Source organism: Simochromis diagramma, unplaced genomic scaffold, assembly GCF_900408965.1.
Source record: "Simochromis diagramma unplaced genomic scaffold, fSimDia1.1 OVJJ01000293.1, whole genome shotgun sequence".
In the NCBI taxonomy this organism is placed as follows: domain Eukaryota; kingdom Metazoa; phylum Chordata; class Actinopteri; order Cichliformes; family Cichlidae; genus Simochromis; species Simochromis diagramma.
This window is the reverse complement of record NW_024386801.1, coordinates 19,400,513-19,453,770: the sequence shown is the minus strand read 5'-3', so window position 1 is coordinate 19,453,770 and position 53,258 is coordinate 19,400,513. Positions and strand designations below refer to the sequence as shown.

At 40.0% G+C, this 53,258-nt stretch overlaps 5 protein-coding genes across 12 annotated transcripts in view; 4 read left to right on the top strand and 1 right to left on the bottom strand.

Annotated features, from left to right (window-relative positions):
• The first annotated feature begins 8,987 nt into the window (after window positions 1-8,987).
• Window positions 8,988-18,008, top strand: pdia3 (protein disulfide isomerase family A, member 3). The gene is made up of 13 exons (XM_040026368.1): window positions 8,988-9,320; window positions 10,407-10,485; window positions 10,597-10,714; window positions 11,195-11,302; window positions 11,473-11,602; window positions 11,717-11,833; window positions 13,077-13,202; window positions 13,531-13,710; window positions 15,265-15,373; window positions 16,273-16,401; window positions 16,628-16,707; window positions 17,405-17,462; window positions 17,543-18,008. The coding sequence occupies exons 1-13, from the start codon at window positions 9,187-9,189 to the stop codon at window positions 17,651-17,653; spliced, it is 1,479 nt and encodes a 492-aa protein (XP_039882302.1). The 5' UTR covers window positions 8,988-9,186; the 3' UTR covers window positions 17,654-18,008.
• A 1,016-nt stretch (window positions 18,009-19,024) lies between these two features.
• isg20 (interferon stimulated exonuclease gene) lies at window positions 19,025-23,551 on the top strand. Its single transcript, XM_040026377.1, has 4 exons — window positions 19,025-19,155; window positions 20,708-21,379; window positions 22,361-22,561; window positions 22,740-23,551. Exons 2-4 carry the CDS (start codon window positions 20,738-20,740, stop codon window positions 22,938-22,940), a joined length of 1,044 nt encoding a protein of 347 aa, XP_039882311.1. The 5' UTR covers window positions 19,025-19,155; window positions 20,708-20,737; the 3' UTR covers window positions 22,941-23,551.
• Window positions 23,552-26,308: 2,757 nt separating this feature from the next.
• On the top strand, window positions 26,309-35,526 carry rlbp1b (retinaldehyde binding protein 1b). 4 transcript variants are annotated; one of them, XM_040026381.1, is made up of 8 exons: window positions 26,309-26,747; window positions 27,535-27,576; window positions 29,589-29,717; window positions 30,752-30,956; window positions 31,207-31,385; window positions 31,503-31,661; window positions 33,909-34,019; window positions 34,605-35,526. In XM_040026381.1, the coding sequence occupies exons 2-8, from the start codon at window positions 27,565-27,567 to the stop codon at window positions 34,731-34,733; spliced, it is 924 nt and encodes a 307-aa protein (XP_039882315.1). In that variant the 5' UTR covers window positions 26,309-26,747; window positions 27,535-27,564; the 3' UTR covers window positions 34,734-35,526. The 4 variants fall into 4 exon arrangements, with proteins under 4 accessions (XP_039882315.1, XP_039882312.1, XP_039882314.1 ...); XM_040026378.1 differs by having other exon boundaries at window positions 27,535-29,717; XM_040026382.1 differs by lacking the exon at window positions 26,309-26,747 and having other exon boundaries at window positions 27,181-27,576.
• A 718-nt stretch (window positions 35,527-36,244) lies between these two features.
• Window positions 36,245-46,838, bottom strand: LOC120730175 (monoacylglycerol lipase ABHD2-like). The gene is made up of 11 exons (XM_040026375.1): window positions 46,724-46,838; window positions 46,383-46,414; window positions 45,801-46,034; window positions 42,817-42,992; window positions 42,258-42,425; window positions 41,857-42,040; window positions 40,425-40,517; window positions 39,946-40,047; window positions 39,785-39,854; window positions 39,297-39,381; window positions 36,245-37,940 (listed from the first exon to the last, which is right to left on the bottom strand). The coding sequence occupies exons 2-11, from the start codon at window positions 46,406-46,408 to the stop codon at window positions 37,762-37,764; spliced, it is 1,317 nt and encodes a 438-aa protein (XP_039882309.1). The 5' UTR covers window positions 46,409-46,414; window positions 46,724-46,838; the 3' UTR covers window positions 36,245-37,761.
• Window positions 46,839-50,340: 3,502 nt separating this feature from the next.
• The window catches only part of mfge8b (milk fat globule EGF and factor V/VIII domain containing b), a 22,918-nt gene continuing 20,000 nt past the window's right edge, over window positions 50,341-53,258 (top strand). For 3 of the 5 annotated variants that reach the window (XM_040026372.1, XM_040026371.1, XM_040026369.1), the window contains exon 1: window positions 50,344-50,529. In XM_040026372.1, the coding sequence (XP_039882306.1) occupies window positions 50,460-50,529 (70 nt within the window). In that variant the 5' untranslated portion in view covers window positions 50,344-50,459. Of the gene's footprint in view, window positions 50,530-53,258 lie in introns of all 5 variants that reach the window. The other 2 variants (XM_040026374.1, XM_040026373.1) reach the window with 2 other exon arrangements.

Sequence of the window (53,258 nt, the reverse complement as noted above, 5' to 3'; positions counted from 1 at the left end):
GAGCACAAAAGTGCAGTATACTATGTGTATGTTATTATATTATTTAATATTGTATTATCACACTATATTTATTACTGTGCTTTTCTGAGGACATCACTTTTCTTCCAAGGAAAAAAAAAAAAAGGGATCCAGACCAAGTGGAGACTGAATTACCAAAAACTGTATTTACTCCAGTGGCCACTTGAGGCTCGCTCCAAAAGCAAGTCAATCTCTGTAGACTTCAGTGTAAAGTCAACCAACCTTACAGCATTAAAAAGCATGTTTACACTTTCCCCGTTCATAACATCTCTACATAGGGTAATTCTTTTCCTCTGGATAGAGGAGTTTTAGGCCTGCTTTGATTTAATCTCACAGATATTAGCCCTTCTGTGTGATGCACCACATGTTTATGCTTCAACGTTGGAGAGTCAATTTCTATTCTCTAATTTTATTAGGCTGTACTTAGCACTAATCAGCTGAAATGTGTTTCTGCATTGCATTCAGTTTTTTGGATGGATAACCAAGGTTTCTAGTATGTTGATAATTTAACACTCCAGTGGCAGCATTCCACCGAAGCTTTGAAATACAGTCTAAAACCAAAGGCTGACATCACAGTGGCTACATCCATCTTTTATAAAGGCTATGATCTCGACACCCAGGCCTCTTCTACAGCCAAACCTTTACTTAGACCGGAGGCAGTCTTTGTTTATATCAGATAACAGATAAGGCCGGTATGTTAGCGAATTAACACCCAAACTAACAACAAACTGATACCCCCCCGTGTTGTCTGTGATTATAAAGCCTGATACCCTTTTCTTTTTCACTGGTGTGTAATAACTACTAAAAAATGTAACTTATCTTTCAGTATTACATGAAACATGATCTGTCTCCTCAGTCCCATATACACTGGCCCCATCCAGCTCATTCAATTACTAACAACATGACAAATATAGGGCAGTCAATGGCGCTGCTGTAGGGAATTATTTTTGAAAGAAGCTTGTGAAGACGTGAGTGTTTTCTCTGCAGTGAAGGAAGTCTCTAACAAGTTCTTTGTCCCCTTGTGAATAAATAGCATTTTATTGTTTCCAGCAGTGAAATAAGCAACAATTTTTCCTGTGTTTTGGTCCGGGGAGCTGACTGGACAACAAGGCGTTCAGTGTTCTGTGGAGACCCGGCTGAGATGTCAAGTGTGGGTGTTTTGAAACGGGAAGACTTGATTTCTCTCCCCTCCTGGATTTGAAGGAAGGTTCTGATGTACTGAATACACTTCCTCCCTCCTCCTTCTCCCTCGAACTGTGTCTCTCACAGTAGTCAGAGCATGTCACTGGCATAATGCTGCAGACGTTCCCTCTCCTTGCTCCAGATATGACTGAGGAGCAAGCAGATTGTCATGGCAACAACTTCACAGAGGGAAGAGGGGCTCTGATGGGGGGGAGGAAGAGGCTTTGTGGGTAGAAGACAGCAAATTTGTACAGCACAGATGAGAGCCAGGAATTGCATAAGTAAATGCAGGATTTCAAAATAAAATAATGTTTAATACTGAGACTGAGTTAAGTGTGATCACATATTGATTAGATATATATATATTACCGTAGACCTCTACCTGCTCAGGATGCTGTAACCTCATTTGATCCCTGTATTTTTCCTGTCTTAACTCTGTGATTTCCATCACAGCCATCAATTTACAGTAAACAGATGAAAGAAAAGCAGCTCCCCAGTCTGAGCCACAGCAATAACAGTCTTCCTGAGGTCTGTTTAAGAAGCAAAGTTTACAAGTAAAAAGAGGAATATGCTCATATGTTCTGCTATATGCTATATGTTCACATTTTTATTGTTGGTGTTTTAAATCATTAAATCTAGCAGTGCAGTACATTACAATACACTGTGTATTGTAGTGACTTAATAATATTATTTGGGCAAATATTTCATTGCTATAGATTTCCTGTTAAAAGGCAGTTTTTCCCTCCATCATCACAAAGTTCTTGCCAGTAGGATGTCTGATTGTTTGGTTTTCTGGTGAATACTGTGGGGTCTTTACCTTACACTATAAACTGAGAATTGTGATATGCAAAACCCTACTCCTGTTGTAAGCCTTCTGCTTGAGGCTTGAAATTGAGCCCTGCACGACCTGTTCTGTCAATGCAGCATTCTCATGAAAGCAAGCTGTGACAAACCTGTGACAGTATATATGTGGGAGGGCAACACGGCTGGGAAGGGTCTAAAGAAGGAAGGAACTTAGTCAAAGGCTTTTAATGATGAATGTATGAGGAAATCCAGTGTGAACAGGTTTTTCAACCATCCTGCTTTTCTCCAGAAGTTCTTTTTTTTTTAATTAAAAAAAAATACGATCTAAAAAGCTGAATCTACAAGTGACCAGTCAGAGAAATGGTAACACCTTGGCTCCGGGATCTTTGACCTTCAAAATGAGCTTACTATTTTTCATGAAATAGTAAAAAGTCTCATTTTAAGCATTTAAACATCATTTATGACAGCTGCCACAAAGTTTCTGGTAGAATAATAAACTAATCTAAACAATTTAGAGCGTCTTCATTTACAGTGCCAGATTATATCCTATTTAAAGATACGTGAATTATTTTTATATAATTTGAGCCTTGACAGAGTTTTTAATATTTAAACTTTCATTACATCAGCTAGTCTCTTTCCCCTAAGGCTGCATTTTGACTGAAAAAAAAAGTCCAAAAGAAACATTGCTAAAAGGCACTGCAGTTATTTGAATTTCTTAAGATTTAAGCATTTTGAGATTTCATACTGGGCACCCGCAATATACAAAGTATAGAAAGTAATATAGAAAACATAGAAATATAGAAAGTAAATAAGTAATGTATTGAGAAAAAACACGGGGAAACAATAAAGGGTTAATTGTTATACCAATGTCCCTTTGCAGTAAAAGAGCGCCCTCTGGTGACTGAGAACCTTCACAGACCTCTGGTGGAGAGTTTATATAACGGCAGACTTACAAATTAGGAAAACGTTTCGGTTTACATCTCAAACAGGATTTCTGCACTAATACACACAAAAATACTTCACTGTGTGTATTATTATTATTATTGTATTATCACATTACGTTGTGTAATCTGAGGTTTCTTTTTGTCTGTGTGTATTCGATAATAAAAACGCCTTATAATGAAATAGATGTTGCTGGATAATGGCACTGTTCAAATATATAGCCTTCAGCTTGAAATTATCCATATAACGTGGTGGGGTGTGCATGTGACCAGGACTGGAAGGTGTTATAGTTTTATTATTGCTTTCAATTCATTTCAACACAAACTATCAGACAATCCCCTGTCAGCAAGCACTTGGTGACAATGGGAAGGAAAAACTCCCTTTAAACAGGAAGAAAACTCAGGCCTAACCAGGCTCAGGCAGGTGAGGTCATCTGTCCTGACTGGTTGGGGGTGATTGGAGGGAGACAGGACAAAAGACACTCTGTGGAAGAGAGCCGGAGATTAAAAATAACCAATGATTAAATGTATAGTGGTGTATAAACACGTAGAGAGTGAAAAAGGTAAGTGAAGAAGAAACACTCTATTGCAGCTTAACTAAGAGAGAGTTAGGGATCACGTGATTCAGCTCTAACTTTAAGCTTTATCACAAAAGAAATTTTTATACCTAATGTTAAAGCCCCAACAGACACACTTTCTATGTCTCAAAAGAGTAGAAACTTTAATCTGTGCTGTATGCATACAACATAAAGTCTATTTTTTTACATGATAACACTGTCACTGACTTCATTCGTACAGTGATTTAACATAATGACTTTTGAAAATAAATAATGACATAGACACGGGATTTTTCTACAGGTCCCCAAATTTAGTCAGAATGGAGGTCTTGTTGTAGCTTATGTTACACTGAAGTTGTGAAAATATCAAAACAAACTTACAGGTCAACACATTACCAAAACAAAGTGACACGTCAGCTTTTAATCATTTAATGGAAACTGATGATTTATCATCATTGTCCAGCAGTCACATCTACTGTTGCTGTAACGGGGACAGTGTTTGACTTCCAGAATGAAAATTGCCCAATTTTAATTATATTTGCAAAGTCACACTTCAACACACTAAATCCCAGGAGTTATGGCTTTTTCCACAACAGATATGTGGCATAAAGACAAAAAACAAAAAGCAGAACTGCACATCAGCATGGCGATGAGTCTGTTTGACCTTTCCTCTGACATCTGAGCCAAGGCTCTACCTATATTATGTCTGTGAATAATAGCTCAAGTTATTATTTACATTTTTCTTTACTATGCAACTTATGTGTGTACTATGCAAGTTAATTTGTACACTGAGAAAGTCAAATCTTTCTTTTTCATACCACATCCAATAGTTTTCAAAGCAACTTTTACTCATCTGGTGTGAGTTATACATACACACTTCCATGTCACCAATGAAAAATCTAGGGCACCCTTAACTTTTCATAAAATTCATTACTTCTTTAAAAGTTGTATGTATTATATAGTTGTCCAAGTAAAAGCATGTTTGAACTGAAAATAGTTGTAAAAGGCCGGAGGTGCAACTGAAAGAAATGCAACTGAATGAAATAAAATCTTTTAATTTAAAGCCGTAGTATTGTACATTAAATTTAGGGACTTTTAAATCTTCACAGGAATGCGGTTTCTTTTATCGTGTACTTCGGGTGGAATTCAAGATGATTGGACATGAGGATGAAGGTACAATATAATTAGGCAGGATTTAGTTTCTCACTTAATCAATGTGGGTTCTTTGAACTAATTAAAATATTGTCACATCTTTGTGTTAATTGCAGGAAATGCACTGACTAAACAAAATTATTTATTTTTTGTAAGTAAAATGCCCTTTTAAATGTGCAGATATGTGTGAGGACAACAGCTCCCTTCTTGTGTTTTCATTTTTCTGAACTAACAAAAATGCTCATCGCAGTCTAACTGTGTTCTTCCATGTTGTCTCTCACATTAGTTTGAATCTCCTGGATAGCTGGGATTGAGTTTGCATGTGCCCTGTGTGCTTGTATGGCTTTCCTCTAGGTACTCGGGCCTGCTCTCAGAGTCCACAGTCATGCACATTAAGTTAATTGATACTAAACTGGCTTTGGACCTGGCATACAGTAGGTTCTGTACCTCGGGAAGTGCTGTACCAATGAGTGCTTACAAGTGGGTTGTAGTGTAGAGTGCTTTGAGTCAGAATGGGGCCCTTTCAAGACTGTAATGAAAAGTTTGGTGGCCTGAATAAATCTGCTACATGACTGAACTATGATTTCAAAAACCAGTGGATACTCTCGGATGCCCCTTTTTGCATCTGGTGCACAAGTGGATCAATGACCTCACCACACCCTGGGGTAATGGACTGTGAGCACACAAGATCTTTGACCCATATTTTGCAACTTCCGAGTGTAGTCATTACTCTAAAACTACACCCTATGGACAAAAGTACTGAGCCACCTCCACATTACACCTACAGGTGTTTCTCGGCCATGGGAGCCCTGAACCACCCATGAAGCACTTGGCGCACACGCTTTGTTCTGATGTTAATGCCATCAACACAAATAGTGAGTGGTGATAGCACTGGAGCTCTGCAGTTATTGGGTCAGCAGAGCTATTGCTGACCTTTACACACTATGTGAATCAGCACTTGTCGAGCCCACTCTGTGACTTTCCTTGCCCTGGTGCTCTGTGGATGAGTTGCTGTGGTTCCTCAACACTTCCACTCTGAAATTATGCCACTTACAGCTGTTCATGAAATATCGAGGAGCTCTGTAGAATGAGTGATTGCTTACAAATGTTTGTAAAGCCAGACTGCATGGAAAGGGTGTTTGGTTTTGTACATCTGTGGCAATAGGACTGCAAGCACCTGAATTCAATGATTAACAGGTTATACTTCTGTCCATAGTGTAGCTGCACAAGATGATGAATGACCTCTTCTGAGTGCCAAAGAAAGAAGAAGAATACTTTCTGAAGCTTGATCTCATAAGCTCATTCACTCCAAAGACAGTGTCCTCCTCATTGACACTGGTTATGTGATTGCTGCATAAGTACTTTTCTGGCATGGTTCGGGTCCACTTGGAGAGAAGGATTACTGTAAATTAAATTAGCACACAGTTCTGAATAACAACCTTTATCCTGTGCTGATTTTTTTTCTAGTGAGACAGAAATGTTCATAAATTACAGTTGTTTGATGAGTTTGAAAAGGACATGACTCATACATATCTTATGTCCTTTGAAGCACCATATTGAATATTTTGGAGCAGCATGGTAGATTTTGATGTCCATCGCACTCCATCAACAAAGGACAAAGGAATAGTGTTTTTAATCGCCTAGCAGAGTTTTTCAAAGTGACCTTAGGAAACATTAAAGCAGTTCGAAAATAGCAGTAAAGCCACCAGTTTTTCAAATTGCTATTCCTGGTGGGGTACTGCCAGCATTTCTACAAAGGAGTGAAAATGTGTGAAAGGTTGATAACATTTCTAGACCTTGACTTTTTGAACCATAAAGAGTTAAATACTTATTTGGTTTACTTCCAAAAACTCTACATGTAAAGATTGTATGCTTTTATAAATCCGCTATGATCTGCAATACGTGTATAAAGAACCGGTTTTAGCCCTCAACACTTTAGTCATATTTGCCAACACAGTAAGCCGGGTGAGTTATCGATCTATACGCTGCTTGAGTAAAATAAAACAAAATTGAAAAATAATGAAAATTAAATAAAACTATGATAACTATTTGACACACATTTAGTATGTTGTATCCCTGTATGCCACCCCATATATTACAGATAATACATAAATCACATGACTTTAAGCTGCTTTTAAAATCTACTCTCAAATCTACCTTTCCCAACAGTTAAATAGTCCGACATTTTTTTGGTCATTTCAGTATTTATTTTTAAATTATTTCTCGCATACACTGTTCATTCAAACTATTATAACCCCCCCCGACATTTCTATTGTAGATAGATTTTTAAAAACTGTATTTAATTGGTATTGTTTATTTATTACCACTACTAAACTGGTGTAGTATGGATGGCAATGGTGGCGGTCTTAATCAGTACGAAACGCTGTAAAACCTATAAAAACACAGGAGAAGTCCAAAATCTATCCCTCCTCTCTCATTTTCCAAAGCCATCCAATGGGTTAGGGCAGGGTTAGGCAACCTTTCTGATGAGGAGTTCCATTTAAAATTTCCTCAGAGGTCAGTGTGCCATATGATTGCATTAGCAATAAATTTAATAACGCTCTATATTAACGGTTACACACTATATAGAACCACTTTATAGAATTATATTTGTTCGCAGATGTTGGCAGCTATCAGCGAATAGTTATCAGCTGTTTTGAAACAAAAAAAAGACACTTTATCCATAACAAGTACTCCATAACAGCAAATGAACTGTACAACAGAAAATGCAAATGCTATTTATGGTCTCCTCACAACAATGATAAGAAAAATAAACTGGGCCAATATGGCATGTCTGTTAATACACATGTTAATCTGATCTCTGGTCTCCCACTCAGAGACACAGGTCTCCAAGTGTCCAGCATTCAGACGGCTACCTGAGGACACTCATGTGAGAGAAAATCTGCTCACACAGATATGTACAGCCAAATACTGTCAGTAAGGCCTCTGCAATGTTCTGAAGACGGTTAAACTTGTCAGGTAGTGATGTCCAGCAGGTGAAAATGCAGCTCCATGAACACGCACAGCTATGGATTCCAGCTGCTTCGATGTTATATGTATGATTTCTATACATTTTACGTCAGACAAAAACTTTGGTTGTAAGCTTCAGATAATTATTTAATAAAAGCGAGACATTTTAAATGAAAATAAGAAAGTATTTCTTTGTGCCCCCCTTTCCCTGTTAATGCCCTACCTGGACCCCTGGCAAAACTTTGCTAGACCCGCCCCTGCACAGTTACCAGCTGTCAGCTACATAAAAAAAGGATCCTGGTGTTATTTGTCTCTCAGAAACAGTTCATAACTTCCCTTCAACTCATTCATGTCACCTAAAAGGTAAACCTGTTTCTCCATCACCTGTTCAGCTCTGATGAGCTTTGTGTCTCTTTCCATTCTAGCTGAAGTCCGGGACAAACTGTCCCTTTTCACCTCAACACGAAACGCGTAATATTTCCTCTCGATGTGGGACGATTCCGTCATTTTACGGGACGGTTGGCAACTCTACTAACTAACCTTGTGAATTAAATAAAGTTCAACATCAGTAACATCAAAGCACCCACCCAGTTGTATAGAAACTCCGTCATGCTAGCTAGTACGCAGTATGAGTTATTGTAACTGACTGTAAAAAGTCAGCACAACGAAAATAAACCACACCTAAACTTGGTTTATATCTGACCCAGACAGACTGCAGGTCTTAACTTCTTACCTGAAGTTCAGTTCACCTGACACTCGGCGGCTGCCTCGGGGCTCTCCTCCTGCCTCCCCTTTCTCTCATCCACCTGCTGGCCTCCACCACTTGCTAATTTTACTGAATCTGAGGAAGCACCGTCATAGCGCCCACCAAATAACTGAGTTATTTTTACACACCGACCAGCATCTGGCCAATCCACCACCTTTCATTGTTTATACCGTTACAAAGAAAAAAAAAAGTCACCGGGCCACCAAGCAAATGCCCAGTATGCCGGATGGCCAGTCCAGCTATGGTCGTGCCATCAGTTAACCCTTCGCGTGCCAACTGTGGCACGCGTGCCTAGGGATGCCGACCCCTGGGTTAGGGTCTTCGCCGGGTCGATTCTGTCCCCGGGCCTTGTGTTTAACACCCTTGCTTTAACTAGTTCGAGGGCACGGGAGACTGAAGCCTTTCCCACCTGTCATAGAGAAAGAGGCAGGGTACATCCTGGACAGGTCGCTGTGTTGACATTAAAAAGCCATGATTTGCCCATTCCTGATTGGAGACGATGAGGTCTTATTTGCCTCCTTCTGATTGGATAATCGAGGCAGAGTGACTGTGTAAATGAACCAATGAGAGGCTGCCACACTGTGGTTATGAGAGTTTTCGCAGCCTGTGTGAAGGGCTACACCGCCTCCATTCCTTTCTCTTTCTCTATCGACCAGTCTGCACTTGGCCCTGTCTGAGGAGCTCGCATCCTTGGCTTTCCCTTTGCAGCACAGCTGAAGAGGGGCGCTTCTACGGACCCCATCTGCATCCTAAAACCGTTCTGTGTAACTAAAGGACTCAGTAAGCGCCGTGTGCGATGTTGAGACTCATCTTTTTGGCCGCTCTCGCCGGGTTCTCTCGAGCCAGTGATGTGCTTGAGTACACGGATGACGATTTCGAAAGCAGGATCGGAGACCATGAGCTAATTCTCGTGGAGTTCTTTGCCCCTTGGTGAGTCTTGTCACATGTTTTCTCCGAAGTATCAGGGAAATTTGCATAAGTGAAAAACGCGAATCCTAGCTTACTCGCTTTGCGGTTAACAGTTGAGCGGTACCCACTTGCAGAACTCTCAGTATCGTGGATGTCAGTGGGGAATTTCGTTTTGTCGAAAACGTGCAATTAATTGTGCAAACTGCATCGCTGTTTGTTGCTAACTTTAATGGAGGCAGAACTGTCAAATTCGTTCGCTTCTTGGCGTAGGACCAGGCATTAGCATGTTAGCTATTAGTCGAAAGGCACAGGCTAATTCGCTATGTGTTTTGCGTTTTATTTTACGTCGCATTTTAAGAGGTGCTGCAGTTTAGTGGCACACTGAAAATGTTACCTTAAACAGTGACTAACTAGTCGTATTTTAACTCCGCTTAGTTTCCGTTTTTTGTTTTTTTTGTTTTTTTTTAAAAAAAAGAAAAAAGAGATTATGTGCGAATGAGGCTATGAGGAAGTTGGGGGTGTGTCCATTCATTGTTGTAACCTTCTGATTGGGCAGGAAAGTTTTGGTGTCCACCTGGGATTGGCCCAGAGGAAATGTGACGTGTACCCTTGTGCTAAACTTGAATAAAATAAAAATGTACAGTATTCCTTATAATAAAGCACTAACGAGTACATTTTGTGCTGTCTGGTCTGCTGTCTTTTCAAACTCTGTAATTGTTTGAAAAAGGCAAATATTCACAAATTTTTATGAAGATTTAATATTTAGTCTTTGTTTTATTTTCTCAATATAATCTAAACCTTTGGGTTTTCGACCTACAGAAAACGCAAGCAATATTATAATAATGGTCTGTCTTATTAAGGACAACTTTTATATAGGTACCTGAGAAAACATGAAGCACAGCTGTAACAATATGTGGCTAATTAAATCTTCAGTACATTTTTCATGTTTTTGCTTGTACTTACACCTGTTTCCATTTATTCAAACATAGTTAGGCTGCATCATCAGATTCCACTAGGTCTACCTTGGGGTCTTCATCTGGCTAGGCCCTAAAGTTTTTTTTTTTTTTTTTTTTGCTTGTTTGACTAATCCATATCTTCTGACTTTAGGTGTGGCCATTGTAAACGTTTGGCACCTGAGTACGAGGCAGCAGCCACACGTTTGAAAGGCATCGTCTCACTGGCCAAGGTACTGCACAACACAGATCACTTAACTTTGTCCACTTCAGTGTGGCTTCTCTGAACTGCAGTGCTCTGTGTGTCTCATCGAAAAGTGAGAATAATTTGCTTTTCTGCTTAGGTTGACTGCACTGCCAACAGCAACATATGCAGCAAATATGGCGTCAGTGGCTACCCAACCCTCAAGATCTTCAGGGATGGCGATGAATCTGGTCCCTATGATGGTCCCAGAACTGCAGGTATTGCCCTAATGTCTTTTAGCACTGGAAGATCTGAGAGTTAGGTGTTTAACTTGGCGTTCGATCTGCCTCTTGGAGGAATTCTTTATATGTGAAAATGATATCCTTAGTGGGATGAGGGCTATGTGGAGAGGTAACTAAAGGATACAGTTTTCCACAACACCAGCCTAACCAGCCTTAAAGGTAAAGGAACAAGACATGGCTAACAGTGACTGAATTTTCAACATAAAATTCATACAAATGGAACCTCGTATACAAAAGAGCATAACGTTCGTACTCTGTTAAGCTGAACTTTCAAGATAAAACCAGCAAGTTTTCTACCACAAGAGATGTGAATTGATCTCTTTGCGACATCACCCACTCATTCAGTTTGTTTGCATCTTAAATCGGTGTACAAATGGCAGAAATGAGCAGGCGAATGGGCCTGTGGCTCTTCGCTGTCTTTTTGCATCCTTCTCACCTCACTACTTCTGTTTGCAGATGGGATTGTCGGCTTCCTGAAGAAGCAGGCTGGTCCAGCTTCTGTGGTGCTCAAGGATAATGCAGACCTAGAAAAGTTTCTTGCAGATCAAGATGCAAGTGTTGTCGGTAAGCATCTAGTTAAGGAAACTTTTCTAAAGGTCTTTTTAAAGCTCTTCACTAGTAACATTCTTCATAATTTAAAGTTTAGGGTATTTTATGTTACTCTTTGTTCAGACACTATTGCCGCTTTTTGCTGCTGATATTGAATCCTGGTCTGACTGACCATTCCTTCCCAGGATTCTTTGCTGATGACAAGAGCCAAGAACAGGCTGAGTTCCTGAGGGCAGCGAGCGCCTTGAGGGACAACTACCGCTTCGCCCACACAAACTCTGAGGCTCTCCTCAAAAGCCATGACATTGAGGGAGAGTGAGTAGATCTCTTTAGACGTCTCTCACCAAACCATTTAAAAATAACACTATTGCACATTTGGTCTCACCTTTGTATCTGCTGTTAGTGAAATATTTCTTTCTCGGCTTACAGGGGAGTCGTTTTGTTCCGTCCACCCCAACTCAACAACAAGTTTGAAGACAGCTCGGTCAAATTCAGTGAGGATAAATACACCAGCAACAAAATCAAGAGATTCATCCAGGACAACATGTGAGTCCTGCTTTTTAGAAGAGACACTTTGTAGAGGCGTCAAAATAATCAGTCTATAAATAGTTGATCTGTTTAGGATTAAATACGGAGTCAATTTTCATTCAAAGGTACATATTTACAAGTTTGGCCCAGTGCCAACAGGATCTTGTTTGGTAGGCAGTTGTCCTCTCGGGACACAGTTCAGTTCTGGCAGTAGCAAAGAGTTTGGCACGGATTAAATATTACTTCATAGTAAATTGTCCTCAAAGTGTAATAACACCAGTAGATAATTGAATCTTCAGTTAAAGGAAAAAATGATTTTGTGACCCGTTGTTTAATCAGTCTTGAAGGGGATCAGCTAAGATGGAAACTCTGCTGTTTGAGATCTTGTTTATATTCAGAGTGAGTTTGACCTCAACCCACTTTATAAAGTACATGCAATTGATCCAGGCAGATTTGTTTTGTTGCCCCCCCAACATGGTTTTAATTGTATAATTCTGAAGCTCATTAACATGAAGCTTACTTTGTTTTTTAATGTTTTTTTTTTAATATGTTTGAAATGTCCCTTCAGTTTGAATATTTAAAGGGAAATCATGCTCGTTCTAGTTTTATATATACTATTGGATTTTGGTACTAGAGTAGCTTTGCATGATTCACATTTCAAAATGGGCCTTAATTATCTTATCTGGGGATCTAGCGCTCCCTTTATTTCAGTTCTGTCTGACACAAGCAGATTCAGTTGGTCTCCCTTTTAAGCAAGCCTTTTTGTGATTGGCTCTCCTTGCAGAGAGTTTGAACTGCAGGTGGGTGTAGCTGCAGAAACCTGAGAAAGGTTTAAGGGTATCCACTTAAACTGACATCAGAGAGAAGAAAAGAATGCACCTGAAAGTGGTTTAGCGCAAGCTGGTGTTCAGATATGCACCTCCACCACTGCAACAGCGTAACAGATAATAGGGACTTGATATGGGTTTTATTTTGGGTAATAACTTTGACATTTGACGCACCTGCAGAGAGCAGTTGTTTGCTTATCTCCTCCGCGTGGTTTACAAGTGCTCCTGCTATAACCAGTCTACACATGTAGTGTTTTTGTTTGTTTTGTTTTTAACCCAAGCCCATGTGCACACAATGCAGGATACTCCTATTTATTTGTTATTTCATTTTGCTTCAGCATCACAGATTTGGAGGCTAAACTCAAAGCTCTACTTTGGTGTCTTTTTTTTTTTTTTGTGTTTTTTTTTGTGTGTGTGTTCTTTGTTTTTCTCAGCTTTGGATTCTGTCCCCACATGAATGACAATAACAAGGACCAGCTGAAAGGGAAGGACCTTCTGGTGGCTTATTATGATGTTGACTATGAGAAAAACCCTAAAGGCTCAAACTATTGGAGGAACAGGTAGGTGTTTGGGGGGGGAAAAAGCTCATTTAAGGTTTGTGGTGTTTTTCTGTTTCTGAAGCTGCAGTTTCCCTGCAGACTTTAAATCTGCACTGTGCAGAGATGGCTGATTCTCAGATCGATCTTGAATATCATAAGTTTTGTTTTCTGTTTAGTACAAGACCATGCACCTCCCCTTTGGCAGTTAGCCACATGCTAAGAAACGAAAATGAGACCAGATCTTTCTGTTTTTTTTTTTTTTTTTTTTTTTTTAATACCTTAATTTAATCCTCCACAGTATTATCTTTGTTTTTGGCAGCATGATTAAAACCATCTTGGCATCTTTCAGGGTGATGAAGGTGGCAAAGGGCTTCCTGGATCAGGGCAAGAAGCTGAACTTTGCTGTAGCTAACAAGAACATGTTCAGCCACGAGTTGTCTGAGTTTGGCCTGAATCCCAGTGGCGAACTGCCTGTGGTGGCCATCCGCACCGCCAAAGGAGACAAATACGCAATGACTGAGGAGTTCTCGTAAGTCCAGGACAACTTTTCACCACAATTCCCCCACCAGTGCACACACATCACGTCACAAGTTGCTAGTTGGATTTAATAGAACCCTTGCTACATAGAGTATAACGCTAAACAGTGTAGTTTTGTGATGGTGTGGCAACACTGTATAAAAACTGGACACCAAATATTGATATGTTATGAAATAAATGGAGTAATCTGGGAATATAATGAACAAGACTGCATGTAATTGCCAATTTGACCCCCATTCAGTTACAGATGGTAGCATTTGGGGACTGTGTTTAAGCTCTGTCTCATTTGCAGCATATCTGAAGTAAAAAATTGACCTTATTGGATAAAACTGATATTGACAAACTTTAAACTTCAAAATTTATATTTAAGAAAAGGTGATATCACAGTATTTATTGCACAACTCTCCTTATCACAAAATGTATAAATGTGGTGATTAGGGATGGGTACCGGTAGTAACCAGACCAAAAAGCAGCGCACATTTCGGTGCTTTATTTCAGTGCTTTTTTCCTGAGCTGTGATACACTTTAGATTCTAGCCAATCATTTTACGTTTCCGAGGATAGTAGGCGGGTCCAGGTACGTACTTTTAGAGCAGAGCTACAGATTAAAAATGCCCAAGGCGAAGCGGTCAAAGTCTGGCTGTACTTCACAGCAAAATATGCAAACTCAGCAGCCTGCAACAAGTGCTTTAAGCTGATACTGTGATACTGTCAAAGGAGGTAACACCTCAAATGCGATGAAACACTTGGCGACGCATAGCGTTTTTTTAAAAGCCAAGAAATGCGCCGTATTTGATAGCTTGCTGCGAGACCTCACACCGAGCGCATCTACTGCGGGTGGGTTGCCAGTTATCGGACCCGGAGCAACATCCCCCAAAAACCCGAAGATTAGAGTCCTGTCCCCTAGCCCTGCCAGTGTAGCAGAAATGATGATGGCAGCAGCAGCTGTTCTTCTCTGCGTGAGTAGTTTAATGTTGTTCGTGTGTAATTTACGTTGAGTAGGCTAACCGCGTTATTACATTAATGCATGTAAGGTGAACTAGCAAACATCATCATAGCTACATGCGGCTGTCTTCTTCTTTGATGGCAGATACTCCCTTCACCCTGGCCAAAAAGGCTAAAATGACCAAAGAAAAAGTGGAAAACAGTTAAACATGAGAGGTTTTGGACGAAGTTTTGTTTTGTTTTGTTTTTTTCTCCCCCATTGTTTAAGCACTGCTTCCAGCCAAGAGTGATACCATATATGCCCCATAGCTGCAGGAAAGGCTAACATTGTTATCTTTTTACAAAAAAACAGCTGAACATGAGAGGTTTTTGGACCAATTTTGTGTTCTCCATTCTTTAAGCACTGGCACCATTTCAAAAGTACCGGTTTGGCACCGGTATGGGATAAAACTTAAACGATACCCATAGTGTCTGATTCCCACCTCGGTTGCCTAAGAAACTAATCGGTAGATGAGGCGCTTGCTAAAAGAACGGTGCCTAGTTATGACTTCCAGCTCAAGGAGAATTGTGACTTTACTGACTTGTTGAATGTCTTTCAACAGTCGTGATGGAAAAGCTCTGGAGCGTTTCTTGCAGGACTACTTTGATGGCAAGCTGAAGCGCTATCTCAAATCAGAACCCATCCCAGAGAACAACGATGGACCTGTTAAGGTGAGATCAATTTTTTTCTGACACTTGTAAGATTTGTACTAAACATTTTCTTTGTGTATCATGGACATGCTTTATGCTTTTAAATGTACATTAAGCCTAAAGGGGACCTATAATCATTTACAGCTGCAAATGTTTATTCTCTGCCTCAGCTGAAGTAGCTTTGACTCATTTAAGAAATGATTGTCATGCTGAGGTTTAGTGCAGTTGCCTAGTTTGTCCAGTCTCTGAGGTGAACTGCCTTCAAGTCAACTTTCTTTTTTTTTTTTAGTAGCTACATCTTATTTGAAAGATTTCAGCCGTGGATGGGTGGAGCTCTGTGCTGTGTATAAATGCAGCATGAGGATGTGCAATTATCCTGGATACTCTGCTTAATTCAGTGACAACGCATAATCACAACTCGTATAATCAGTCTACAACACCCCCCACCCCCTTCCTTTCACACTCGCCTCATGTTTTGACAGCTTTAACGGAGATGAAGTTTTACTGTTGCCTAGGACTAGACATATAGAGATAAAGCCTAAGGCTGTTTGTCCACTGCAGGAGCTATCAGTCAGATTATTCCTAACAGTGGAACCCAGCACTCTCGATTGGGAACAGCAGAACAAATTGGCAAGATGGCTTAAAAAATAAATAAATAATTAAATGGATCAATGAGACTGCAATTCTGGTGAGGTACAAAAGTAGTGAATCAGAGGTAAAAATGTTTTCAAAAACCAGAAAGATCATTCGGTTCATTTGGAAGCAATGATTTCATCATCTTACCTCATCTGGATTACTGAGCATGCATCAGCACATTAGTAGAAAAACAACAGCCTTTGAGTGGAGGAAGTTCTTGGTACTTCAGGTGGGAAAATGGCTGCAGTACAGAACCAGCTCTAATACCTGCAATGTCTCTTCAGGTTGTGGTGGCTGAAAACTTCGACTCCATCGTTAACGATGACAGCAAAGACGTGCTGATTGAATTCTACGCTCCGTGGTGCGGGCACTGCAAAAACCTGGAGCCCAAATACACAGAGCTGGGAGAGAAGGTGAGGGAGCGATCCTGAACTGCTGCTAGTTCAGATCTTTCGCATTAAAACAATAACATGTTCTTAAGTAACTTATCCAGAACTTTAAGTCATGTGACCTCCTGGATTAGCTTGCTTTTGTTCTGGCCTGCATCACCCAGCCTGTAGACTAGTCTAACGTGTGGATGTTAAGGTTTAGTGAACGGTCTTGCAAAGACTTAACAATTTGCCCTGTTTGTTTCTAAAGCTGGCCGATGATCCCAACGTTGTCATTGCCAAGATGGACGCCACAGCCAATGATGTGCCATCTCCATATGAAGTCAGCGGGTGAGTGCTGAGTCATTTAATGTGACGATAAGGCTTGGGCTGTTAATTAAATTAAAGGTTTATGGTCCCCCCCCCCCCCCCCCCCAAACTTCATGCTGGGGACAGTTCAAGATAAGCAGCATCAGTGAAAGTGAGCAGCTGAGTGTGGTGAATTGTTAAACTCTTTAGTAGCAGTCAAAGCAGCTAGATTACATGTAACAATTTTTTTTTTTTTATTTATTTATTTTTGGTAACATTAAGAGGGATGAGGAATGTGGGACAGAATTTTGCAATATTGCAGATTTTCTGTAAGCGGAACAGTCAGGACATTCTTGTACCATGTGAAGGTGTACAATTTGGGTCAGCCATAAGCTTCACGCTGAGTCCTGTATGTGACATTAGAGTGAATTTAAAGACCATATCTGTCTGCCATGGTGACAGAGCATACAGTATGTTCCCTTCAACATAACTTGGAGACTGTTCCTGTATTCTCTCAGCTACGTGTCTTCATCACTGATAAAAGGGGGGGGAGCAGAACACTGCACATGAAACTGCAGACATCCTGAAGCTTAATTACAGACTGATTATGATTAGCTGTGAGCTATGTGAGAAGCTTGACTTTGGGAAAGGTGAAGGAACTCAGGTTAACATGCATGTGTGATTACCTGTGCAGTTTGATACATGGAATCATAATCTTTGTCCTCAACCTCTGTTCTAGATTCCCTACAATCTACTTTTCTCCAGCTGGACACAAGTTGAGCCCAAAGAAATATGAGGTGAGTGTCTGCTAAAGTGCCATTCACAGCGGCAAAGTGATGTCTGTGCTTTGCTGATGAAACCTCTGCTTTTGCTGCAGGGAGGTCGCGAGGTGAGTGACTTCATCTCCTACCTGAAGAGGGAGGCCTCAAACCCGCTGGTGATGCAGGAGGAGTCCAAGAAGAAGAAGAAGAAGAAGTCAGAGCTATAAAAGCTCCAAACAGGAACTCAGCAGCACCCCTCCCTACCTCCACCACCACAACAGGAGGATTGGGGAAGAAAAAGAACTAAATTATATTCCTCTCTCTTAGTGAACTACCGAATGGTCTGAAGTCAAAGACGTGGCCCTTCCTTTAGGTCCTCATTGCACTGGGAATGCTGTGGAAGGTGGAGAGGTTTTGGCCAGGGTCTGCCCAATATTTCAAAACAAACCAATTTTTAGGGAAGATGGGATGACTTTTTTTAAAACATGAGATTTCTATTTCCCCTGGTCTGTCTACTACACCTCAGGCTGATGCACTTTGGTTTGATACAGTCTGTCATCTGTCGCTTTAGTTTCTTGTTGTCATCAAAGGGGATCACGGTAATGGTGAAATTTTCTTTTTCTTTTCTTTTCTTTTTTTTTTTTTTTTTTTTTTTTGTAACATGCCTTTGATTTTGTACATTTGGAAGGATTGTGAAATAAAAAGGCCCACAAAACCAAAATGAACTCTGAAGTCTTTTCTATCAACTCAAACGCTTGTTTGGCACACACTTAGACATAGTTGATCATTTTAATTGGAAATTAATATTTGGTGGCTAAATGTGAACAACTGATGTATCTGTAGTGAAACTGAGACTTAAGCAGTGTGTGTGTGTGTGTGTGTGTGTGTGTGTAACATCTTCAAAAACAAATTTGAGTTATTTGGTTATATTTACCTTAAATATCACTAAACCAGCCTCTCTTGGGCTGGAGAAAGTTATCCCAATCACAAAATACTATAAATATAAGCCAAATAATCAGTGAATTACATCATTTTTCTGATATTTACTGATCTGTAGCTTTATTTTTTTTTGGGGGGGTACAGTTCACATGTTGGAAATCTAGATGTTAACCTTGATTAGAAGCTAAAATGCCACCACATTTTTGTAACTGGGGACATTTATAGTCCTACAATTAATAATGTGGGATTCACATGAGATTTATTTTAGTACCTCTCCACTGAGTGCAAAGAAAGGGAGGTGTTTTGTTAATGGGACATTTCCAAACCCTTAGGCTATATTACAGGTAGCTAATGCTAAAATCTGTATTCTTTTTTTCATGTTTTTGGCAGCGGTCCGAATTACGGACTGTATATAACATACAAGATGAGATCACTTTATCATCTCCCGTAGGAGATCAGAGAGCAGCTACAGTCCCATAAAAAACTGATTGCTGATGTTGCTGCAAATAGCAAAAACCCAGAGTCTCTGGATGAAATGAAGACGCTGATGGATTCTCAGACTTTTCTTGTGTATTTATTTATTTTCATATTTGTCACGCTTACATGTTTTACATCATCAAACAAAGTTTACTATTAGACAAAGCATGGGTACGCACCCAACCAATAGGCGGCGACTCCGCATGTGAGTTTGTCTGAGTAAACTAAAGAAGAAGAGATTGAACCAATGGGATTAAAGAGTAGAGGAGATTTGTCTGGGCATGTTCAGACCCTACACGTGCTGTTTCAGAAGGTAACGTAAGATATTTTTACTCTTTTTCTCAATTCATTTCTGTTCTCGTGTTTGTCAGCGTTCAGAAATACGTCGTTTATGCTTGTAATCGATCTCAAGGGGCGTTGTCTTATTTTTAACGCGACTTTCTGCGGCTCGCTGGGTTTTTCTTTTTATAATCAAACTGAGAGACAAACTGTGTTTAAATACGTGGAATTTCCAGCTGAATTTAGTCACATGCAAACTCGTTTTACATGAGCTTCAGGTTTTTTTTCTGAAATGTTACCGGCTAGTGTTTGATTTCAAAAGTGCCAAGCGTGTTTTTTGTAAAAAACTGTAAGCTTTTACAATCTATCAAGGCCTCGCCATATCCGGATCATCCAGGCGGATGATGGGTGCTTTGTATATACAGCCTGAATTGTATGCTGGATTTGTTATTTATCAACATGAAGGAAAAAGTTTTTAAACTTTAACTTGACACCACCATCATATTTATGCCACTAAGAAGAGTCAAACTCTGCACTTATGGGGTGTTTGTAATGTGTTAGTGTCAGGTATGTGGCCCTTAAAGGCACCCGTATGTATGGCCACGTGTCCAGATTATTGTGGCTGGAGAATTACGATGTTCAGGTGGTATCAAATACGTTAGTCTCAAACTTTTTTGCTTTATTGTCTTCATAGTGCATGAAGTAAAAAACGGAGCTGTACCAAAGTGATTTACTTTCGCATTAGCTAAAATTCCCTTTCAGGTGTACCAAAAATGCGACTATGCAGGGACAGTCCTCCTTGGGTGTTTTTCCAATCCTAAAAACATGAAGAATTCCTCATGTTTGCAGAACATCGATACAGCCTATGGGTCTGAAAAGTGAAGCAAGTGCGCAAAATGCCTTACATTTGCATTTATTAATTAATTCATCCCTTATTTTATCGGGTCCATTTAGGGATCACCACATCTCCCTTCATTTCACACAATTCCTAGGATCCTCTTTTATCACCTCAGACCTTTCTCTGCATGTCCTCTTTCACTACATAATTGATCTACTCTGTGGTCTTTCTCTTTTCCTCCTGCCTTGCAGCTTCATCTTCTCCAAGATATTCACTCTCCTGCTCATGCTCAAACCGCCATCTTCAAAGTCTCTAGTTTCAGGTCATTCCAGATGAAATTTGAAGTTCTGGTTATTGTATTAGTATTAGGAATTACACTGGGTGTGGTCCTGCCTTAGCCAATCATTTCCTCCTAAGATGGTGCTTGTGATTCCACCAGACCTGCTTCATATTGCTGGTTCTGTTGATGCTGTGTAAAAAGCAGATAAAGAGGGAAGCTGTGCAAAGGATGAAACTAAACTGCATGTGAAACATGGTGTTAATTTGTGCCTGGTGTATTCCTTGGGTTATCCAGGATATGTTAACCGGCTAATGACTTGTCAGTCCCCATGTACTGTGTATTGTACAGGAATAGTTCATTAACTTTTTTTTTAATCATTTTCACGTCATTTCAATAATCTGCAGTTCATGATGAGCCACATTTTTAATAAGGGTGATCACTATCCTGACTTTTGTGTTGTTTCCTCAGACATGACTGTGAAAACTGTTCCACGAATCAATGATGGCAGAGTCATCAAACAGGAGAAAAGCCTCCTCACGAGGTCTTCTCAGCAATTATCGGTATCTGTGTAAAAAAGCCATGGTGCTCTGCGCCATGGAGAATGCAAGAGCCAGGAAGAGGCATCAGGAAAAGAGGATAATCGCCAACATGAAGATGAAAAGAACGGACGCCCACCATGAATCACTTGATACAAACGTATTGATCAAAAGGTCTAAAATGAGCGCTCCAGAACAGGAAGATCAAAGCACTTTGAACTCTGAAAGCACTGATCTATCCAAACATACATCAGTGTCTGGAACAGCTAACCACCACTCTGTCATTGGGGCCCTTGGAGATCGCTGGGAGATGGACAGTGGCTTCTCCTCTGAAGCCAGTCCTCCAGCCAGTGGTCGAAGTTCGCCGTGTTTCAGCTCCTGCCCGACTACAGTGGTGGCATTGGACTGTGAGATGGTGGGGACAGGGTCTGGAGGACGTTGCAGCGAGCTGGCCCGCTGCAGCATCCTGGACTATCATGGGAACGTGCTGTATGATAAATACGTGAAACCTTGTCAGCCTGTCACAGACTTCAGGACTCGCTGGAGCGGCATCCGAAGGCATCATCTCCTCAACGCCCCACCCTTCATTCAAGCCAGAGAAGAGGTACGTCTGAGTGTTTGTAGACAACAGTGATGAAAGATTTAACCTGGGCTCTAAAATGGAGACTCTGTTCTCCTGGGATAATCTGGTGGATTGAGGAGAAAAACTTCAGTTTAATCATTTTAGGACACTCTGTCATCATGGGGGGAGGAGGACTGTATATCAGACTTTTGTTCTATCATGTGCCCAACTTGAGTTTTTATTTGAAGAAAGTGGAATCCTTACTTTAAATTTTTATCCTTCAGCCGATAACCATGGTGTTATCGTCACCCCACCGGCAGTGCGATAGGGTGATGCTCAAATGAACACAATAGGTGCATTAACTAAAACTCTTGGCCAAGTTTAAATCTCGATGAATCATCCCTTTTTTTTTTTTTTTTCTTTTTTTTTTTCTTCCTTGTTTTGTGTAGTACCAGGCTGAAAGTGTAAGCATGCTTGGTCTTGCTCTTTATTTGTCTATTTTAACATGTTAAAAAAATGTGGAAATGCAATGCACTACTGGAAGCTAATCGGGGCAGTACCGCTTATGTCATCTGCCAAGACTAAGCTCAATACTAACGAAGAAGAACGTAGTGCGAACTGCAAAACAGGAGGACGGAAACAGATTTTAAAAAATATAAAGGCATTTCACAGAAAACAAAGTTAAATGCAGCCTGCGTGTAGTCGAGCTTTCCTTCCACAACAGCACTGCTGCAGCGCACGAGCACTTAAAACATTGTCACTTGACTTTATGATGAGTTTAGAGCCCTTAGTCTGTCACAGGACATAAGTATGAAGACTTCAAGCTAGAGCCGAGAGAGACTGAATCTGCAAATTAGATTACAAATGAAATGCATGACAGCAGAAATCTAACCCCTGAATTCTGGAATTACTTCAGTAAACTTATTTGAATCTGTTACAGTCTAAAAAAAAAAAAAAAATTAAATGTTAAGTAAATTGTCTTCCTTCTTGTTCCCTTGCATGGATTCTCACTCTCTACCTTAGATCCTCAGTATACTTGAAGGCAAAGTGGTCGTGGGCCACTCCATCTATAATGACTTTGAGGCACTGGACATGGTTCATCCCTGTCACATGGTCAGGGACACGAGTACAACGCGTCTCCTCAGCCGGTTGGCCGGTTTCCCCAGTAAATGCTGTCCCTCCCTCAGAACGCTGGCAAATAAGCTGCTGAACAGGAGCATACAGGTGAGAGCTTGAGATGAGAGGACGCTCCAAAACAAGTGATGAGCGGCTGTTTTGGAAACTTGTTCCTTTCAGGTCACAGCATTTTTCACTGAAGTTATTTTCTGGTATCTGAGACTAGATTTAGTAATATGCTCGTGTAACTGTTGTTGTAACCCTGTGGATCCTATCACTCTCTCAGGTTGGGAAGCGAGGTCATTGTTCAGTGGAGGATGCTCAGGCTGCGCTCGACCTCTACAAGCTGGTGGAGGGGGAGTGGGAGCAGGAGGTGCAGAACAAGCTGAGGGATGACGACGCTCCACTCGAGCCAAGCTTCTCCTCATCAAAGCACTACATGCAGGACGAGTACTGGCCGGATGACATCATTGCTGATGGCCAATAGGAGAAAAGTAATGGTGGGACAGTGGGAAATACCTCAGCAGGCTCCTTTTGCGTGATGATGTTCGTAGTCATCAGAGCAGGTTCAGAGAGTTAATGGAAGTCCGATCTGAATGAATGTTAGAAATGTTAAATTGAAGGTGTCCTGAATCACTTTGGAGAGAAATACCTTTAAAATGTGGAACAAAAACACTTTCTAACTTATTGCGTTTAACATGTTCAGAGCTTCTAACAAAAGATTTTTGGTTGTCTGTAGAAATGGTTGATCAAATTAGTCGTTCCAGACTTGATTGTATTTATAAAGTAAGAGTTGGTGCTCTTGCGTTTGAGGTTTGCAGTTCTCTAACAAGTATCTGCTCTTACTTGAAAAATTCATCTATTAATTGGAAAAGATGACATAAATGTAGCTGTTCTTGAAAACACAAGATGAATGACTGCTTTTGAAATGTTAGTTACTGCCTTGATAGAAAAACTTGGAAATCACAAATATTACTATGAGCTGATATTGGTCATGTGGACTGATTTTAGCAGGGTTCGGTTAGTATTTTGATCATCTCACATTGTAAGCTGCTCTGAAATGTCCTAATAAAACTGCATCATGTTTAAAAACAAAAAGTCCCATTGTTTGATATTAGTGCATGTGAGGATAATTTTAGAAGTTCACAATGCAGACACCTCCAGCCTCACTAAAGTCATTCCCTGATGATGAAAGACCCTTTACTGTACATTCTTCTTTCAGGTTGGTTTCCTAAGCACACTGTGTCATATCAGTTCAGGTTGTGGGTTTCTGTTAGCACCAGTAGCATTACATAATGAAATCTCACTTTTAAGTGTTGGGAAATAATTTGGGGATCATTCAGACCTACTATTAAGCGTCACAAATACAGGCTCAGCATGTGAAACGATGTGATGGCACCCTGGCCAAATGGGTTACAAAACCCCTTCCATAACCTGGCCCAGTATCCTCATTTAACTTGGCAAAAGCTGTTTTTAGAGGATAAGCCAAACAAAAGGAAACATACTCGTTTCCAGACAGCGATTTAACTAACGTGCACAATTTACTTTATGTAGGCGAGTGCATTAAGCTGCAGGTGGAGCTGTACATATGTTTTTACATCTCATGCTTTAAATTCTCAAGCATCTTTATACACACATATACACAAATACACACACATACACACACACACACACACCTAAAGGCTGGACTTGGCCCTAAAGCTCAGGCAACAAGGGAAGAACAGAGCATAGCATTGTTTGCACAATCCATCTAATTTTGCTCCACAAATCGCTTTATTTAGCAGATCAGACCTGAATTAGCAGATTACTGGTTGGTTGGCTGCCTGCACCTTCGTCATAGCATCATCAGTGACGTTAACACGGTCGGGGTCATTCTGTTTAGCTAAAACACAAGATTATTCATGTTTGAACAGAGAAATGAAATCGCCAATAATTATTTTTTTTTGATCATGCTTCACTGTGCTGCATAAAGATAACTTTTGACATTGGTCTAGCAAAATGAAGAAAGTGACTGTTTCATGCAAAGTTGTGTGCGTGAGAACTAATCAGATCACAGAGCAGTGTGGAAAGTTTAAGATCTTCTGTGGCCGCACATATGTCTACAGGCAGATCTGTGGGCTTGTGTGTGCAGATATGCATGAAATTGGTGTATATTTTGAACCTTACTCATCATCTTAGCTGCTTCCTTTATTCCATACGTGTGACATACCCAATAGAGAAAACATGTCTGACAGTTTTTGCTTTTATTTTTTGCTCTTGGTCATCTTTCGGTTATAGCGATAAGATTTCCTGAGTATTTCACGTGTAAAAGCAACATTCAGAGGATGATCAACCATATGAACCTTTTTGAAATGTTACCTACAGATGAAGGCGATACACTAAACATCGCAAGAAAATACAATCAGAGTTATGCAAAATTGGCCATCAATTTCTGCATCAACTTCCTCAGATTAGTAACCACTCTTCTATATAAAATTCACTTCCTTGGATAATGTTTCGAGTGCACTTGAGTTTATTATCCTGTTCCAAGACAGCTTCAGAGCGTGCACAGATGGCCTCCCATGACCTTTAAACACTATTTCGAGTCGCTGAGCCACTGAAACAACTAGAGACACATTTCCACTCCCATGCATTACTATTTTTACAGCACATTATTTTCCAAAATGTGTATTCTTTGCACGTACTGTATGTTTAGTGGAAAAGTGTGTTTTGGTACAAGAAAGGTTTTTTTTTTTTTTTTTTTCTTGGCACACCTATAATGCACCTCAAACTTTGCAGTCTCTGATCGTGAACACATGTACTTTGAGACCAAAAGTTGTAATAGTTACCTGCAGGTACCCCGAGATAATTTTGGGGTTCTTGGAGACTGTTTTCCATCAGACGATCTGCACTTAGGGATAAAATTACTGGGATGGGAAATCAAACTGCCTGCAGTTTGAAAGATAAACCTCTTGTAGATGATCTTTCTTATAGTAGTTAAAAAACATTTTACTAATTCATGGACATTAAAATGTTTTGTCTGAAGGCCTTTAAGAGTTCTTTAGGTTTTGGTATGATGATAGCACAGAGTTCAATTGAAAGCAACCCCTTGATTTTTAAATAAAGTTAAATGTCATTAGCACCATGGAACCCCATATTCTAAGGTGTCATGGGTTTCCGGGGGGTTTTGGGATTTCCAAAGAACTCCCATAAAGTTCATTCTGTTCATCTGGATGTAGAGTTTTCAGTGGGAGAAATGTTTCGTCACCCATCCAAGTGACTTCTTCAGTCTCAGCTGACTGCAGGTTTCCCCAATCTTATAAACATAATATTTGCATAACGACTAAAACTAGCTCCCTGGCAAACAACGGGCTGTGAGGTCAGTTTCTTGATCATTAATATGCAAATTTTCATTACCATTGATCCAGAAAAACAAAATGAAAATTCTGGAGTGGCCTAGTCAAAGTCCTGACCAGAATCTGATTGAGATGCTGTGTCATGACCTTAAAAAGGCGGCTCAGAAACCAGTGTAGCTGAATTACAACAATTCTCCCAAGATGAGTGGGCCAAAACTCCTCGACAGCGCTGTAAAAGATTCATTTCCAGTTATTGCAAATGCTTGCTGAGAGTGGCTCAACCTGTTATTAGGTTTAAGGGGCATGTCTCGTGATTTGTCAGATAATTTATTTTAACATTTCTTCAAGAAGCCACCAACAGCACAAAGAGAGAGATGTTCAGTTCAGCGACTGGCCAACAGAGAAATTGTAATTTAGTTGCACTTTTGCGGTGGCTTAATTTTTCAGCTCTCTGGGTTTCTGCTCGACCCCAACAACTTGCATGAAATGTGATAAATTATGCAATTTAAGTTTGCAGAACCAGACTAACCACGTCTTCTCAATTATACCTCCAAACATGTGAAACAGAGCATTTGAACACAGTGTGTTCATCCTGGGGACTCAGCACTCACAATGGTCTCTGTTCACTCCGTTCAAGTCTCCTCGGAATGCAATCAAATCCCTCTTCTCCTTAAATCACTTCTGAACTGAAGGGTACACTTAACTTTACATCATCCTGGCCCTGCCTTTCATCACCGGAGCTCGTCCACCATTGGTTAAAAAAGCAACCCCATCACAGCTACTCCCCCCCCCCTTTCCACACTCACTGCCTCTTTTATACTGATTGAAAAGAAAAAGGAGTCTGTTGGGTGTAATCTGCTGTGACGCGACTAATCCCAACACTACAAATCATAGGTCCCATCGACACTTCTCAGCACAGACCCTGTGACTCCCCGCCAGCTACTTCACGTCTGCCTCAGGTAGGAATCGGCCTTCTTTGCTCAGATGATGCTTCCAGTTGTATTCAGTTCCTTAACTCCTGTTGTTACCAGGCAGTGGATTTGGCTCAGCTTTACAGACTTCATCTTATGTAGTAGGATGAAATTATGGATGTTTTGCTGCCTTGTTTCTCTTTTATCTCGAGGTATCTAAAAGCAGATCATTCCAGCTCAAATCTTGTGCAGTGGGTGCATCATGGGGCTGACAGTGGTTAGGTTTGAGGCGTTTCCACTGAGACCGAGAGTCATAAAAATGCAAGCACTCATGATACCACAGCTTTGGGCTGTGTAGCATGGTATTATAAAGACATATGGATGTTGCTGGTCTTTATGAATCTATTTTATAAATGCTTAATAGACTATTAGACTGCACTTTCATTTTCTTTCAAGTAAATAACTGACCGCAACTAGGTTAGCTATTCAACTTTTGTTCAAATCTCCTTCATCAAGTGGTTGCATGCTGTATTATACTGTATGTATGCCTATATGTATGCACCATTGTACCAATTAAAGATTTTCTTGCTCTATATCTAACATTTTGCCCATCGACACCCACTGTGAGCCTGATGATTATGAAACTAAAAGGCTGTCAAGCTTAACTCTCCTGATAAGTCACCCAGGATTGGCAAAAGCTAAATATAGCCAAAAAGGTACCATGTGAGAGCAGAGAGGATGGGATAAAAGGGATTTAGATGGACTACAGTGTGTCAGTTTTTAAGATTTAAGTGGGATTGATAAGAATCACAAGTTACTTCTTCTTTTCTTCCAGACAGGACAAGGACATTTTTAAAGAGAAGACATGGCTGTAGTTGTGAGTATCTCCACTTTTACACTCTTAAACAGACAAACAGGACAGCATTCATAAGGACAAACATCTATTCTCCATCTCAGATGGATTCAGCTGCAGCTCAAAACTTCCCAAAGGCCCATTGTTACAGACACCAGCGATAGCCACAGTTTCTTTAGCTGCTAATCTCTGATCCCTGCTTCAGGTCGAATAGTGGTCCTCACCATGTATTTACAAGCTTTGCAGGACTCATGTGAGGGAGATTAACCAAAACACTGAAGTCTATTGATTGCGGACCTGCAACACTGGTGGACAGGCATCCTGTCTCACGTGGATTAGACGTGTTTTAAAGCTCACACAGCAAAACCCAGTCTTGTGAGAGAGTTAAATTGACATGACGAGGTACTCGGCTTTTATCCAAAGTGCTGCGCAACTTAAAAGTTTTCCTGCAGACACGTGAAACATAAACATCTTTGTGCTCACAGGGAAACGGTTTTCCATCAGCCATTATAACAAACGGCAACATCTTTAGTTAGTCTCCCCCATTACAGCAATTTTGACAGGTGACACTGCTGCCATTAAAAATGAATGTGCTTCATTCACCTGTGCCACTAAGCCAGTGAACATCCATAATGTCAAGATCCTGGAAATGGCACACCTAAGTGGAATGCATCCATTTTTAATGATGGTAATCATACCTGTGCCTTCTTACTATGATAAAATGTTTGCTCTGAACAGGGCCTACTGGGGTTTGTGTTCAAAAGCACAACTTTGTCTGTTGGTTTAAAGCATTTAATCTTTACTAAAGTGGATATAGCATGCTCAGTTTCATATTCATTTCTTGACCACAACTAAAGTAGCTTTGAATTGAGATCAGTTCCACTTATCCTTATTTTGCAGTGGGGTGGGGTGGTGGTGTTGGGGGTGTAGAGTGGTGGAGCCTATCGCAGCAATCATAGGGTGAGAGGCAGGGTACACCCTGGACACATCGCCAGTCTGTCACAGGGCTAACACCGAGAAACAGCCACCCATTCACACTCAGACCCATGGCCAATTTAGAATCATCAATTACCCTAAAGTCCCACCATATGTCTTTGGACTGTGGGAGGAGGCCTGAGACAACCCACCCAAACACAGGGAGAGCATGCAAACTCTACACAGAAAGATTTCGGCAAGATGGTGGAGTCAAACTCAGGACCTTACTGCTGTGAGGCAACAGCATTAACCACTGCGCCACCCGCTGCCCTTCAGTTCAGTTCAATTAGTTCCAAATCACAACAACATTTACCTCAATATTGTAAGGCAAGGACCCTACAATAATACAGAGAAAACAACCAGGCCACTCTTATGAGCAAGCACTTGGCAAAAGTGTGAAGGAAAAACTCCCTTTAAAAAGGAAGGAACCTCCAGCAGAACCATGCTCAGTGAGGGTGGTGGGTGAGGGCAGGAAAACAGGACAAAAGACACACTGTGGAAGAGAGCCAGAGATTAATAATAGCTAATGATTAGTCAAGTCAAGGCCACTGGAGAAAGCCCTGTCACCTTTAGATTTGAACTGGGAGTGTGGAACTAATAAAAGCATCTGACTGGAGGAGCGCAGAGTTCGAGTGGATAGGTGCAGGCTAAGAAGTAAGATTAAATGCAAAGTTGTGTATAAACATGAACACATAGTGAGTTTAAAGAAGTGAATAAAAAAGAAACACTTTGTGCATCATGTGCACCTATTGTTGCATAACTAAGAAACTAAGGGAGGATTCAGGGTCACTTGATCCAGTCCCAACTATATGCTTTATCAAAAAGGAACATTTTAAGCCTAATCTTAAAAGAAGACAACGTGTCTGTCTCCCGAATCCAGACGGGAAGTTGGACTTTGGGAGGTCATTTGATTGTAAATTTACTAGTCCATTTGTTTCCCTGATTAAGTGTCTTTGAATGTTTCTGAGAAATTTGAGATTACAGGACCAATAGATTTTCTCACTATAAATAAACATTTATAAGCAACCATGACAAGCTGTAATAATATCTTCTGTCCTCAGAGTGGAACTTACCGTATGGTGTCAGAGGAGGAGCAGGCGCTCAGGGCCAAGCTGGAGCGTCTGACCGTCAAGGACCACGGACCAGTTTTTGGACCCTGCACCAACGTGCCAGACCACACAATGCAGAAGGTGATCAAAGAAACCTTTGGAATAAGATCAAGATTCATCAGAGTCACATCAGGACAAAAAACTCTTTAACAAGCAAAGGAATTGCAATGCAATGCCAGAACAACCCCAGTAAAACCTCCAGGTTTCCTTTTGTTAAAAGGGAGTTTTTCCTTCCCACTGTTGCCTAATGCTAGCTCATAGGGAGTCATCTGATTGTTGGCATTATCCCTCTATTATTGTAGCGTCTTTACCCCATTTTACGCTAGGTAAATGACTCTAAATTGAAGTTTGTTTTCATAAATAAAATTAAAGTTTGAGAATATACAACTTTCAATGGTTTACTTATTAACAATGTCCAGTTTTTTGAAGGTACATCTATTGTATTGGTGTTTCAAATTGGGGAAAAAACATTAAGGCTTCATTAGGATGTGCAATACCCTTTCACAACAATAGGTGGCACCAGAAATGTAAAACTTGGGATAGTAGCCCTCCAATTGTTTGTCTTAAGTTACAAATTGGAAGCAGTGACTTTAACCTCCTAGGACCTGGCATCCACATATGTGGACATCACATTTTGGGTTATTTAGACCAAAATACTAAATTTTGCTCTACAAGGGTCTGACATCCACTTACAAGGACATTATACTGCCTCTGTTTTATCAAAATTGAAAACGAATATCCTCATATGTGGCTCTCATCTTTCTTGGAAAAGAAATCAAGTAAAAAATAATAATAATCTGGTGATTCTTTGTTTTTACGTTCATCGGGTTCCAATCAGCCCAAATATCAAAGATTAAAAATGCATGCCATGGAAGAGTTCGGGTCTTAAAGCTGGCTTGTCATTCTTAATTGTGGTTAGACCACTACCCTATCCTATCTAAATTATCACCCTGTATCTGGTAGAACACAATGGTTTGATCAGTATGACCAACTTTAAGGGCATAAGTGAAATGAAACATGGACCATATTTATGAAAATAAACCCTTATACAACCAGGACCACTCAAATATACGGTAATCTGTGAACTAACTGCCTGGACTGGCTCCTCTCTGCAGGCCAAGGATGAGCTGAATGAGACCGATGAGAAGCGGGTGTCAGCAGTGAAGGAGTTGCGAGCAATTATTAAGGAGAAGGCAGAAGGTGGTGATGATCTGGCCAAGGGGGTGCAGGACACCTTCGGGGAGAAACCAGACAACATGCTGACCCGTTTCATTCGTGCCAGGAAGTACGACGTGCCCAGGGCTTTCGACCTTATGAAGGGTAAAATGTTCAAAATGAGCGGCTGAAAGTGGCAGATCTAAATACATGCACATCATTTCTTCCTCTGTGCATCTAAGCGTCATTATGGTATCAATTCTGAAAAGTCATGTAGCCTCATAAACATATGATTTTATCATAAGGATCCCAGTTAAAAAAAAGAAATAAAAAAAAAAATCTACCACCTGTAGATAAAAAAAGCATTTTTCAAAGATGAAATGTAATCTAATAGGCTTCCTGTGCTTCTACTCAGGTTATGTGCGTTTTAGGAAGGATTACCCCGAGCTGTTCGAGAACCTGACCCCTGAGGCCGTGCGCAGCACCATCGAGGCCGGCTACCCCGGCATCCTGCATAGCAGAGACAAATACGGCCGTGTGGTCCTGCTTTTCAACATCGAGAACTGGGACTACGAGGAGATCACCTTTGATGAGGTATGGTGACTCATTTCTTTTATTACACAGGAAGCGTATGTATTTTTGTCCCATCTCTGACAGGAGCTTACTAGAAGATACTATAAATATAAAACATGTTTGTCTGTGTGCATTCAGATCCTGCGCGCCTACTGTGTGATACTTGAGAAGCTTCTAGAGAACGAGGAAACTCAAATCAATGGATTCTGTATCATTGAAAACTTCAAGGGCTTCACCATGCAGCAGGCAGCAGGAATCAAACCCACTGAGCTCAAAAAGATGGTGGACATGTTACAGGTGGGGGGGAAAAATCCATTATTTTGGTTGAATTACTTTAGAGGAGAAGTAAGTAAGTAAGTAAACTTTATTTATTAAGCGCTTTTCACAGACAGACAATCACAAAGAGCTGTACACAAATATTAAAATAAACAATAAAATCAATAGACATTATATACAATGTAAAAGATCAAATGTAAATAATGTAAAAAATATAAAATATGTAGATCAACAAAAGGCTTGTTTGAACAGAAGAGTTTTTAACTGTTTTTTTAAAAGAATCCACCGAGTCAAGCAAACATAAATGTACAGTAGTGGTAAACTGTTCCACAGCCTTGGTGCAACAGACTGAAAGGCTCTGTCCCCTTTTGTCTTCAGTCGTGTACGGGGAACAACTAAGAGACTCTGAGTCTGTGAGTGGAGATGACGAGCAGCAGTGTATTTTATAAGAAGCTTGGATAAGTAATCTGGAGCCATTTAGTGCTCTGTATGTTAAAACAAGAATTTTAAAGCGAATTCTAAACTCTATTGGGAGCCAATGTAAAGAATATAAGATGGGAGTGATGTGAACACGCTTGGTAGAGCGAGTTAGTAGTCTGGCTGCTGCGTTTTGTATTGTCTGGAGGCGAGAGAGAGATGATTTATCCAAGCTAGTAAACAGGGAGTTACAGTAATCTAAGCGTGATGACACAAATGCATGAATGAGTTTTTCCAGTTCAGCTGAGGAAACCATATGTCGCAGTTTAGATATGTTTCTTAAATGATAGAAACAGGAACGAGACAAAGATTTTACATGAGAGTCAAGGCCCAGAGAAGAGTCAAATATTACTCCAAGATTTCGAATATTTGACTTGACAGATGGACAGAAAGAGGCAAGAACCTGACTGATTTTAGAATGTAGCTCAGGAGGAGCTATGATCATGGTCTCGGTCTTGTTAGTATTTAGAACAAGGTAGTTGCTTGAAAGACAATCAGAAACCTGGGTTAAGCACTGGACTAGGGTGGACAGCCTATCCAGCTGATGAGGCTTAAAGGACATATGGAGCTGAATGTCATCAGCATAAAAATGATAAGACAGGTCGCTAAAAGATTGAATGATACCAGCTAAAGGAAGCATATAAAAAGAAAATAGTAATGGACCTAAAACTGAACCCTGTGGGACCCCACAGGTCAGGGCAGCAATGTCAGAGGTGAACCTGTCAGTCCTAACAGAGAAGGTCCTGTCTGATAAGTAGGAAGAAAACCAGTCTAGGGCAGAGCCAGATATACCAGCCAAAACCTTGAGCCTGTTAAGTAGGATTTTGTGGTCGATGGTGTCAAAGGCTGCACTAAGATCAAGCAAAATGATCACAGAACAGTTCCCTGCGTCAGATGCCATTAATAGATCATTATAGACTCTTAAGAGAGCGGTCTCTGTAGAGTGCTGCTTTTGAAAGCCAGACTGAAAAGGGTCAAGAATGTGTAATTTACATAATAGAGACCTGAACTGATTTTCAACAATCTTTTCAAGTAATTTACTTACAAATGGCAATTTTGAAATAGGTCGGTAATTACTAGCAGAGCTAGGATCAAGATTCTGTTTTTTTAACAGAGGAGTTACCTCAGCATGTTTAAAATAAGATGGAACACAGCCTTGCCTCAGTGAACTGTTGATGATGGATAGTAATGTGGGACCAATGCTGGTGATAGACCCGGACAGGACAGAGTGAGGTAATATATCTACAGAACATGATGAGGATTTCATTTTACCTAAAACTATAATTAAGTCATTTAGTGTGATTGGAGAAAAGGAGGTAAATGATCCAAGACAGCAAGGGGTATCTTCATAAGGGGAGGCACTTGAGGAAATTTTGGATTTCAAGTCCATCACCTTATTTACAAAGTAATTAAGGAAAGTATTGCAATCTTCATCAGAAAGCAACAGAGCATGCTGGGTTGGAGGAGAAACAATACTGTTGATGGTATCAAATAGAATTCTTGAATTATTTTTATGACGATTTATAAGATTATTGAAGTAAGAGGATCTGGCCTCTTTGACTGATTCATTATATAGGTAAAGTAGTTCTTTAAAGTGCTCACGATGGACAGTCAGACCGGTGGACTTCCACAGACGCTCTGCTTTTCGTCTGTGGAAGCAGAGCGTCCACAGCTCAAAAACCATTGTATAATAGAGTAGTCAAACAAAGTTTCAACACTTTGACTTGGCATTCATTTATGATGGGATTTTTAGATTCCTTGCCCTTCATCTTGCTCTTTGTGTTCCACCAGGACTCCTTCCCTGCCCGTTTCAAAGCTGTGCACTTCATCCACCAGCCCTGGTACTTCACTACCACCTATAATGTGGTCAAACCTCTCATGAAGAGCAAGCTGCTGGAGAGAGTGAGTCAAATGAATCATATTCAATGACAACATAGATTGTTTTTCGTCCTTGTAGAGAGCATTAATGGCAGACATTAAGGGGGTTTGCAATGCAAACTGTGACCACTGTTGCCCCTTAAGTCTCTGATATATAAACCTATCATCAGCCAAGCTCAAGATATCCTTTATATTTTGGTTTGAGTGCAGGAGAGCTGTAATATGCAACGTGACAGCATCTGACTTGACATGAACCTGCTTGGCAAAAAGTAGCAAAAACAGTTTTGCATTTTTTCTAATAAAACAAGACTTTCATACATACTCGACAGTCAAGTACCACTGTATTAATTCAATAATGTGTTGGTCTGGATCCTTCAGTTTGCTTCTGAAAGGATTTTGATGTGGGTTTCACTCTGATTAACAGAGCTGAATCTAATAACCATAATGCCACTCTAAAAATTGGTTTTATGGTGCGCTTAAGCAATACGTTGGAGTCTGTCAGGATATTCGATACAAGGATATTAAATTAATTTATGACTTTGACATTTGGCTGCTGAAGGATAGCACACACTTTTAAGCATCTCTAACAGCTGCGGATGTTCGTTTTAGGTGTTCGTGCACGGAGACGAGTTGGAAAATTACTACAAGGAGTTTGATGCCGAAATTCTCCCTGCCGAGTTTGACGGAAAAGGTCCCAAGTACGACGGCAAGGCCACAGCAGCCAAGCTGTTTGACTAGACATCCTCAGTCCTTTTGCCAATGAGGTCGAGAGCCTTTACGTATTATAAACCCTATAGACTGTGAAGAATCAACGCCCAATCTAGCTGTGTGGTTGTAGGAACTAAAGTTATGAATGAAAGTCGTGACTGTGTTAGAAGGTAAAATGATATTGTACTGCACAGGTCCTGGTAAAGCACATTCAAGACAAAAACTAGACAAGCCATCCCGGTGACACCGTATAGTTTGCATTTTCTGGTTGATGACCATCAAAAGTGCCATACATGCTCCAAATAACTACAGAGTGCATACACTTCATGTATTTGCTTGTCTTTCTTTGAAAGTCAGTCCTATGATAAGTAAAACTTACTTCTAACTCATTACAGTGAACATTTTAGTGTTTGTATTTATTTACTTTTTGCCAATTCTGTATTTTTTTTTTTAGCAGAATAAACAGTCCAGTCCAAATTATCTCGCTCAGGCCAGGACTTTTTTTCGTTGGTGCAATTAAGATAAATTTTAGTCCAATTAGCATCAATCTTGTCACAGGGTTCCCCTTTTTATCACTAGAACCATAACCAATAAATAAATAAATAAATAAATAAATAAATAAATAAATGCAGATAAGTAAATGTACACAGTGGTGGATTAGCTGTGACAATCACTTTTAGTTCATTCCAAACCCAAGTACATGGACTGAATGACTGGCTGCCTTGGAGGCAGTTGTCAATCTTAAAAGAAGAAGAAGAAGAAGAAGCATGGTTTGGTACTGGTGTGAAGTGTACAGAAGCTTATGATTAACGGACCAAAAAAATTAAAAAAAAATCAAAGTCATATATGTGATTATCTTATCACATACACAGTGTTTTTCCATTACGCAAAAACACTGCCAATCCTGACCGGCTCTGAACACCACATGTTATGTCTCCGTTTTGTCAAACTGTGCTTTCTCTGGACTTAAATTCACCCACACAGATGGTTTATTACTGGCAGGCCCCAGCTTTCTCAGGACCCAACCTCTTACCCCTGATCATCTTCTTGCACAAGGCTGGTATTCCAACAAGTGCCTCTCTTTCCTGCTTTTCTTTCTTTCTTTTTTTTTTTTAAGACTTCTTCAGTAAGGTATAATAAAGTTTGACCCATTGTGCTACCCAGTGCACCAATAACAATGTCAATACATGTACAATAAACTGTTAATAAATGCAAAGTGTTGTGACTTTGTTGATGTAGAAATACACAAAAGGAAACAATATGTGAAAATCACTTGTAAACAGGCTGCGCACCATGAAAACACCCACATTTTCCTTCATTTTCTACATCATAATCATATATTCAAGAATGCAGACAAGCCCCTGTTATGTGAAATGAGACTTAAAAAGAAAAATCTTGTCAAGTAACTTGAAAAAACTCATTCATCCAGGAACAAGTTAACGAAGAGTAATTTTTTACATTTTGCACAATACCCCATCAGAAAATGATTGTGAGAAAAGACAATTGAAACATCTTAATTTATAATATCACACCAATAAAAATGTGTTCATTTTCTTTTAATTGTCAATGACTCTACATAGTGCATTGAAGACAATAAAGTGCGAGCAAACAGTGAAAAAGTCAGGACATGTTTGTGGTGCTGTTGCATGACATTTGACTTCTGCGGAGCAGATATAAGTTGCATAATTTGGAGGCTACATAGACTGGGTGGAGTCCACTGAGAATGTAACTCACAGGAAACTGACCAACCTCAAAAGTCCTTAACATGATAATAAGAGCTCAGAATATTAAAAACAAGCAAACCAAAACAGCAAAAATATTGCATTTGTGCCCTCACCAGCTTAGCTGGTGTTTGAAACCTTTGAAATCACATAATTCTGGTGGAAACTTACAGTACCATGACAGTACAGGAGTGTTTTTTCTTTCTTTCTCACAATTCAGAAAATAAAAAAATATAAAAATCCACCCCCTCTCCTTTTTTGTCAGTGACACTAATCATTTTCAATAGAGCGATACTCTTAACTGTTTTTACCTTTTATATTGCAAACACCACCATCCAGTAGGCAGCAATGAACAACAACAACATCCTCCCCCAAAAGGTAATCGATGCTAAAGTTTAATATTAAGTCACTACAGTGTTTAAACTGAAGCCACGCCTGGTATATGGAACATAATCGTGACCAAGAAGAGACACATTCAAAATGTTATCACCTTCGAAACATACCGTAAACAGCTGTTTATACCACCACACCTGTCACTTCTAGTTAAATTATTTCTACGCTGGGAATTATTAGTTATTTATAAGTTTTGGGTAACCAGAGTTCTACACCAGGAGGCTTTACAGTAAATTGACTGATTCATGGAATGGTTGGATCTACAAGTACATGTTTCAACAAACCAGAAATGTTCAGTTGGGTCTGTTTTTGTCTACCCTAAATGCAGACAGAGTCCACTGGAGAAAATTGAGTATGAAAACCTACCAAAAAAATATCTGTAAAACATTACCTGATTTGAGAGATTAAATCACATTCTTATCAGATGTTTTTCTTTAATAAACAGCAACATCCTCTTAGTGAAAATGCACTATTTCAATTAAAGGACTTCAGAACAGGACAGAACCAAAACATCATTAAAATATTATTTGAAAACTTGAAAAAAAAAGTCCACCTTTTTTTCTTTCTTATGGCAGAATTCAAATTACACACCCTGCTTTAGAGAATAAAGAAAGAAGTACCTGCCAAAAACCAGCAGAGGGCAAACTATTGTTAACCTGAGAGATAAAAAGAACAAAAGCAGAAAGAACACTTCTGCTTGGGATCACATTACACTCACCTGTGCGATCACCTCTGTAGGTTTTTATTTCTAATCTGGTTTAACCACTTCCACTCAGGCTGCCTTGTCTAATCATCTACAAGTTCCAGAATCATGTAGCTGTAAGGCCAAAAGTGCTGAAGCTGAGCAGGTACAGCAAGCTGTCTTTGTGCGTTTGTCTCTGGACTTGTATGTAAGTGCAACTCGCAGAGTGGTATTGCGTGCTTCCATACAAGAAGTTCATGTCCTACTCGCTGCTACTCTGACAGACCGACTGCTTCTTCTCCCAGCGGCAGACGGCGTTGGTGTACTCCACTATGACCTTGTCCATCCAGGTGAGGGGCTGAGGGAACAGAACAGCTCCCTCGAAAAAGCCCATGTGGCCCCCATGTTGAGTCAGGGCAAATACCACATTGGGCATTTTCTCTAAAAGGGGAAGACAGTTAGGAAGAGAGAAGTATAAAGTTTCAGTTCACCAAAAATCTGTTCCCGTCAAAGACCAATTTTTAAGAAGCTAAATGACGCCAAAGCTGTGACGAGTCCAAATATCCAACCACGAAAATGATCATGTTTTTCAAAAGAAACTGACAGCACAGATTATAACTTGAATCTTGATACAGAACCAGTAGAAAAGTAGACAAAAATTTAAAGAAATAGAATTCATGACTACTTGAAGCGTAAAAACTTTACATGAATACGAAGACTTTTACAAAACAAGAATCTCCCATGTGAGGCAAGACAAGGCAGCAGGTTGAGGCCAGACACACACACAGGTCCCTGTATATAACCCAACAGCTCAGGTGGATCACATGGCCCTGAAAAATTCAACAAGACTGTCTGGGGAGGGTGTGTTGAGCAGATAGCTGCATCAAGACTTTATCAACACTTAAGACTGTGTTGCGAGTGTCCTGTTAACTCGCTTCATGCTGCTCTGAGTTAGCACCACTGTGAGGACAGCATTTTCACCAGACTCTACATCACCTCTGTGTTGCATGCCATGAAATAATATCTTTCATATTTGTTATTAAAGGTTTGTATGGAAGCATATTTTAAACTTGGTGTAAAACAACTTAAAAAAAAAACTTTCCTTGACTTTCTCAGTTCCTTTCAACAACATGTTTTCTATGTTGAAGACTCAAATGTTCCATGTAAATCCACAGGTTGTAATGTTCATATTCACTACAGTGCATATTTCCTCTTCTCTGTTACAATTTAACTACTGACTGATGACTAGCTAACATCAAGTTAGACACGCCAACAGCCTGCCTTCAGTTCAACACAACACAATCACAACTCCCCTCCCAAAAAACAAACAAACCTGGCTTCTTCAAGCATTGTGCAGGAAGAAATCTGAATAGCCAGCTAGCCACATATGCTAGGTAGCTAAGAAAACATTACATAGTTAACAACAGTGATAAAAAATTAGCTTGAGGAACTCCACAAAATTAAAACAAAGGTTGCTCTGTGAATGCCCTACCCAGTTTTACTTCAACATGCCCACTGGCCAAGACTTCACCACCTTCACTAGATAAAACCATACATGCCAAATATCAAACATAGACACAGTTACAGGTGTTATTAGGAGGAATCCTCCATTCTAATAAACTGCTAGCTATCTATAATTAAAACATACCACGAGCTATCTTTCTTGTTTGCCTGCTAACGTGGGCAAATTGGTAGCTACTTATCATGGCAGCCAGCTTTAAGCTAGCCTGTTACAAAGACAACCTTTAACTACCACTGACTCACACTGCAGAAGGAGTTTAGACAAAAACCACAAACCTGCAAGAGTGCGTGCAACAGCCAGTAGTGATGGATGAACCAGTGGGTCATCCAAGGAGTTTAGCAGGAGGAGTGGGACAGTGATCTGTAAAAAAAAAAAAAAGAGTAGTCCAGTTTATTTATTAATTTTTTAGAATACCTACTTACACATTATTAGTGCAGACAGTACAAAATATAGAAGTAACCATCACTGGCACTTCTGTGCTGATGTCACTTTTCAAACCTGGAAGCTACGCCCACATTTTATATTGTCTACCATTACACTTTTATAACAGAATAATATAACAGTGATAAGAGAAGTAGTATTCAACCACACCTGGACTTAATTATGTATGATTGCTATCCAAGTATGCTAGATCAGGTGAACAATAAATATAGCAGCAACAGTATTTAACAGTTGTCCAAACATGAAGTCATTGCAGAAGTAGTAATAGAGGGATAGATGTGTTGAGCTCTGTTACATACACGGATAGGTACTTGTCACTCACTTTGTGGATGTAGTGCACACAGCTCTCCTTCTCATAGTACTCTCTCAGTGAGTCATAACCGTGGAATTTTCTGAAGTGAAAAATGATGCGATAACATAGTTAAAGAGATGGCCCACAGAATTTAGAGCAACCCATCATATTCAAAGCCCAGAATATTTCACCTCATAATGCTGTCATCAATCTGCATCAAAGATGTGGCTGCATACAGTCTGTTCAGCTCTCCATCGCCAATGTTGCTGCACTGCATGGCCAGCAAACTGTCCCTGTTTAATAATATGACATTTAGACAAAACCAACGCGGGAGACTGTGTCTTTGTTTGGCTGAGAAGTGCTTTTCATCTGATTCTCCACAAATGACTCACAGATCTACATTTTAGATAACAGATTTAGGAATTTCTGGCAAATTTTTCAGAATTACGCTAACATTTAAGAATTTCTACTCTATCAGACAGAGATAATCGAGAAAATTTTGTGTCTGCAGAAAGCCACTCCAACAATTAGCAGAGAAAAGATTCATGCTTGTGTCTGAGCTACAGAAAAGCAAAAAGCTGCAGTACTTTATGACTAAATGACATTCTGATCAAATTTAAGAGTATTACGTATCTGTAACCATTAATCAATAACTGTTGTGTTGCTCCACCTGTGCGACAGAATGATCTTCTTCATATTCTCCGCCAACATAAAGTTGTAGAGCCTCCGGCACTGGTCCCACTGAAGGAAAGTTTCCTGAGCCCTAAACACACACAAGCAAATGCACATGAATACAAACATACTGTGGAACCACATTACAAACTAAAGTCACTACAGCAGTAGTCTGATCCATCATATCACTATTATATTTTAACTATTGTAAATATCAACACTGCAAATTATTTAACCCCAACACTATTATGGTGCTGCTTAACACAAAACTTTAAATTAAGTTATACAACCTAATATTGCACTCAGTACCTCCAAGCAATCCAAAACAAATGTAATGGGTCCGCTTAATACGATCATATACAAGCGCAGTAATGACGCTTATGCCTCAGTTCAATAAGAAAGATCTGTAATCACTCATCTGCCTGCTTTCATGGATGTTTGGCTGTTAGTCTATTTCTTTCATCACTTCCACGCTTTCAAATCCACTGCTGACATCATTACTCTAATCCAATCATCTTCTTTCCTCTGATGCCTCTTGACTCTGATTGGTGGAACCCACCTCCCCCTGGTCACTCAGACCTCCATCCAATCCTCCATCTTCAATCCCATCAGGGCCTAGACTCGTAATGCCTATCAGCGCTGACAGCCTGCTATGACGGCTCATTGGTCTAATCGCCAAAAAAGCTTAAGTGAATTCAATGCTGCCAAATGATCACCACTCACTGAATGTTGTTTACCACAGAAATAATCCCTCTGAATAATGTATACTTTATTACTTTATTCATCCCCGTGGGGAAATTCCTCTCTGCATTTAACCCATTCACTCAGTGAAGCAGGGTGAATGGCAACATGACAACGTGTAATACTTTCTTGAAGCAAATCTCACAAGAACCATTAGGAAACAACTCTAGGAACTTATTTGGGCACTTGATTTAAAGAACAGCTAAATTAACTGTCATTTCTTTGGTCCCTGTGACACAAAATCTGCATGTAGAAGATCACTAGTCAAAGCTGATAAAAACTGCTTAAGAAATTTACTGACATTCCCCTTAAAGAGGCATTATTAACATTTTTACCCCCTTGGAAATTAACTCTATCACCATCTTTGCCGCTGCAGAATTCCCTAAGATTCAATTTAGGTTTCACTGAGTGCTGTCTTCTTCTCTAACAAAGTCTCTGACTGGAACCGTACCTAGGATGCTTTTTTCACAAGCTTTTTTCTTTTTATTTTCAAAGCTCTGATAGTCCTGATATAACAGAGTCTTCTCAGTCTCCTTTCTTTCCTGTGTTTCAGAGTAAATAAACCCCGTTTCAGTATTTATCAGAGTTCAACATGATCACCTCAGTTTCACTCGTGACGGCAGAGCAACGCCGACAACAACATGACCCATTAGTCTTAATTGTGTTAATCCTTCAGTCAGTTTACCAACCTGAGGGCACTGTAACCCTGGCAGACGCTGACACAGCATAGCACTCTGTCCTGGTTTGACTGGTTTTCCCCCAGGAACTTACAGACGATGTTTCCTCCCAGACTGAACCCCACGACCACCAGCAGAGTCTGGGGAAAAGTGCGTTTTATGTAGTCCACCATAGCTCCAAACTCCCAGGTACAACCTGAAAGTAAAAGAGTTGCTTTTACAAATGTATAGCAGTAATATATACTCGATATGACAGATTAATATATATTTATAACATTATGCTTCTTGGGAATCTGGTTTTATTTGTCAAAAGTTTGATTTTGGCAGGATTGCACATTATAAGGTTCTTTTTTTTATCCAAGTGATGTTAAAAAAATATCATAAAAACAGACAATGTGGCAATAACTTTTTACCGTATGTAAACATGCGTGGCGAGGTGAGCTCAACATTAGGCAGGGCTCCCAGGTGGTTGAGGACGGCACAGCGGTAACCCTGCCGCTGGGAATAATCCACAAAGGTCCGGATGTAGTTCTTCTCACTGTGGTTACCAATCCCAGGACAGATTACCATGGTAATGTCATCTGGCACCCACACAAAGACACAAAAGAGTCTGGATGTGCAACTACATTTAAATTGGAGTCATGAGCTTGTGTAAAAGTCGATGTCATGTGCACTGTAGTGTGTGTGCGGATTTAACCCCACTGAACTACATTGCTGGCATCGTTCCTCGAGGGAGTTCATTAAAGTCGCTCAAAGTGTAGCAGGAGCTGCTTGTTACATGAGACTGATGTTCTCTCGGTCCAAACAAGCACATAAAACTCAGGAGGAATGAAATGAAAAGAAAAGCACCTCAACTAAACAACAATCGGGAAGCTCTTTAAGTACCAACACATCAGCCGTTGTGTAATTAAATACCCCGAAAACCAGCTGATTTGGTGGTTTAACAGGAACAAAGTAGTTTTTGCCTCTGACCTCCAGTGGTGTGGGCTCCAATAGCTTCAAAGAGGTCAAAGGTAGCCGTAGCACCATCCTGCATTGGGAGGAACATGCGAACCCCACAGGGCGTTGGAGTTTTGACACGTCCCATCTTCCCGTAGAGCACCGTCTGGATGTGACCGCTCTTCCCCCACAGCAAGGGAGGAATGTATCTGAAAAGAAGGACAAGGCCCATATTATGTAACTGGAAGATGCTTCAGAAGATCATCAGTCTGACAAGCCAGGCACTCTGAGAGTGCTCTTTTTTTTTTTTTTTAGGTGTTCAAATTACATGACTCCAGCGTGCTTAAATATGAAGAGTGCCAAAAATATGAAGCCAAATAACATTTAGCAGAAATTAAGTTCACATCAGGTATGCGGTTGGCCAACATACCGCTCCTTCCTGTCCAAAAACAAACAGCTGAGAATTTTCCTTATCTTTATCTACTTCATAGCGTGTACTAAAAAACAGCACACCCACTGTGCAAACAGAATCTTTACAGAAAAACAAAAACAACCTAAAAAAACTGAAAGTAAACTTGGAGGTTTGGAGAAAATCGCCAAACCTCACTAGGATGGATTGTGGATCAGGGCTACATTAGCTTAGCCCATCCACGGACACTCCTTCTAATGAATGACATGTTTCTTTGAATAGTTGTGCAACATTATTGGAAGGGGTGTGAGGTATGTTTTGTCATCTTTGGTGAGTGAGTCAGAACTGTTACCCAACCGCTAGCTAGATTTTTATCATGGCCAGTGCACACTCTAGGTCATAGGTGTCAAACTCTGGCCCAGCCTAATTACATTTGGCCCGCGAAGCCATACCAAATTACTATTAGAGCTGGCCTACTGGTATTATACAGCTAATATATATATATTGTTTAGTATTAAGCTTTGCTTGTTCCATATTCAGTTTTCCAGCAAAACTTATTTGAGTCCATAAGAAAAGATTCATTCTTATATCTGGAGGAAGATTTTTTTTTCAATAAATATTAATGTTAGCCCGCGACTTTGTTCCAGTTTTGAATTTTGGCCCACTGTGTATTTGAGTTTGACACCCCTGCTCTAGGTGAAACACTTACATAACAGGACAGGATGTTTAACGCACCACTGTTTTTGTTTAAATAAATGTTTTGCTAAGTTCTTTCAGGGTTGAAGGCAGCCCTGAAAGTAATGTAGAGCCCAGGTTTTTACAAAGCAGAAGAAGCTGTGGACTATCTCTGATATAATCTGGATACTATGGATCAACCACTTAGCAGCACTTGATGGCTGCTATTGGGGCATTTATTTTAAGGCCAATATCTAAATAAATGAGGATATCCATCCATCCATCCACTGTTGCCTGTCTCTCTATCAATAGATAGATATTGACTCAAATGTATTGAAAATGCTTAGAAAGGTTGGTAAATTTCCTCCAAAAAAATATTTCTAAAGTTTTCTTTCTCCCCGGGAAGCTTTTTTCCTACCATGTATGTGGAAAATTACAGTTTCACTAATGGATCAGCTCATCCTAAATTGTAATTCCTGGCTCATTCCACCAGAGAACAAATGGCATGTTTATTCACATTATGGTCAGAGTAAGAGAAATGAAAGTACATTCGTGAATGGATGTTATGTCTCCAAACAGCTGAAATCCCCCTAAACTTCTATAACTGCATGGTTTTCTTATGTTTCCTAGTTCAGCCACTGCCTGCCTCTGTGGGTGCTGGGCTGAGAGAATGGATCTCTCCCTTACAACGTATCTGAAAAGACTGCTGCTCCTCTAGGCTCTGTTTACAGTGTTTAGGAAATCTAGTCCTTCTTGGGAGACTCTGGCCAATAACAGCTTTTTTCCAACCCCCCCTACAATGAGTCACATAAAGGCGAATAAAGACCTCAGAAGTCCACACAAGTAGTGGTTCAGTCAGTTCAACATAGGACTCGAGGACCTGTGAGAGTGGGATTCAAATCTATGTAAGCCAAAATCTGTAACTGACCAACTTTAATGCAAACCACGTCTTAGAACAGAGTTGGAACAGTTTCAGGATGACTGTTTTCTGATTCTTTTGCTTTTGTTGTTAAATTTTCTAGATTTTTGTATGTTGTGTATATCATACACTGTGCTCACACTATAAATACACTGATCAGGCATAACATTATGACCACTGACAGGTGAAGTGAATAACACTGATTATCATGGCACCGGTTAGTGAGCAGGATATTTTCGGGAGTAAGTGAACATTTTGTCCTCAAAGTTGATGCGCTAGAAGCAGAAAAAATGTGCCAAGGTAAGGATTTGGGCGAGTTTGATTATTGTGATGGCTAGACGACTGGGTAAGAGCTTCTCCAAAACCGCAGCTCTTGTGGGGTTTTCCTGGAATGCAGTGGTCAGTATCTATCAAAAGTGTTCCAAGAAAGTAACGGTGGTGAATAAGCGACAGAGTGATGCAGGTGGGGAGTGAAGGCTGGCCCGTATGGTCAGACCCCTGTCCACTGCCAAAAGGGCCAACTATGGGCACGTGAGCAGCAGAACTGGACCGTGGAGCAATGGAAGAAGGTGGTCTGGTCTGATGAATCCCATTTTCTTTCACATCATGTGGATGGCCAGCTGTGCGTGAGTTGCTTACCTGTACACCCTTTCGTGGAAACAGTATTCCCTGGCAGCTGTGGCCTCTTTCAGCAGGATAACGCCACAAAGCAAACAAATCAGATCCATGGGGGCCCCACCTCAAAACTTATGGGACTGAAAGGATCTGTTGCTGGTGCAGATACCACAGCACACTTTCAGAGTTCTGGTGGACTCCATGCCTCAATGGGTCAGGGCTATTTTGGCAGCAAAAGGGGGACCAACACAAAATTAAGCAGGTGGTCATAATGTTATGCCTGATGAGTCTATGGTGCACCTGTATCTAAGGTAAGAATCGGGAGTTTGTGATTAAGTCCACATTCCAGTCATCCCAGTGCCATCACAGATCTTTTAATATAATATTAAAATCTCTCACTCTTTGGTCAGCATTGGGCAGGTCTTGAGCAGGTAGTGACTGAGCAGGGTGTCCTGGTAAATGATCTCTGGTGGTGCAGTGGGACTCTTGAGGTTCAGACAGCGGACAATGATATAGAGGATGGTAGCCACCGCCGCCAGCTTCACACCATCAAACATGGCAGGCAGCTCTGGGCCAAAGGTGTGTACGTAACCGCCCTCCGTGGTGGTCATTTTATATGTGTGAGTTGATCCGCTGTGTGTGCATAAACATATAATTTACACAAGCAAAAAGCCAACAGCAAATGGATTATTTTTACACAGTACATTTACAAAAGCCAAATTTCATAAATGAAACTGAAATATTGAAAACATAAAATATGTTTATAAATTTCTGCTAAAACGGCAGCTTCTCACATACAACAGCATAAAATTACATGGTGCTCTAACTTATAGGCAGCTGTGCGACATTTGGGATCTGATCTTTCAGTAGAGTCTAGTATGAAATCTCAAAATAATAAATAAATAACTAAAAATCCACTGAAGACATGATAGAGTTATCCAGGAGTGACACCATCTATTAATGTTGACGGTTTTTACTCACCTTGCTGCCAGAAGAAAGTATTTCATTCAGAGCTGGGAAAACACGCAAGTAACATCTCATTGAATTAAATGGCCAAGGCAAACCAACAAAAGAGTACACAAACACGAGTAATTTGCAATATGTGGTTTGCGGTGCGGTTACGTGACGCATATGGATTACACAAAATGAGAAATAGGGAGGTTAGAAGAAACTGCCTGCTAGCTTAAAAGTGCCTCAGTTTGTTGCCTTTGTCACGTCACTCAGGTAAAACTTTTTCTGTCAGATGTCGACCAAACACAACAGGCACTTTACGTAAAGAACGCAATACGGGTTGAGCATAAAATTAAAATGTATGGTCTTACCATTACTCTTTCTGAAGTTTCACTAGGTTTTTCCCGGACCCACCCGAAGTTTGACGCTCTAACACCGCCTGTTTACAGCGGAGAAACTGACTGACCAGCGGCTCGCTCAGGATGCCTTCATGCCACCTCAAAAAGCTCCGAATTTTTGCAATCCCAAATGCAACCAAATGATAAATTTACAATTGCGAATGAAAATATGTATATTCAATTTTTTTTAACGTTTTATTTTCACGTTTTTGTCCATCTTATTTTACGTTCTACTTGTTAGACCTGTCATGTATAGTCACAATATAATACATGAAACTCTCCATTTCGGTGTCACAGTCTCCTCCTTCGCTTTGTGAAACTGAAATTTCCGATTATACCAGCAGGCAGTACAGCAAACATAGCCACTTACTTCCTACTTAACTGAAATCCTAGCTTACGTTGACAAATAATAAAAATAATAATAATACAAACAGAAAAACTAAATCCAACAAACGTTATTCCTCCAGTTTAAATGTCATTCATTTTCAAGCGATTTGTCTTAACTTTGCACTGAGTGTGTTAGCCACAAGAGGGCGCCATTGATTAACTGGAAACACTGGGTCAAAATCAATGACTGTATATTCTCATAGCGGCTTAACCATGCTTTAAATGTTGTTTATACTAATATATAATATATCCATGTATAATAAGTGAATATTTGTTTATTTTAATGTGTTGATGACATGGCTTTAACTTTGACATCAAAAAGTATAGTTTTACAGATTGGTAACATACACACTCTCAATACTTTTTGCATACATTTCATCACATCTCCCAAATCTTTAACTCTTTCAAATAAATTCTAAGAAATGGGATTTTCAGCATACTTTATGCGACAATGATGCAACGATGTAAACTTAAACAACTAAAATTAATAGAATTATTTTGGCAATATATACATTCATCAATTATTGTCATGTGTATATCTTCCACAGTCCAACATACACCAGAAAGCCCCATTTGGCAAAAAATCATTGAGCCTTGTGAGCATACACAGCTGTACAAACTAAGAATGTCAAAATGAAACTCTGCTCATCTCCACTCCTATCAATCATTTTCATTTCTTTATATCTGGTGCTGTTTATGATGAATCCTCAGTCTCATTTCCAAATGGGAGACAGAAGTGAAAGACATCTTGGCCAATTTTTCTTGTTTCTGTGTGGGAGACAGAAGTGAAACATCACTGATACATACCAGCTATACATTCATGAATCCTGTGCCAAATTCGCCAAGTAGCATTTCCCTTTAAGGGTATCACATGTTCTCAAGATTTGAGTTTACAGGATTATGCTACTCTCTGCAATGCGGATTAAGATCAAACAGGGTCCTGTCACATTAAATTTTCATTTAACTGTCATCTTGTGATGATTAACCCAGCTCATACTAACTGAAGGTCAGTCATGTGAAGAAGCTTTGTCGCATGGAAGAGGAACATCTGAGAAATCTGTCATTGCTGAGACACACACCACAGTGACCACTGATGAATGTCAGTCAGCCTGATGTGTACATGATACAGTGGCATCGGTGTCTTCAGAGAAAAGTGGTAATTTTTTACAGTTCATATTAAAACTTGAAAAGGGGAAAGATTATTCCCCCCCCATTTACTTACCTCTTAAAGAGAAATGTAATCTCCTTTATTATTATTTTTTCTCTCAGTTCACCCTCGAAAAATCAATTACAGGCACTGGAGTTCTAAAATAGATGGAGTGTTGCATAAACAAATGTAGTTGCATTAGTCGCCCAAAGAGCCGCAAATAAGTTACATTTATCCACACAAGATAAATGTGAAAGATTGGGAGCTTGATCACCACTCCTGGACATCACTCTTAGTCTCACACCTATTAAAACCAATTATTTGTCTCACGCCCACTCCCTCTGACAGCTCAAAAATCAACTCTGACCCACTGCTGGATCCCAGTTCCAGAAACACCCACAGATGGCTTGATACAATAAATCTCTGGCCTTAATCTGCATGTCAGAAGAGAATTTCATGCATGGCACATCATGGAAATTTTCCCAGAACTTTTTGTGAATAGACTTGCAATTCATCAACAGGGCTCCATCAAAGAGTGACATTACGGACTAAAGCTGTACTGATGGTGACGATGATGACGCAAATTAAATGCATGTAAATTCTGTTTTAGAAGTAAAATGGGACTCATTTAAATATTACAAATATTTATAAAATATTTCAGTGTATTTCAAACATTTTTGGATACAAGAAACATTTTTCAGAACATTAAGAATCAATGAACTCTCTCACATGCTATAGTAAATCTGACATTTTAGACCATATTCATATATCATATATAGATGATATATACATTACAATTAAAGCAAAAACTCATATGGATTTTTTTTAATGCTGTGGTCTAGGCCTTACATGATTATAGCTCCTTTTCCCATCTGTTATCCATCCTGTTGCAATCATATAAAGCTGTTATTTATGTATAATGAATTCACATACAGCAAATTTGACTTTAGCCATAAAACAACCAAATGATGCTAATGCATGCTGATTGAACTGTTAAAGTTAGTAAAATCTTACCACTAGAGTTCATCAGATTGTAGATTACAGTAAAATACATTCTGTTTTCTTACACCTCCCAGTTCACCTCACTCACCCCCAACCCATGGTTGCTCCTCCCTCAAACTGGTTTCTGGCAGAGGTTTTTTTTTCCTGTTAAATGGAAGGTTTTCCTTCCCAGTGTCACCAAGTGCTTAATCATAGGAAGTCACTTCGTTTTCTCTGTATTTTTGTAGGGTCTTTATCTTAAAATACACAGCACCTTTGTGTGACTTTTTGGCACTGTATAAATTGAATTGAATTGAATTGAATTGAATCATCGTAGCTACAGTGGCCTCTGTGGGGTAAACAACTCTGGCCACCGCTGTTTAGCTTAGCTGTCAATATGTGTCCATGTTTATTTACTCTGGAGGAGGCTGTAAAACGTTTTGATGAAGTCTAATTTGGGTCAAAGGGTCAGTGAGCTTACTTCTGTCCAACAGCAGTAATAATGAGTTGAGTTCTTGAGTATATCCTGAACTTTTCTGTCAGTACGCGTTGCTGTTTTTGTCCCTGTTAGCTGTAACTCTCATACAATGTGAAAATGTAATCAAACTGTTTGTCAAGGAAAGAGTGTGAGTTTAAGGACGTCCTTTTGGTGGCCAAAGGTGATGCTATCAGAAGTTGGTTCTTGAAGTTCACTACTGCTGTTGGCTTGATATCTGAAGTCAAAATAAAGATGCGTGGTTCCTGGTGCTGTGATGTCCCTCAAACTCAGAGAAAAGCATTTTACTACAAGGACTGGCAGACCTATTCACCTTCGTAATACATAAATGTTACTAAAATGTAAACAATGATTTTCTCCTCAAGGTTTGGGTATTGAAAAATTGAATGAAATCAAATTTAGACATAGTGCAGCCCATTAGCTATAATAGCTTCTTTTGTTTCCATAGCAGATCAATTTACTTTTCTTAGTGACTTTTTTAAACGGGGGGCGGGGTCACAATTAAATGCCAGGCTGCGATTGGCCGAGAGCCGAGGTACACGTGCTCCTTCTCCACGCCTGCTCTCTGGGAGTAAGAGCCGAACAACAAGCTCGAGCCGCCGTAGCAACAACGTCCAGACTGTCGTTGCACTCTAACCGTACAGTTGTCCATCAAACTAATAAACTACAGCTATTTCACGGCTGACAAAACAAGAAGTATGAAGGAACAGACGCGGTTTTTCCTTTGGCTGCAACTTTTTACAGCTTGTCTGGTGTTTGGGGTAAACGGTAAGTTACCTCTCTCTCTCTCCCTGTTTTAACATTTGTTCTATTACTATCAGTCTTTACTGTCAACAGTCCTTACTGCTCAGACCGCAGCCCACAGCGTCCAGTACCGTGACTGTTTCAGTTGAGTTGGTTGCTTGCTTCCCCTCTCGTCACTTCTGATTTTACACAGTATAAATTAGTTGTTGACACCTCAGAGTTTTTTTCCCCTATCTCCCCCCTTTTTGTGCGTGTGTGCGCGCGCTAATCACACCCCGGCACAAGTGGTGCCTTCACTTCATCGCCAGAATAATGGAGCTGTGGGCATTTGTAGGTGCAAGTTCAAGCAATCCTTGAATAAGTGGACAGGACGTGTGGGAATGTGGTGAGTGGGACACTGGCTGGTTGTGAAACGGGAGGATTGCAGTTGTAAGGGTAATCACATAAAAACAACTAACTGTCTGTAGCTGATGAGATCTAAATGTGTTCCAGGTTTTGTATGGTTTACAGAGCCAACGCTTGGAGGCATTCATGTGCGCATTGACAACCCCCCCCCCCCCCCCCTTTTTTTTTTTTATTAAAAAGAGAAGCATACACACACTTACGGTGGCTATTATACTTATCCAGTGTTAACCTTATGCCATTGGCGCTTGTCTTTGTTTGCTTTTCCACGCATCAAACACATTTAGGCCGATGGACAAAAGCTGAAATGGCCTGACTTCCACTGCCTCCATTTCTGCTCACACACAAATGGAAAAGGAGTCACATGTGTTTTCCTTGGTATGATGGTGTATTTTCCAAATGTGAAAAAAGGAAGAAAAAAAGGATCATTTTCCACCATTTGCATATTGAAAAAAAAAGGGAAATTCATAACTTGGATTACTGTTGTGTAATAGTACATTGCTTTCCAGATTAAACATTTTGATTTATAGTCTATTCAGCTGTCAGTGAGCCACTGGCTTAGTCCTCCTGACGGATTGAAACTCAGTATCAGAGGTCAAAGCAGTTTCTTCTTCTTTACAGATGTATTTGAAAATATGTTGGAAAGCATAAAAATAAACTAATAAAGAACAGAGTTAGATTGATTTGAAAATAGAAGCGTAGAAGTGGCTACTTTTTTTCACAGTATAGCATGACTGTTGTACTTGTCATGGTTTCACTATCTGCCTAATGCTTCTGTGTCAAGAGTTTTTCCTGCCTTTTGACACCCACCAGAGATTTTGTTCAGAGCCAGAGGTAAATCACCAGCATTGTACTTTTTAAATTGCAGTTTACTAATGCATAAACCATGCTTTTCTTTGTAAGATAGTTAGAAATATCAGGAAATTACACTTTTGTTTCCTGTCAAAGTAGCAAAGACTCATTCGCTTTACTGAAGGTGGACTGAACTAGCTGTTCTGTGTAAGTCTCCCCTCAAATAGCTGTTTTGAGCCAGAAGAAACAGAGTGTGCCTTGGCTGTGTCTATGGTGCTTGTGTTTGGTGACGAGCCAACATGAATCCTATAATAGATACTTTATGCATTATGCTTTGCTTATAATATAACATCCGAACTACACATTGTGCTTAAGTGCTTCTTAGTGAGTTTTATTTTATTGTTTTGTAGATTTAGTGCTTTCGCTCATCAATTGTGTGGAAACACATGCTGTGGAAAAAGCAAGACATAATTGAAGATATGTTCTGTTTGGTAGTTAAGAGAACCATATTTTTTCTGACTTGAAGGATAGTGAAATTAATGGATAATAAACAACTCCTCTTACTTATCCCAGGTGCAGTATTGCACAAATGTTTCATGAACATTTCTACGTCTGTTGCTAAAACCGAAATGAATGAAGTGAAGTGCACATCTCCGTGTTCTCTTAGTCCTCAAGACTGACAGACAGGACAGCTGCGGAGAAAAGGTGTAGTTAACCCAACCACAATGTGAAGTCAATTTTCCAGATCCTAGCGTGCCAGCGAACTTCCACCCACACCAGCGCTTGCTCAAATCTCTGCTACAGACAGCAATGAAGGGGGGGGGGGGACTTGTTGCTGCTGTGTCATGCAAAATGTTTAGAGGCCATAATAAGAGCTGAGTGGATTTTTCCCACTCTGTGTTTGACCTGATTAGGTTCATTTCAGCAGGTTGTGCTTTGGTTGTCTTCTTCATTAGCTGCTGATGGAAGACAAGTGGTAAATTGAGTTCTGTCAGAGCTGAGGCAATCTTTTTCTCATGACAAGACCACTTAGGATAGCTGACGGAACCAGGGCTAAATATAGTCAGGGCACTGTGTGTGTATGTGTATAACTTGTGCATGTTGGCAGGTGTGTATGAATAATTTCCTTTTACAAATTTTCTTGTGAGTCTGAGATAATTGCTAATAGATCAGGTAGATATTGGTCTTACTAAATGTGAGATATCTGATCTCAACAAGGAGTTTAATTTCCTGTTAAAGTGATGATGTTCCTTCTTCGAAGTTGCAGAAAAAAATCACGAAGAGATTTTCCGGAATAATTTAGTTAGGATTGTTTTTATATATATATATATATATATATGTATATGTATATATGTATATTTAATTTTTCAATATTTTTCTGCTATTAATATTTATTAACATCTTATTTTGTATTAAAGAACATATAACCCATGGAATATCTTTTATTGTATATTGACCTTCTGGACTTCTTTACACACTTTCTGATTGCATCATTACTACTTTTACCCAAGTATCTTTTTCCAGCCCATTCTCACTTTTTCTGCATTGTTGTGTTGAAA

Bases quoted from the DNA above. Each gene is read 5' to 3' on its own strand.
- pdia3 (XM_040026368.1), top strand. From the start codon at position 9,187: ATGTTGAGACTCATCTTTTTGGCCGCTCTCGCCGGGTTCTCTCGAGCC. The intron at 11,303-11,472 runs GTAAGCATCTAG...ATTCCTTCCCAG, and splicing joins TCAAGATGCAAGTGTTGTCG to GATTCTTTGCTGATGACAAG. The intron at 15,374-16,272 runs GTGAGATCAATT...ATGTCTCTTCAG, and splicing joins ACAACGATGGACCTGTTAAG to GTTGTGGTGGCTGAAAACTT.
- isg20 (XM_040026377.1), top strand. From the start codon at position 20,738: ATGATGGCAGAGTCATCAAACAGGAGAAAAGCCTCCTCACGAGGTCTT. The intron at 21,380-22,360 runs GTACGTCTGAGT...TCTCTACCTTAG, and splicing joins TCATTCAAGCCAGAGAAGAG to ATCCTCAGTATACTTGAAGG. The intron at 22,562-22,739 runs GTGAGAGCTTGA...TCACTCTCTCAG, and splicing joins TGCTGAACAGGAGCATACAG to GTTGGGAAGCGAGGTCATTG.
- rlbp1b (XM_040026378.1), top strand. From the start codon at position 29,556: ATGACAAGCTGTAATAATATCTTCTGTCCTCAGAGTGGAACTTACCGT. The intron at 31,386-31,502 runs GTATGGTGACTC...GTGTGCATTCAG, and splicing joins AGGAGATCACCTTTGATGAG to ATCCTGCGCGCCTACTGTGT. The intron at 34,020-34,604 runs GTGAGTCAAATG...TGTTCGTTTTAG, and splicing joins AGAGCAAGCTGCTGGAGAGA to GTGTTCGTGCACGGAGACGA.
- LOC120730175 (XM_040026375.1), bottom strand. From the start codon at position 46,408: ATGAAATACTTTCTTCTGGCAGCAAG. The intron at 42,426-42,816 runs GTCAGAGGCAAA...TGTGGGTGCCAG, and splicing joins TGGAGCCCACACCACTGGAG to ATGACATTACCATGGTAATC. The intron at 40,048-40,424 runs GTGGAGCAACAC...ATTATTAAACAG, and splicing joins AAGATCATTCTGTCGCACAG to GGACAGTTTGCTGGCCATGC.